This window comes from Arachis stenosperma, chromosome 9 (genome assembly GCF_014773155.1).
Source record: "Arachis stenosperma cultivar V10309 chromosome 9, arast.V10309.gnm1.PFL2, whole genome shotgun sequence".
Classification (NCBI taxonomy): Eukaryota; Viridiplantae; Streptophyta; class Magnoliopsida; order Fabales; family Fabaceae; genus Arachis; species Arachis stenosperma.
In genome coordinates this window covers 108,934,353-109,006,441 of record NC_080385.1, presented here as the reverse complement: position 1 = coordinate 109,006,441, position 72,089 = coordinate 108,934,353, and the positions used below count along the sequence as shown (strand labels likewise).

General features: G+C 37.3%; 1 protein-coding gene across 1 annotated transcript; it reads right to left on the bottom strand.

Moving 5' to 3' along the window:
* Positions 1 to 40,468: 40,468 nt before the first annotated feature.
* LOC130949805 (uncharacterized) lies at positions 40,469 to 67,742 on the bottom strand. Its single transcript, XM_057878431.1, has 7 exons — positions 67,625 to 67,742; positions 43,211 to 43,326; positions 42,750 to 42,927; positions 42,080 to 42,208; positions 41,720 to 41,804; positions 40,867 to 40,972; positions 40,469 to 40,744 (listed from the first exon to the last, which is right to left on the bottom strand). Exons 1-7 carry the CDS (start codon positions 67,740 to 67,742, stop codon positions 40,562 to 40,564), a joined length of 915 nt encoding a protein of 304 aa, XP_057734414.1. The 3' UTR covers positions 40,469 to 40,561.
* Positions 67,743 to 72,089: the final 4,347 nt, after the last annotated feature.

The window sequence follows — 72,089 nt, the reverse complement described above, 5'->3', positions numbered from 1 at the left end:
AGCATCAGCAGTCCTTTTGTCAGCCTTTTTCAGAGTTTTGCTCAAATCCCTCAATTTCAGTCAGAATTTACCTGAAATCACAGAAAAACACACAAACTCATAGTAAAGTCCAGAAATGTGAATTTAACATAAAAACTAATGAAAACATCCCTAAAAGTAGCTCAATCTTACTAAAAACTTCTTAAAAACAATGCCAAAAAGCGTATAAATTATCCGCTCATCACAACACCAAACTTAAATTGTTGCTTGTCCCCAAGCAACTGAAAATCAAATAGGATAAAAAGAAGAGAATATACTATAAAGTCCAAAATATCAATGAATATTAATTTAATTACATGAGCGGGACTTGTAGCTTTTTGCTTCTGAACAGTTTTGGCATTTCACTTTTTCCTTTGAAGCTCAGAGTGATTGGCATCTCTAGGAACTTAGAATTTTGGATATTGTGTTATTGAATTTCCTAATTTAAGCATGTTGATTCTTGAACACAGCTACTTATGAGTCTTGGCTGTGGCCCTAAGCACTTTGTCTTCCAGTATTACCACCGGATACACAAATGCCACAGACACATAACTGGGTGAACCTTTTCAGATTGTGACTTAGCTTTGCTAAAGTCCCCAGTTAGTGGTGTCCAGAGCTCTTAAGCACACTCTTTAGCTTTAGATGACGACTTTAACCATTCAGTCTCAAGCTTTTCACTTGGACCTTCATGACACAAGCACATGGTTAGGGACAGCTTGATTTAGCCGCTTAGGCCTGGATTTTATTTCCTTGGGCCCTCCTATCCATTGATGCTCAAAGCCTTGGATCCTCTGCTTTTTATTTTCGCCATTTTTTTTTTGCTGCTTTTTCTTGCTTCAAGAATCAATTTCATGATTTTTCAGATCATCAATAACATTTCTCTTTGTTCATCATTCTTTCAAGAACCAACAATTTTAACACTCATAAACAACAAGATCAAAAGACATATGCACTGTTCATTCATTCATTCAGAAAACAAAAATTATTGTCACCACATCAATATAATTAAACTAAATTCAATAATAATTTCGAAAGTTATGTACTTCTTGTTCTTTTGAATTAAAACATTTTTCTTTTAAGAGAGGTGAAGGACTAATGGATTTTATTCATAGCTTTAAGGCATGGTTACATACTAATGATCATGAAGTAGAGACACAAAAACATAGATAAACACAATAATTAAAAACCGAAAACAAAAAGAAATAAAGAACAAGGAATGAGTCCACCTTTTAGTGGCGTCTTCTTCTTGAAGGACCCATGATATTCTTTAACTCTTTTATGTCCCTTCCTTGCCTTTGTTGCTCCTCCCTCATTGCTCTTTGGTCTTCTCTTATTTCTTGGAGAATGATGGAGTGCTCATGATGTTCCACCCTTAGTTGTTCAACATTATGGCTCAAATCTTCTAAGGAGGTGTTGAGTTGCTCCCAATAGTTGTTGGGAGGGAAGTGCATTCCTTGAGGCATCTCAGGAACTTGTTGATGATGGACTTCCTCATGCACTTCTTGAGGACCGTGAGGTGCTTCCCTTGCTTGCTCCATCCTTTTCTTGGTGATGGGCTTGCCTTCTTCAATTGAGACATCTCCTTCTATGATGACTCCAGCTGAGTAACATAGATGACATATAAGGTGGGGGAAGGCTAGCCGTGCCATGTATGAAGGCTTGTCAGCTATTTTGTAGAGTTCATTGGAGATGACTTCATGAACTTCCACTTCCTCTCCAATCATGATGCTATGAATCATGATGGCCCGATCCACAGTAACTTCAGATCGGTTGCTTGTAGGGATGATGGATCTTTGAATGAATTCCAACCATCCTCTAGCTACAGGCTTGAGGTCCAGTCTTCTTAGTTGGACTGGCTTGCCTTTGGAGTCTATTCTCCATTGGGCGCCTTCCACACAAATGTCCCTAAGGACTTGGTCCAAACTTTGATTAAAGTTGACCCTTCTTGTGTAGGGGCGTTCATCACCTTGCATCATGGGCAAATGAAACGCCAACCTCACATTTTCCGGACTGAAATCCAAGTATTTCCCCCTAACCATTGTGAGATAATTCTTTGGGCTTGGGTTCATACTTTGATCATGGTTCCTAGTGATCCATGCATTGGCATAGAACTCTTGAACCATCAATATTCCGACTTGTTGCATGGGGTTGGTTATGACTTCCCAACCTCTTCTTTGGATTTCATGTCGGATTTCCGGATACTCATTCTTTTTGAGCTTGAAAGGGACCTCAGGGATCACTTTCTTCTTTGCCACAACATCATAGAAGTGGTCTTGGTGGCTCTTGGAGATGAATATCTCCTTCTCCCATGAGTCGGAAGTGGAAGCTTTTGCCTTCCCTTTTCCTTTTCTTGAGGAAACTCCGGTCTTGGGTGCCATTGATGGTGAATAAAAAATAAAAAGCTTAGGCTTTTTACCACACCAAACTTAAAATTTGCTCGTCCTCGAGCAAGAAAGAAAAGAAGTGTAGAGGAAGAAGAAGAGAATATGGTAGAGAGGGAGAAGAGTGGGTTTGGCTATATGAGGGAAGAAGGGGTTTGTGTTGTGTGAAAATGAAGAAGAAAGGAAAGGTATTTATAGGGAGAGGGGGGGTTGGGTTTTGGCCATTTTGGGTGGGAAAGGGTGGGAATTGAATTTGAATGTAATGGAGGTAGGTGGGGTTTATGGGGAAGAGGGGTTGATGTGAATGGTGAATGGGGTAATTGGGAAGAGGAATTGAGGTGATAGGTGAAGGTTTTTTTGGGAAGTGTGACATTGAGAATGAGATTTGGATTAGGAGAGTGTGATTAGGATTAAAAGAAAAGGTAGGTGGGGATCCTGTGGGGTCCACAGATCCTGAGGTGAAAAGAAATACCATTCCTTCACCCTATAGGCATGTAACATGCCTTCATGCAACATTCTGGCGTTCAAACGCCCATTGATGCTAGTTCTGGGCGTTAAACGCCCATGTTATGCATGTTTCTGGCGTTGAACGCCAGTTTCATGCTTGTTTCTGGCGTTCAGCGCCAGATTGTCCTCTGTGTGCGCAACCTGGCGTTTAACGCCAGGTTGTTGCTTGTTTTGGGCGTTCAACGCCAGAAAGATGCTCTGTTCTGGCGTTGAACGCCAGAAAGATGCTCCTTCTAGGCGTTGAACGCCAGCCCGTGCGTCCTCCAGGGTGAAAAATTTTTTTCTTCTGTTTTTGATTCTGTTTTTAATTTTTTTGATTTTTTTCGTGACTCCTCATGATCATGTACCTAATTCAACACAAAAATAACACCAAAACAAAATAAAATAAAATTAGATAAATAAAATTGGGTTGCCTCCCAACAAGCGCTTCTTTAATGTCAATAGCTTGACAGTGGCTCTCATGGAGCCACAAGATGATCAGGTCAACTTAAGTGTGGTATTCCCAACACCAAACTTAGAGTTTGGATATGGGGTTTGAACACCAAACTTAGAGTTTGGTTGTGGCCTCACAACACCAAACTTAGAGTTTGACTGTGTGGGCTTTTCTTGACTCTGAACTGAGAGAAGCTCTTCATGCTTACTCTCTTTTGTCACAGAGGGATGGCCATGTGCCTTAAACACAAGGTAGTCCCCATTCAATTGAAGGACTAACTCACCTCTGTTGACATCTATCACAGCTCCTGCTGTGGCTAGGAAAGGTCTTCCTAGGATGATGCATTCATCATCTTCCTTCCTAGTGTCTAGGATTATGAAATCAGTAGGGATGTAAAGGCCTTCAACCTTTACTAGCACGTCCTCTATTATTCCATAAGCTTGTCTCACTGACTTGTCTGCCAGTTGTAGTGAGAACAAGGCAGGTTGTACCTCAATGATCCCCAGCTTCTCCATTACAGAGAGTGGCATAAGGTTTATCCCTGACCCCAGATCACATAGAGCTTTTTCAAAGCTCATGGTGCCTATGGTGCAAGGTATTAGAAACTTGCCAGGATCTTGTTTCTTTTGAGGTAGAGTTTTCTGAATCCAAGTATCTAGTTCACTAATGAGCAAGGGAGGTTCACTTTCCCAAGTCTCATTACCAAACAGCTTGGCATTCAGCTTCATGATAGCTCCTAAATATAGAGCAGCTTGCTCTCCAGTCACATCTTCATCCTCTTCAGAGGAAGAATAGTCTTCAGAGCTCATGAATGGCAGAAGGAGGTTCAATGGAATCTCTATGGTCTCTAGATGAGCCTCAGATTCCTCAGGATCCTTAATAGGAAACTCCTTCTTGCTTGAGGGACGTCCCAGGAGGTCTTCCTCACTAGGATTTTCGTCCTCCTCCTCCCTTGAGCATTCGGCCACTTTGACTATGTCAATGGCTTTGCACTCTCCTTTTGGATTCTCTTCTGTATTGCTTGGGAGAATACTGGGAGGAGTTTCAATAACTTTCTTACTCAGCTGGCCCACTTGTGCCTCCAAATTTCTAATGGAGGATCTGGTTTCATTCATGAAACTAAAAGTGGCCTTTGACAGATCAGAGACTATATTAGCTAAATTAGAATTATTTTGTTCAGGATTCTCTGTCTGTTGCTGAGAAGATGATGGATATGGCTTGCTATTGTTCAGCCTATTGCGTCCACCATTGCTAAAACCTTGTTGAGGTTTTTGTTGATCCTTCCAGGAGAAATTTGGATGATTTCTCCATGATGAGTTATAGGTGTTTCCATAAGGTTCACCTAAGTAATTAACCTCTGCCATGGCAGGGTTTTCAGGATCATAAGCTTCTTCAGAAGCTGCCTCTCTATTAATGTTGGATGCATGTTGCAATCCATTCAGATTTTGAGAGATCATGTTGACCTGTTGAGTCAACACTTTGTTCTGAGCCAATATGGCATTCAGAGCATCAATTTCAAGAACTCCTTTCTTCTGAGGTACCCCATTGTTCACAGAATTCCTCTCAGAAGTATACATGAACTGGTTGTTTGCAACCATGTCAATGAGTTCTTGAGCCTCTCCAGGCTTTTTCTTCAGGTGAATAGATCCACCTGCAAAATGATCCAATGACATTTTCGAAAATTCAGAGAGACCATAATAGAATATATCTAATATGGTCCATTCTGAAAACATGTCAGATGGACATCTCTTAGTCAGCTGCTTGTATCTTTCCCAAGCTTCATAGAGGGATTCACCATCTTTTTGTTTGAAGGTTTGAACATCCACTCTCAGCTTGCTCAACTTTTGAGGAGGAAAGAATTTATCCAAGAATGCAGTGACAAGCTTATCCCATGAGTCCAGGCTATCCTTGGGTTGTGAATCCAACCATACTCTAGCTCTGTCTCTTACAGCAAAAGGGAAAAGCATGAGTCTGTAGACTTCAGGATCAACTCCATTCGTCTTTACAGTCTCACAGATCTGCAAGAATTCAGTTAAAAACTGATAGGGATCTTCAGATGGAAGTCCATAAAACTTGCAGTTTTGTTGCATTAAAGCAACTAGTTGAGGCTTAAGCTCAAAGTTATTGGCTCCAATGGCAGGAATGGAGATGCTTCTTCCATCAAACTTGGATGTTGGCTTTGTGAAGTCACCAAGCATTCTCCTTGCATTATTATTATTATTTTCGGCCATCACTTCTTGTTCTAATGTTTCTGAAAGGTTGTTTCTGGATTGTTGTAATTTAGTTTCTCTTAATTTTCTCTTCAGAGTCCTTTCAGGTTCTGGATCAATTTTAACAAGAGTGCCTTTATCCCTGTTCCTGCTCATATGAAAGAGAAGAAAACAAGAAAAGAAAGAGGAATCTTCTATGTCACAGTATAGAGATTCCTTTATGTTAGTAGAAAAAGAAGGGGTATAAGAAAGAAAAAGGATGGATTCGGATTTATGGATGAAGAGAGGTGAAGAGAGGTGTTAGTAATTAAATAATTAAATAGAAGAAGAAAAGAGGGGAGAGATTTCGAAAATAATTTTGAAAAAGAGTTAGTGATTTTCGAAAATTAGAGATAAATTGTAATTAAAATTAAAACATGAAACAATTAGTTAATTAAAAAGAATTTTTGAAAAAGAGAGAGATATTTTCGAAAATTAGAAGAGGGAAAATTAGTTAGGTGGTTTTGAAAAAGATAAAAAACAAACAAAAAGTTAGTTAGTTGATTGAAAAAGATTTGAAAATCAAATTTGAAAAAGATAAGAAGATAGTAAGTTAGATAAGATATTTTAAAATCAAATTTTGAAAAAGATAAAATTTTTGAAAAAGATTAAATAAAAGATAAAAAGATTTTTAAGAAAAAGATATTTTGAAAAAGAATTAATTTTTAAAATTACTTAGCTAACAAGAAACTACAAGATAAGATTCTAGAACTTAAAGATTGAACCTTTCTTAACAAGAAAGTAACAAACTTCAAATTTTTGAACCAATCACATTAATTGTTAGCTAATTTTCGAAAATTACATATAAAGATAAGAAAAAGATTTTGAAAATAATTTGAAAAAGATTTTTGAAATTTTCGAAAAATAGAAAAAAAAATTGAAAAAGATATGATTTTTGAAAAAGATTTTGAAAAGATAAGATTTTTTTTTTAAAATTGAAATTTTGACTTGACTTGTAAGAAACAACTAATTTTGAAAATTTTTGACCAAGTCAATCCCAAAATTTCGAAAATTGGAGGAAAATAAGGAAAAGATATTTTTTATTTTTAAATTTTTAAAGAAAAACACAAAAATGACCCAAAACATGAAAATTTTGGATCAAGACACAAGATGCATGCAAGAATGCTATGAATGTCAAGATGAACACCAAGAACACTTTGAAGATCATGATGAACATCAAGAACATAATTTTGAAAAATTTTTAATGCAAAGAAAATATGCAAGACACCAAACTTAGAAATTTTTAATGCATGGAAAATATGAATGCAAAAATGCACATGAAAAACAACAAACAACACAAAACAAGAAATCATCAAGATCAAACAAGAGGACTTATCAAGAACAACTTGAAGATCATGAAGAATACTATGAATGCATGGGATTTTCGAAAAAATGCAAGGAAAATTTTAAAAGCATGCAATTGACACCAAACTTAAAAATTAACACAAGATTCAAACAAGAAACACAAAATATTTTTTATTTTTATGATTTTCTAATTGTTTTGGATTTTTATTAATTTTTTCGAAAAACAAAGTTGGAAAAACGAAAAATAAGAGAAAAAATTTTTGAAAAAGATTTTTGAAAAGAAAATTACCTAATCTGAGCAACAAGATGAACCGTCAGTTGTCCATACTCGAACAATCCCCGGCAACGGCGCCAAAAACTTGGTGGACGAAATTGTGATCACTGTTCTTTGATTTGATTCATTGTAATTGGATTTATTCAATAATTGTCCTTATTTGAAGTCACAACTCCGTTCAACTAACCAGCAAGTGTACTGGGTCGTCCAAGTAATAACCTTACGTGAGTAAGGGTCGAATCCACAGAGATTGTTGGTATGAAGCAAGCTATGGTCACCTTGTAAATCTCAGTCAGGAGGATTAAAGATTTATGGGTTTGAAAATATAAAATAAAAAGAAAATACATAATAAAAGGGATAGAAATACTTATGCAGATTCATTGGTAGGAATTTCAGATAAGCGGAATGGAGATGCTGTAGAGCTCTCGGACGCCTGCTATCCCATTGCTTCTACTCAATCCTTCTTACTCCTTTCCATGGCAAGCTTTGTATAGGGGTTCACCATCAACTGTGGCTACTTTCATCCTCACGGGGAAATATCCTATGCGGCTGTCACTCGCACAGCTAACCAGTCTGGAGGCATCACCCATGGCTGATGGCTACATCCCATCTTCGCAGTGAAAGCTAATGCTCACGCACTCTGTCACAGTACGGCCAATCACCGGTTGGTTCCCTCCCCTACTGGAATAGAATCCCTCTTTTGCGTCTGTCACTAACGCCCAGCAGGTTGCAGGTTTGAAGCACGTCACAGTCATTCATTACCGGAATCCTACTCGGAATACCACAGACAAGGTGAGACTTTCCGGATTCCCAGGATCCTACTCGGAACACCACAGACAAGGTTGGACTTTCCGGATCCTCATAAATGCCGCCATCTATCTAGCTTATACCACGAAGATTCTGTTGGGGAATCTAAGAGATACACATTCAAGCCTTGTTGCATGTAGAACGGAAGTGGTTGTCAATCACGTGCATTCATAAGTGAGAGTGATGATGAGGGTTATTAACTCATCACATTCATCATGTTCTTGGGTACGAATGAATATCTTGGAATAAGAATAAGACAGAGATTTGAATAAAAGAAAATAGAACTTCATTAATCTTTGAGGTACAGCAGAGCTCCACACCCTTGATCTATGGTGTGCAGAAACTCCACCGTTGAAAATACATAAGTGAAAGAGGTTCAGGCATGGCCGAATGGCCAGCCCCCTAAAACGTGATCACTAGATCAAAAATACAATCCAGGATGTCTAATACAATAGATAGATGTCCTATATATACTAGACTAGCTACTAGGGTTTACATGAGTAAGTAATTGATGCATAAATTCACTTCCGGGGCCCACTTGGTGTGTGCTTGGGCTGAGCTTGATCAATACACGAGCAGAGGCTTCTCTTGGAGTTGAATTTCGAGTTATGATGTGTTTTGGGCGTTCAACTCCGGATCATGACGTTTTTCTGGCGTTTAACTCCAGAAAGGAGCGTGTACTTGGCGTTCAACGCCAAGTTGCGTCGTCATTCTTTGAATAAAGTATAGACTATTATATATTGCTGGAAAGCCCTGGATGTCTACTTTCCAACGCCGTTGAGAGCGCGCCATTTGGAGTTCTGTAGCTCCAGAAAATCCATTTCGAGTGCAGGGAGGTCAGATTCCAACAGCATCAGCAGTCCTTTTGTCAGCCTTTTTCAGAGTTTTGCTCAAATCCCTCAATTTCAGTCAGAATTTACCTGAAATCACCGAAAAACACACAAACTCATAGTAAAGTCCAGAAATGTGAATTTAACATAAAAACTAATGAAAATATCCCTAAAAGTAGCTCAATCTTACTAAAAACTTCTTAAAAATAATGCCAAAAAGCGTATAAATTATCCGCTCATCACTTACCAAACAGGGCATACCTCATCCTTTCACGGCCTCGTGCCCAATTTATCATTTCATACCCATTCATAGGCAATAAAACACAATTTAAACTCAATTCAAACCATACATACATATAACACTCCTCAAGGTTCATTTGTATTAAAATCATACCATCATTATTCAAACCATCATCCAACAATTATCAGTCATTTCACATTAATCTATCAATCATTCACAACAACAATTATTTCTATTGAATCTTATCCTAGGAGCATTTAACCTAGCTTTTCACATGACTTTACATAATGTCTACCTAAAATTAAAATTCGTACCTTATTCACGGTGGTTTTCCAACTCCTTGAATATCCTCTCCAATTGAACCCAAACGTCAATCAACACTACCGAGCCTCCACCAAGTGCTCTAAAAGCAAGCCTAACTCCGATTCCGCAACACCAACTCAACCCAACATCAACCAAGGAATCCAAGCTACTCCACAAAATCTAATTACATCAATTATTTCAATATTCACACTAGGATTCTTACTTAAAATTAGGAATAATCAAGGGAAAAGAGTTTCCTTACCTTGTTCCAAATGTTATTAGGTCAAAATCCTGCTAGAATTGGTGGTTAAGCTTCCCTTAAATATTAAAATCACAATTTCTCAATACTACAACTACTAAAACATGAATTCAGATGAGAAACTGAAAATGAGGCAAAAATTTTAAAGTTTCTTACCACAATACTTAAATAGAATCAAAGAAAAATTTGAGACAAACACGTAGCCACAAACGGGTCGTCGATCGGAGCTCCGTTTTCGGAGAAAAATGGATTTGAAGTGTAGATGTGAATAGGGTTCCTTTTCTCCCTTTCTCCTTCTATCCGTGCCCCCTCCCCCAATTGGTGTAAATGAGTACATTTTGAGTGAGTAAAGGATTTATAAGTCATGGACCTTGGGCCCAAGTGAGGCCCAATTCTTTTTTTACCCGTTTGGCCCAACCTAGAGACAAAATCTTTAAGATAAGTGTCTTAATTTGTATCATAAATATTTTTATTTTTTTTTCAATTATAAATTTTAAATCTTTTAACCCTTCTTGCTCACTTTAATTAATTCATAAATTAATTATTATTTTCTAGAATCTTACATTTTACCCACCTTAGAAAAGTTTTGCCCTCAAAATTTTGATCACAAAGAAAAATAGGCAAGAGTAGCCCTTCCTATCTCAACTTTCTATTCCTCGATCCTCCGCCAACCCTTGAAACAAGCTTATATCCCAAAACTCCTCTTACACATCATAACAGCCCTAAAGCCATCAAAATCACCGTGCTTCCACTGTATCACTCTGATCATTTGCCATTAAGAACTTAATCAATCACCCACATCAACCAAAAGTCTCTTTGAATATTTTTATCTCACTAACTATATGCCATTGACCTTTACTTCAACTGTATGAGTTCTAATTCCTTGGTTGTTGATGAGCAGATAATTTATACGCTTTTTGGTATTGTTTTTAGGTAGTTTTTAGTAAGTTCAAGCTACTTTTAGGGATGTTTTCATTAGTTTTTATGCTAAATTCACATTTCTGGACTTTACTATGAGTTTGTGTGTTTTTCTGTGATTTCAGATAATTTCTGGCTGAAATTGAGGGACTTGAGCAAAACTCTGATAGGGGGCTGACAAAGGACTGCTGATGCTGTTGGAATCTGACCTCCCTGCACTCGAAATAGATTTTCTGGAGCTACAGAACTTCAAATGGCGCGCTCTCAACGGCGTTGGAAGGTAGACATCCAGAGCTTTCCAGCAATATATAATAGTCCATACTTTATTCGGGAATTGATGACGTAAACTGGTGCTCAACGCCAGTTCCATGTTGTTGTCTGGAGTAAAACGCCAGAAACACGTCACGACCCGGAGTTGAACGCCCAAAACATGTTACAACTTGGCATTCAACTCCAATAAAAGCCTCAGCTCGTGGATAGACCAAGCTTAGCCCAAACATACACCAAGTGGGCCCCGGAAGTGGATTTATGCATCAATTACTTACTCATGTAAACCCTAGTAGCTAGTTTATTATAAATAGGACTTTCTACTAGTGTATTAGGGATCTCTGGATGCCTAGTCCTTAGACCATGGGGGCTGGCCATTCGGCCATGCCTGAACCTTTCACTTATATATTTTCAACGGTGGAGTTTCTACACACCATAGATTAAGGGTGTGGAGCTCTGCTGTACCTCAAGTTTCAATACAATTACTATTATTTTCTATTCAATTCTCTTTTATGCCTATTCTAAGATATTCGTCGCACTTCAACTTGATGAATGTGATGATCCGTGACACTCATCATCATTCTCACCTATGAACGCGCGTGACTGACAACCACTTCCGTTCTACCTTAGGCCGGGCGCATATCTCTTAGATTCCTCAACAGAATCTTCGTGGTATAAGCTAGATAGATGGCGGCATTCATGGGAATCCAGAAAGTCTAGCCTTGTCTGTGGTATTCTGAGTAGGATTCCGGGATTGAATGACTGTGACGAGCTTCAAACTCCTGAAGGCTGGGCATTAGTGACAGACGCAAAAGAATCAAGGGATTCTATTCCAACCTGATTGAAAACCGACAGATGATTAGCCGTGCTGTGACAGAGAATAGGACCATTTTCACTGAGAAGATGGGATGTAGCCATTGACAACGGTGATGCCCTACATACAGCTTGCCATGGAAAGGAGTAAGAAGAAATTGGATGAATGTAATAAGAAAGTAGAGATTCAAGAGGAGCACAGCATCTCCATATGCCCATCTGAAATTCCCACTATTGATTCACATAAGTATTTCTATCTTATTTTATTTTCTGTTTATTATTAATTTTCGAACTTATCATAAACCAATTTAATCCGCCTAACTGAGATTTACAAGGTGACCATAGCTTGCTTCATACCAACAATCTCCGTGGGATCGACCCTTACTCACGTAAGGTATTACTTGGATGACCCAGTGCACTTGCTGGTTAGTTGAACGGAGTTGTGAGATTCTCTAACAGTGCTTGTAACTCTTTTGGTCCAACAACAACACTAAGCTGTTGGTGCCATTACCAAGGATTATTAAGATCCCAATTCATCATACCATGATCTCTTTGGGGTATTCTTGATAGAGCCAATATTTAAATTTCATACAAGTACAAAGAGACCAACTTTGAGGATCACAATTTCGTCCACCAAGTTTTTGGCGCCGTTGCCGGGGATTGTTTGAGTATGGACAACTGACGGTTCATCTTGTTGCTCAGATTAGGTAATTTTCTTTTCAAAAAATTTTCAAAAATCTTTCAAAAATATTTTTTTATTTTTATTTTCGTTTTTTTAAAGTATATTTTCGAAAAAAAATAATAAAAATACAAAAAAAATCATAAAATCATAAAAAAACTAAAACCATTGTGTTTCTTGTTTGAGTCTTGAGTCAATTTTTAAGTTTGGTGTCAATTGCATGCTTTAAAAAAATTTTTCTTGCATTTTTCAAAAATTCATGCATTCATAGTGTTCTTCATGATCTTCAAGATATTCTTGGTAAATCCTCTTGTTTGATCTTGATGATTTCTTGTTTTGTGTTGTTTGTTGTTTTTCATATGCATTTTTCGTTTGTTAGAGTCCATGCATTAAAGATTTCTAAGTTTGGTGTCTTGCATGTTTTCTTTGCATCAAAAATTTTTCAAAATTATGTTCTTGATGTTCATCATGATCTTCAAAGTGTTCTTGGTGTTCATCTTGACATTCATAGTGTTCTTGCACGCATCATGAGTTTTGATTCATAATTTTCATGTTGTGAGTCATTTTTGTTGTTTTTCTCTCTCATCATTAAAAATTCAAAAAAATCAAAAAATATCTTTTCCTTATTTCCCTCCAAATTTTTGAAATTTTGGGTTGACTTGGTCAAAAATTTTTAAAAATTAGTTGTTTCTTACAAGTCAAGTCAAATTTTCAATTTTAAAAATTTTATCTTTTCAAAATCTTTTTCAAAAATCATATCTTTTCCATTTTTTCCTTTTTTTCGAAAATTTCAAAAATCTTTTTCAAATTATTTTCAAAATCTTTTTCTTATCTTTTACATCATATTTTCGAAAATTAGCTAACAATTTATGTGATTGATTCAAAAATTTGAAGTTTGTTACTTTCTTGTTAAGAAAGGTTCAATCTTTAAAATTCTAGAATCCTATCTTTTAGTTTCTTGTTAGTTAAGTAATTAATTTTAATTTTAAAAATTAAATCTTTTTCAAAACTAATTTCAATCATATCTTTTTAATCTTATCTTTTCAAAAATCATATCTTTTTATCATATCTTTTTATCGTATCTTTTATATCATATCTTTTTCAAAATTTTATCTTTTTCAAAAATTTGATTTTAAAATATCTTATCTAACTTCTTATCTTCTTATCTTTTCAAATTTGATTTTAATATCTTTTTCAACTAACTAATTAACTTTTTGTTTGTTTCTTATCTTTTTCAAAACCACCTAACTACTTTTCCCTCTCTAATTTTCGAAAATACCTCCCTCTTTTTCAAAAATTCTTTTTAATTAACTAATTGTTTCAAATTTTAATTTTAATTTTAATTCATCTTTAATTTTCGAAATTACTAACTCCTTTTTAAAAATATTTTCGAAAATCCCTCTCTCATCTTCTTCTATTTATTTATTTATTAACTAACACTTCTCTTCATCTCTTATCACCTCCCCTATCCTTACTCTTTATACAGACTATTCATCCTTCTCCTTCCATTATCCCCTTTCTTCTTCTACTAATAATAAGGATCCTCTTTACTGTGACATAGAGGATTCCTCTTCCTTTTCTTTTCCTCTTCTCTTTCATATGAGCAGGAACAAGGAAAAAGGCACTCTTGTTGAAGCTGATCCTGAACCTGAAAAGACTCTGAAGAGGAAGTCAAGAGAAACTAAAAATCAACAATTCAGAGAAACCTCAAAAAAAAAAAAGAAGAAAAAAAAAGAGAAAAGGGAAGACAAAAAGCTTCCACCTCCAAGTCATAGGAGATGGAGATATTCATCTCAAGGGTCCATAACTCAGTAGAAGAGCATTTGACTGCACATCAAGAGAGCATGAGAAATTCCCTCATCAAGAAATCCCTGAGATACCTCAGGGGATACATGTTCCTCCACATAATTATTGGAAGCAACTAAGGGTAGGAACACCAAAATCACTAGGGATCATGCAACAGAAGCAAGGAAGAGACATAAAGGAGCTCAAAAAGCACCATTGGTTCTTCAAGAGGGCGCCACCCTCACTAAGGTGGACTCATTCCTTGTTCTTATTTCTCTGCTTTTTCGATTTTTATCCTTCATGTCTATCTATATTTTGTGTCTCTACTTCATGATTATTAGTATGTAGTAACTATGTCTTAAAGCTATGAATAATTTCTATAAATCCTTCACCTCTCTTAAATAAAAAAAATATTTTTAATTCAAAAGAACAAGAAGTACATAAATTTCGAAAATTGTCCTTGAATTTAATTTAATTATATTGATGTGGTGACAATACTTTTTGTTTTCTGAATGAATGCTTAAACAGTGCATATTTTTTATCTTGTTGTTTATGAATGCTAAAATTGTTGGCTCTTGAAAGAATGATGAACAAAGAGAAATGTTATTGATGATCTGAAAAATCATAAAATTGATTCTTGAAGCAAGAAAAAGCAGTGAAAAAGCAAAGGCTTGCGAAAAAAAAAACTGGCAAAAAAAATAGAAAGAAAAAGAAAAAGCAAGCAGAAAAAGCCAATAGCCCTTAAAACCAAAAGGCAAGGGTAAAAAGGATCCAAGGCTTTGAGCATCAATGGATAGAAGGGCCCAAGGAAATAAAATCTAGGCCTAAGCGGCTAAATCAAGCTGTCCCTAACCATGTGCTTGTGTCATGAAGGTCCAAGTGAAAAGCTTGAGACTGAGTGATTAAAGTCGTGATCCAAAGCAAAAAGAGTGTGCTTAAGAGCTCTGGACACCTCTAACTGGGGACTCTAGCAAAGCTGAGTCACAATCTGAAAAGGTTCACCCAGTCATGTGTCTGTGGCATTTATGTATCCGGTGGTAATACTGGAAAACAAAGTGCTTAGGGCCACGGCCAAGACTCATAAGTAGCTGTGTTCAAGAATTAACATACTTAACTAGGAAAGTCAATAACACTATCCAAAATTCTAAGTTCCTAGAGAAGCCAATCATTCTAAACTTCAAAGGAAAAAGTGAGATGCCAAAACTGTTCAGAAGCAAAAAGCTACAAGTCCCACTCATCTAATTATAATTAATATTCATTGATATTCTAGAATTTATAGTATATTCTCTTCTTTTTATCCTAATTGATTTTCAGTTGCTTGGAGACAAGCAACAATTTAAGTTTGGTGTTGTGATGAGCGGATAATTTATACGCTTTTTGGCATTGTTTTTAGGTAGTTTTTAGTAAGTTCAAGCTACTTTTAGGGATGTTTTCATTAGTTTTTATGCTAAATTCACATTTCTGGACTTTACTATGAGTTTGTGTGTTTTTCTGTGATTTCAGGTAATTTCTGGCAGAAATTGAGGGACTTGAGTAAAACTCTGATAGGGGGCTGACAAAGGACTGCTGATGTTGTTAGAATCTGACCTCCCTGCACTCGAAATGGATTTTCTGGAGCTACAGAACTCCAAATGGCGTGCTCTCAACGGCGTTGGAAAGTAGACATCCAGAGCGTTCCAGCAATATATAATAGTCCATACTTTATTCGGGAATTGACAACGTAAACTAGCGCTCAATGCCAGTTCCATGTTACTGTCTGGAGTAAAACGCCAGAAACACGTCACGACCCGGAGTTGAACGCCCAAAACACGTTACAACTTGGCGTTCAACTCCAATAAAAGCCTCAGCTCGTGGATAGACCAAGTTCAGCCCAAACATACACCAAGTGGGCCCCGGAAGTGGATTTATGCATCAATTACTTACTCATGTAAACCCTAGTAGCTAGTTTATTATAAATAGGACTTTTTACTAGTGTATTAGGGATCTCTGGACGCCTAGTCCTTAGACCATGGGGGCTGGCCATTCGGCCATGCCTGAACCTTTCACTTATGTATTTTCAACGGTGGAGTTGCTACACACCATAGATTAAGGGTGTGGAGCTCTACTGTACCTCAAGTTTCAATACAATTACTATTATTTTCTATTCAATTCTCTTTTATTCCTATTCTAAGATATTCGTTGCACTTCAACTTGATGAATGTGATGATCCGTGACACTCATCGTCATTCTCACCTATGAACACGCGTGACTGACAACCACTTCCGTTCTACCTTAGGCCAGGCGCATATCTCTTAGATTCCCCAACAGAATCTTCGAGGTATAAGCTAGATAGATGGCATTGACGTTGAGATTTTTGCCAGTAAAGAATGTCATAAAACAGTTGCGTTGTAGATATAGTCTCTAAACCGACAGAAATCCCTTCGTACAAACATTTTGGTTGTCACAAGTAATAAACCCCTTTAAAAATTGATAACCGAGTATTAAAACCTCGGGTCGTCTTCTCAAGGAATTGCAGGGAGGTATGTTCTTATTATTGGTTATGAAGATTGTAAATCGGGATTTTGGAAGTAAGGTGCGAATATATTATATGACAAGTAAAATAAACCTTTGGCAAGGTATAAGAACTGGAGGTCCTTTCCTAGTTATCCTTATCAATTGTGATGAGAATTGGATTTTTCTCCCACTTTGTTAACCTCTAACTATGAAGGTAAGTTAAGTGGATGAATTTCAATTTTCAATCAACAATGAGTTTAATAACTCTAGAGTCACCAATTATTTAACCAAAGCCAAAAGGGGAAAAACTAAATCTACCAGAATAACAATATCCTCAGATTGGGAATAATATAAAGGGACAATCATAAACTAAAATACCTCAAATATCATTAAATAAAAATATCATCAACAGCCAATTGGGCAACATCAATCAAACATAATAAAAGCTTCAGAGTAATCAAAATATAAAAGAGAGATTTAAATAGAAAATAGGAATATTGAACCTGGATCGAGAGTCACTCTAGAAAGCTAAGAGAAGTCCTAAATCCTAATTTCTAAAAACACTACCTAAATCCTAAAGGGAGAGAGAGAACCTCTCTCCAAACTAGATCTAAATCATGAGAAGTGAATTATTAGAGCCTCCTTATGAATAGATGCATTCCCTAACTTTATAGCCTCTGGTCTATGCCTTCTGGACTTGGATTTGGGCCAAAAAGGGTCTCAGAACTCATTATGAGCATTTTCTGCAATTTCTGGTGCGTGGCTTCTATCACGCGTCCGCGTGGGTCACGCGGTCGCGTCATTCGGAGCTTTTCCTTGCCACGCGATCGCGTCAGTTATGCGACCGCGTCATGTACGTTCTGCTTAAGGCACGCGGTCGTGTCAGTTATGCGGCCGCGTCGCTACTGATTCGTGCTTGGCACGCGATCGCGTCGTCGATGCGATCGTGTGGATACCAGTTTCCTTAAAGCTCCGTTTTGCTTTCTCCTTTCCTTTTAGTATGTTTCCTTTTTCATCCTTTAAGTCATTCTGCCTTAGAAAATCTGAAACTACTCAACACACTAATCACGGCATCGAATGGAAATAAAGGTAATTAAAATAATTAATTTTCAAAGCTTAGGAAACATGTTTTTCACAATATGACATAATAAGGAAGGGAAAGTAAAACCATGCAATTAATGTGAATAAGTAGGTGAAGGATTATATAAATTACTCAATTTAAGCACAAAAGAACTCATGAAATATGGGTTTATCAGGCGGCATTCATGGGAATCCGGAAAGTCTAACCTTGTCTGTGGTATTCCGAGTAGGATTCCGGGAATCTGGAAAGTCTAACCTTGTCTGTGGTATTCCGAGTAGGATTCCGGGATTGAATGACTGTGACGAGCTTCAAACTCCTGAAGGCTGGGCGTTAATGACAGACGCAAAAGAATCAAGGGATTCTATTCCAACCTGATTGAGAACCGACAGATGATTAGCCGTGTTGTGACAGAGCATAGGACCATTTTCATTGAGAGGATGGGATGTAGCCATTGACAACGGTGATGCCCTACATACAGCTTGCCATGGAAAGGAGTAAGAAGAAATTGGATGAATGTAATAAGAAAGTAGAGATTCAAGAGGAGCACAGCATCTCCATACGCCCATCTGAAATTTCCACTATTGATTCACATAAGTATTTCTATCCTATTTTATTTTCTGTTTATTATTAATTTTCGAACTTATCATAAACCAATTTAATCCGCCTAACTGAGATTTACAAGGTGACCATAGCTTGCTTCATACCAACAATCTCCGTGGGATCGACCCTTACTCACGTAAGGTATTACTTGGATGACCCAGTGCACTTGCTGGTTAGTTGAACGGAATTGTGAGATTCTCTAACAGTGCCTGTAACTCTTTTGGTCCAACAACAACACTAAGCTGTTGGTGTCATTACCAGGGATTATTAAGATCCCAATTCATCATACCATGATCTCTTTGGGGTATTCTTGATAGAGCCAATATTTAAATTTCATACAAGTACAAAGAGACCAACTTTGAGGATCACAATTTCGTCCACCAGTTGTCTCCACCACCAGGTCTATTATCGTGTTTATCACCATTCCTAGTTTGTTTGTCCTATTCTTTCCACCATTCGTTAGTAGCAATAATACTAGTATTTGTGGCAGTTGTCATTTTCTCTATAGCAGCTACAAAATCGATCAGATTATCTCCCGAGATGGTTTTCTCACTACCTCTCTATCCTCATCCTTGTCTATGACCATGAGATGGTATTTGGGTCTTGTCCACACCGAACAATCAATATTAATGTAATCATTCTCAATATCTCAAGTCTAATGCTTCGAACATTTATAAATTTTACTACAAAATCTTGTTTTCTTCCATTCTTAGATGGTTTTAAAGCTCTTATCACTGGCTTTAATTTAAGATAGATTTCATACAAATCTAAGCTTCGTGTGCCCATTTATGGCCCACCGAAGTTGGTCAAAATTCTGTTTTTATCAAATTTTATATAATCATTAATTTGACCAACTCTTCTATTCATTTCCATTCAAAACAACCCCAAACCATTCCTCAACACTTATTTATCAATTCCTAACCATTCAAAACCTAATCAACCCAATTCCAACTCATATAGCATAAACCATCACAATGTCCATTCACAACAACAGTCATAACTTATCAATTATCTATCCAAAATCATCATTTGAATAATAATTCACAACATAGAATTTACACTAACTTATCAAATAGGGGACATCTCACCTTATCACAGCTTCCGATCTAAATTTTCATTCTATAGCCTTAATAGGTAATCAACCACAATTTTTATATCAAATTTTATTTATATATAAATTTATAGCTCATCAATACTTTATTTCACACAATCATGGTAATACACATCATTTTGTACAAGCATTAACACTAATCAATTACCATCAACAACAACCCAACATCCAAAACTATCTTAAAGGCAATTAACTTAGGGTTTCACATAATCTTACACAATGTGTACCTAAAACTAAAATCCGTACCTCTTTGATGGCAGTTTTTCAACATTTGAATTTCCTTTCCAATCAACTCAAACTTCAATTAACGGCACCAAACCTCCACCAAGTGCTCCACAATCAAGCCAAGCCACAAAACTGCAACACCAACTCAACCCAAGCAAGCCATTTCTCTTATTCAATCTAATTAAATAATTTATTCACATTTCAAGCTAGGATTTCATACATAATTAAGTAAAATCAAAGGAAAAGAGTTTTTTTTTTACCTTGTACCACGTGTTCATGGGTCAAAATCCTGCTAGAACCCAAGGTTGAGTCTTTTCTAAACATCAAAATCACAAATCTCTTAACATCTCAAACCCAAAATGCAAAATCAAAAGAAAAACTGAAAATGGGACAAGTATTTTGAAATTTCTTACCACATAATAGTTAGATTGAATTGAAGAGGGAGTCGAGATGAATGCATAGATGCAAACGAGTCATCGATCAGAGCTATAGGAAAGTTATGTGGGTTTAAGTGTAATGGATGAATAGTGTTTTAGGGCTCTAACTTTCCTTCTCTTCTCTCCATTTGTGGCTTTCTCACTCTCAATGAAAGAGGATAGCTGAGTTGTGTTAAGTGAGGTGGGTTTTATGCCTTTGTCTTGGGCTTAAGGCCCAACACCATTTTTAGCCCGTTTAGCGCTACGCAGGGACAAAACCTTTAACATAAGTATTTAGGTTTTCATTTCTAACTATTTTTCTTCTCATTTTTATAGATTTAGTTTTCTCACTCGTAGCACTAGACATATTTAAGTCGGTACAACAAATTTTAACACAAGTATGCATTTTTTCGCAATTAATGATATTTTTGCGCTCAATTTTATTTTCTAAGTTAAATTTTCATCGGTAAATTTTCAAATTATAAAATTTTAATTTCTAACCCTTTTTGTTCACATTTAATTTATTTATTAATTATTTATCGTTTATCTGAGTTTTACACTTTTCACCTTATTTTTAATTATTTATTTTATTTTTACTCCTCATAGATTTATTATATTTCATTTTGTCTTAATCTCAATCTCATGGTTATCTTTCAATTCTGTAAAATTGAATAATTATTTTTAATTTATTACCTATTATATATATGATATTTAGGATAAACAAATATAAATTAAATATATAATTTAATTTGACTTTACATAAAAACTAAATGAATTATTAAAAATATATCAATTAATTTTATTTTTACTTTCTCTATAATTTTATTTAATGATAAAAGTCTCTTTATAGCAACTAACATTGTCGATACAAAAAATATTTTAAGTATCTATAAAATAAAATAAAAATATATGAGATAAATAACATATATTTGTAATTCCAAAGTTGTCAACCATATATTACAGACAAATTTCTAAAAAAAAATTATGGATCAACATGTAATTTTTTAATATTTTTATTTTTTATAAAGTTGTCCAGACTTATTAACATTTAAATTGTCTATACATTATTTCTCAAAATATTATTATTTCACACATTATAATATGTAATATGAATTATTGTTGTATATATGAAAAATGTAAATCTTGTTAATTTAGTGTTAGTCATCTATTTTTAATCAATATTGTTATAACATGAATACATACCACTTTATGATAATGATATAACACAGAATATGGTTATCTCTAAATTTTGTGAGTGACTGGACTAGCTCCACATCACAAACCAACGAGGATAATGAAAAAAAATCATTTGAAACGGGTATTCATGATATTATTTTCAATTTAGGACTAAATAAAGAGTTGTGAAATTCCCACAGGACAGGGACATAGGTACCCACCCCAAAGGTCCTGTTAAATTCTCTCGAATATGAAATCCTAATTTATCCTAATTTATAAATACATAAATATATTTCTTGAATTTAGTAACCCTAATTCGTGTCATTGCCTCCAATTTGAATCCTCTTCTTTCTTTTAGACTTTCACTCATACTCAGCCTTGATTTAGTGCTCTCTCTCTATCAAGTTCATCACTATATCGTTCAGGCTCACTCTAAAAAATTTTATTATATTTATGTTAGAAGATATTTTTATATTATTTTGTTTTAAAATAATTTTTCATAATGAACATATTATTGATTATGTTATATTATGTTGAATTGATTATTTTATGATGATTATAATATGCCTTTCTTTTTATTAGTTTTCTTTAACAAGTTCAAACAATATCCACAGATATTTGCAGGTATCAACCTTCATTAAGAGGATAATTAAATGGAACTCGCAAAGAAGATGGAGAGAGGACATAAGGCATTTTTTTAAACGAGAATGAAGGACAGAAAAGTAGTCACTACAAAAAAATACTGAATACCGTCGAATTTTCCAGCAAAAAATTGAAAATAATCTGCCAGCAATAAGATTGTCATCGGATTAAATCCGATGGTATAAACCATATCGTTTACCGACGAATTTTGCTACCATAGGTAACTTCCGGTGGATATAGCGGCGAAATTTTATTTTTAAGCTACGAATATCTAATGACAGTTATCAGCAGATTTTTTACGATGGTAACTTTGGCGCCAAACTACTTTTCTCCCACAAATTTATCGTCAGATTTTTTCCTTAGTAAATCTGACGGTAAGTTTAATTTTTTAATTTTTTTTGTCAAATATTTTGAGGTAACCTATGGTCTAATTCTAAATTTTTTATTCAAAATTATTTTTTACAAAATTAGTAGTCAAATTCTAAATAATAAAAATAAAATATGTTAAATTAAATATCAAGCGTACAATTGAAATAAAAATTCAAATAACAGAGGATATAATACAAACAAACAGTCTAAAACAAAGCCCTAATCACTAAAGATCCTGATAGTTGTCGTCATTGTCATTGTCATCATCCTGCTGGTCCTGCTGAGGTAGTAGCCTAGGCAGTGATGTTTGTACCTCTCCAGCAGCACCACTGTTGCCACCTGCAATGCCGCTACCACCAGAAGCTTCATTGTCACTTGTGCGCATTTGATCTTGGTACACCGCCATCTGCCACTCTATCCGTTGAAGTTGCTCCAGCTCCTACCTCCAATCTAGCCTGAGGTCATCTGTATCTGTCATGCATGAGAGGATCGCTTGATACCTCTCCTTATACTCCTATAGCTACTAAGCCTATTGGTGAAGGCTTCGGGTGAGGAGCAGCACTTGCTCCCTCAAATCAACACCGTTCTCGGGATCGACGGGCCAATTAGTTGTAGAGGCGGGTGATTGTCTCAATATGGATGTGTGGAGGTTGTTAGTGAAGAAAGATCTTAGCCCGTACACGTGATTCTTGCACAGCTCTGATGCAGTCTCACACTAAACCCTATCAAGATCGACGACTGATGCAACGGAGTTGTTATCATCGTCTCCAGTACGCTAAGATTGGGGTTGCAGCCTCCAATCTCTGCATGTAGGACTCCTGTTTAATACATTTTAAGATTAGGGCTGCAGTTAATTTAAAGATGGTATATCACATGATGTTTACTCACATAATGATCCGTGGCTTGCTGATCAGCAAATCTCTCCTTATTCTCTTTCAACGTATGAGTATACTTGAAGGTCTCTGTCATCATCGCCTTACAATGCAATGACTTAGACTACACATTTTAAAACTACATGTTAAATCAAGTAATAATGACATTCTATTAAGACTAAATGAACTTAATAACAAAATGAAATAAGTTACTTACTAGCCTGGTGTAAGAACCGCAATTAATTAACCGCTTAATTAAAATAATTTACTTGTCCAAAATAGGTTAAAATATTTAGAATGTTAATTAGAAAATTTAAATATGATATTTGGACTTAGTAGATTTTTCTGAGTTAGAAAATATAATTTTCTGCAGAAAATTGCGTAAAAACGTGTACCGGTAAATTAGCTGGCAATAATGGCTTAAGTCTGTCCGGTACTGTGTGAGAATGATAAAAACAATAGAAAACTTGAGAAAACATTTAGAATTGAAAATTGGGCACTAATTTTAAAGGTTTGGCCCAACTAAAAATGCTAATGGGTTAGACCAGACCTATGTTGGGCCAAAGCCCAACATATAAAACCCTTCTTTAATGAGTATTCAGCCCATTCATCATTCAAAACAACACAAACACAGCTGCATGAGTTGAGAGAAGAGGGATGAAGAATACTATTCATCTTCTCCTTCTTTCTCTTGTAACTTGAGCTACGAAGCTCCAATTCATGAACGGTTTGTGGCTACGCGAAGCTCTTGCCGAGTCCGTTAGTTTCATCTAACCAAAGTGGTAAGATTTTTGAAAATCTCTGCCCAGTTCTCAGCCCTTGTGAATTTTGAATTTAAGGTATGGTTTTTGAGTGAATTTTTGTGTTTTGGTTGTTTAGGTTCTAACCATTAGTGAGGAATTGTTGGGTTTTATCCCTAATTTCTGTAGATAAGGTAAGATTTCTCAAAAACCCTTATAGTTTGGTATATTATGAATATTAGATTTTGATTTTTATGAAATATATGATGTTACTTCGAGCACTGGTTGGAGTTGTCTTGGCTATTTGGAAGCATTTGGGTTAGAATTGGTGGCTTGATTTCGGTTGAAAGCTTGATTGGGATTACATTTGGTGTATTATTCATATTGGGAATCGGCCAAGGTATGGTTTCGGTTTTCTTTATGTAATATGTAGTGTTTCTGGACACTTAGTCTAGTGGATCTTAGGATAGGAATGAATTGATTATTGAAATTCATTGAAATGATGATGTGTGATGTTTTGATGATTTTGATAATTTGATGAACTATGATATTGTTGTTGATAAATGGTGATGAATATTGATATTGAGGTTAAATGATGCTAATTATAATGATTGATAGTGATAGAATGATGATTGATGAGTGTGTTGGTTGAGAAATAGTTTTAGTATGATGACTTTGATGATTGGGTTAAGGATTATAAGGATAATGTATTATGAGTAAAAATTTGGTAAGAGTGGTGGTTGAGATACAATGGTAAGTTCTGATATGAATTAATGTGTGTTATGGTTTTGATTGGTTTAGTTTAAAGTTTTGAATTTTATAGAAACTTGCTGAGTTTTGTAAAACTTAGTTTTTGACAGACTTTGGTGGATCATAACTTGAGCATCAATTTTTGAAATTGATTGGATTTTGTTTTAAATTGAAGATGGTTGAAAGAGCTTTTAAAACGGTATAAAGTTTGAGGAAATTGGAGTTTTGTAGAGGAAGTTATAAACGTCAGCAGTTTGGTGTAAAAATCTGAAATTCTGCAGCATTTAATTTTTCTGAGTCTGATGCAGCATGCGTATGCAAACCTGTGCACACGACGTGGGCATTCTCCACTGTTTGGAGATCTCACATACACGGGCACTATGTTATGTACGCAAGCACGTGATTTTTGGCCATGCGTACGCGACTTTTAATACGCGATGCGAGCATTCCAATTGCGTTGGAACACTCGCGTACGCGAGGAGGGTACCACGTACATGGACACACTTTTTTTTAATATGTGCGTATGCACGACAGGAGTGTGCGTACTAATGAGTTATTTTGGTGGAAAAATGAATTTCTCCCAAAACACACAAATCTCACCGGCAAGTGCACCGGGTCGCATCAAGTAATAATAACTCACGGGAGTGAGGTCGATCCCACAGGGATTGATGGATCAAGCAACTTTAGTGGGTGATTAGTTTAGTCAAGCTAACATTTATGTGAATTGTGTGAAATTGTAACCAACAGAGAGTAAAGGACAATGAATTTAAAGTTGCAGAATGTAAATTGGCAAGTAACTTAAAGAGCAAGAAATGTAAATTGCAAGACTCTTAAATTGCAAGAATTATAAATTGCATGAAATTGTAAAGGGAATTGGGAGTTGGATTTGCAGAAATTAAACAAGGAAAAGTAAAATTTCAACAAGCAGAGAATTAGAGAATGGCTTGGATCAAACCAGATCTTAAACAGGAAAGTAAATGAGCATGGAAACATTAAACAGGGAATGGTAATTGGGAAATCCGGATCTCAGGACCCAAGAGACTAGAAAACCAAGTCTAGATCTCAATGCCTTCCTAGATCCAACAAGAACAATTGCAAAGAAATTAAAGAAATGTAAAGTGCAGAAGGAGTAGATGAAGAAGCAATTAACCGAAACTGAAATTCAAGTGTGCAGTAAATAAAGCAGAGAGATCTTAAGATGAGATTGAAACAGAATTCCTTCAATTCTCCAACCCAAGACTCAAAAAAACAAATTAAAGAGAGAGCTCTCTACTACTACTCCTAATGCTCCCTAGTGGAGCCAGCCTTCTCACAAATATAAAAATGATGCCTTATATAGGCTTTACAAAATGGAAATGAAAATGAAATTAAAAATAAATTACAATTAAATGAAATTCCTTTTTTATCTATTTCTTGTGCCTTTGAGTGATGATCATGGGCCCTTTCTCTTGATGGAGTTGGGTTGAGAGAGGCCTTGGTTGATTGCTCTTGGAGTTTGGAGAAGAACCGAATTGAACCGGGTTGGAATCATAAAAGCTTGAGTAAAAGTTGGAGTAAAAGTTAGGGTCAAAGTTAGGGGTCTAACTTTAGGGCTAACTTTTCATATCAGAAAGCCAAATTTACTGATGCCAACGTTGGTGCCAAATTTAGGGGTCTAACTTTTGCTCCAACGTTGGCCTCCCTTATGCACATTTATGGTGCCAACTTTGTCCTCTTGTCATGTTGCCAATTTTATGCCCAATATAGACTATCATATATGGTTGGAAAGCTCTAAATGTCAACTTTCTAACCCACTTGGAATCACTTCAATTGAACATCTACAACTCAAGTTATGATCAATTGAAGAGGGCATGGTTGCTGGCTTTGGTGTGCAGCGTTTGAGGTAAAGTTTGCCTCAAACGTTGACGAAAACGCCAGTTCTGGAGGCTCAAACGTATTGTCCACCCCATACTATTATACATTGTTGGAAAGCCCTGAATGTCTACTTTCCATTGCCGTTGGAAGCGCATCAATTGGAGCTCTACAGCTCGAGTTATACTCCGTTGAAGGTGCAGAGGTCAGTTGGCCTCACTGCAGGTTGCCACCATGTTCGTTTATGCACATTGCGGGGCAGTTTTCATCCTCAATTTTAGTGTCCACCATGCAGTTCCATATATGCTTGGAAAGCTCTTGATTCCTACTTTCCAATGCTTCTTGAATCACCTCATTTGGAGCTCTGTAGCTCAAGTTATTCTTGTTGGAAGTATACCCCTTCAAGCTGTTGTGGTGTGTGGCGCCAACGTTAGCCCAAAAGTTAGGGGGCTAACGTTGGCGCAAACTTTTGCCCCCTAACCTTGCATCTTCATGTGCCAACGTTAGCCCAAAAGTTAGGGGGCTAACGTTGGCGCAAACGTGAGTAGCCCAGGGGGTGATTTTCCAATTCTCACGTTAGCCTCAAAGTTAGGGGTCTAACTTTGAGGCTAACTTTTCACCCAAAACTTTTTGTCCTCTCTTCCTCCTTGTTTTGAGCCACGCTTTTCTTCCTTTGGGCCACGCTTTTCTTCCTTGATTTGGTCATGGGTCACGCTTTTAGAAGCGTGGCCTAAGCCTCCTAAGTGTGCTCCAATTTCAAAGTGTGCCCAAAATTCCTCTTTTCTTCTTTTTAGCTTATTTTGTGCTCTTTTTGCTTTTTTTTCTTCTTATTTCCTACAAAGTTTATGAAATCAAAAGATCAAAGAAATGTACCATTTAAGCACCAAAGAATGCAATATTTAAGCACTAATCATAAATTTCTTGTATGAAAAAGCATAGAAAAACATGACATGGTGACATGTCATCACAACACCAAACTTAAACCTTGCTTGTCCCCAAGCAAGAAAAGAATCATGCAATAAAGATTGACAATCCAAGGCAAAGAGAATAGCAACTCAATGTTCATGGTAAGCTAGTTTTCTACGCATGCTACAATCACAAAAGAAATGTAAATGATTGATGCTTCCATCTAGCTCAATTTATGAAATCTTTCTTTTATATTTCTTCCTTGAAGCAAGCTTTTGATTTTCTTATTAGCTTCTCCTTTTGGGTGCTTTGCCCCATGAGTTGATAACAAAGCTACGACTTCTAAATGCTTTGTTTTCAAGTATTACCACTTGATACATAAGCACCACAAGCATTTGATTAGAGGACTTCATTAAGCTCGTTTTTCTTTTCTTTTCTTGACTCTCTAATCATTGATGCTCAAAGCCTTGAGCTTTGAGGGAGTGCTTTTGCACTTTGAGCCTAGCCTTGACTTCTAAGTGTTTTGTTTTCAAGCATTTGGCTTGATACATAAACACCACAAGTACTTAACAAATAAATTGCCATTGGTACTCAGAGCCTTCAGCTTTCTCATTCTTTCCCTTTTTCTTTTCTTGCTTTATTTTGCATTTGCTTTCAAGGTTTTCATGATTTTAAAAGATTTCACAAAATGTCCTAGATGAAAACTTCAATTAAATAAAATCCAATGCAATTAAGCAACAATCAAACATACTAGCTTTCCAATACTTTTATGCACATGCTAAAATCTTCTTTAATGCCTTGTTTGTTTATGATCATGATACTTTGTTGCTTTTGAATTCACAAAACTCAAGTTGGTAATCATAATGACATAGCACCATGTTGCAATTTAGAAATCAAACTATGCCTTTTCATACACACATGCATACAGAGAAGGTAAAGACAATCATGCAGTTTATAGTGCTTGAAACAAATGAGAGGAAAAGGAACTTTACAACCTTGTAGTTCATCTTCTCTATTGTTGTCATTTTCCTCCCATTCTCCTCCTTCCCATACCAAACTCAGAATGCTTGCTCATCCTCAAGCAACTATTAGAACCGTGGCTATGGGGCTAAGATGGATCATGAATGTCTTACACAAGAAATGTTAGTAGTACATGTGTTTCAAGCAAGCAAAATTAAAGATAATAATCAAGGCACAAGAGACAGAGACATTGTGATTGCAAGCTTAAGAAGGTGAGCATAATACTTTGCATAAAGAATAAGTGTCACACCAAACTTAGTGTGACACTTTCACTTGGAATCAATGCAAGTATCCAGTAAAGATTTGAAGCAAATTGTGTTGCATAGCAACACCAAACTTAAAATGCAATCCTATGTCCATTTATTTGAATTAAAACCAAGCAAATGAAACTGTTCTTTATTAAATACGATCACTAAGCCAAGAATCTGTCATTAATAAAGCTCTCTTGGTGATGTATTAATAAACACAGCAAATAAGCAGACTAAAATGAAAGCATTAAAAACAAAAAATTAACTAAAGTAAAAAGAATAACAAAATATCAAACCAAAAGAAAATTAACACTGCAAAGACATTATGGTTATGCAGACAAGTGGTGTTGCTGAATGATTTGCATAGAAAAATAGGTGGCACACCAAACTTAGAATCTTGGTGTGTCACTTTCATTTTTGATTTGATGCAATCATCCAAAAAGATTGAAAACAATTTGTTGCAAGGCAACACCAAACTTAGAATGTAACCATATGCCAATTTATTGAATTTGAAACAAAACAAAGAACGAAAGCAAAGCAAAGAAGAGAATTTGTACCTACTGTTGACATGTTGTTTACTTTCTTCCTCTTCTTCCAGTTTGTTAAGAGGAATGACTCCAAGAGGGGAGAAGTTTCAGTTATTGTCCCCTGTCTTGGTCTTCTTTCAACAAGCTCCCTTGTGAAATTGGCTTGATTGATCTTGCTTGCTGGATCAGGGGGAGGATTGTTTGCAGTTGACCTTCTCATGAATGTTGTCCTTGGTATCTTGGTCACAATCCTCTTCTTGGTGCTTTTGTCAATTGCCTTTACTTCTTGGATGTCAAGACATGGTTGCTGTGTGATTATTGGAGTGATTTCTTCATTAAGGGCCTCTTGTATTGGTGGTTCCACGAGCCTTTCCTTCATGTGATTTTTTGCTTCACTTGAGTGTGAATTCTCTGAAATGACTTCCTCACTTTCATGCTCCTCCACTCCTTTCCTTGCACCCAACTTTTGTTTTAATAGCTCTATCATGGGGGAGGTTTGTCGATTTTCCCAACATTTCTTCATCTCCTCTTCAAACCTTTCAATCATGGAGTCAAGTGTTGAGGCGTTTTGGTCCAGGGGAGTTTGTGAGAGCTGTGAGTCTTCATGTTCTCTTGTTATCTCAAGTGCAGTTTCAGGTTCAACCACCTCATTCTTCCTTGAAAGTTCACTTGATGCAGTGGCCTCCTTATCTTGCTCTTCCACTTTATCCTTCACATCTGTCAATTGGTCTTTATTTTCCTTGCTTAGTAGTTCTAAGCGTTTATCTGTGTCCTCCAATTGCTTATCTATCTCCTGAGAAAGGATTTCTAGTTCCCTCCAAGATTGTTGACCTTCCTCCACCATCCTGTTAAACCTGGACTCAAGTTTTGAGAGTCTTTGGCTCGTGGAGGTTTGTGTTGAGGCATAATCAAGTGATGAAGAACTTTTAGATGAGAAACTGGGACGTGAGGGTGGATGCTCTTTCATTCTGTGGCGACACCCCCATCTACCATTAGGATAATGATATGAATCATGTTGTGGTGGTGGTTGGTATCCCTCAAAATTTTCTTGCTCATCTTGTGGTTCTGAAGCAGATCTCCATGAATTGGAGTGCTCAGAATGTGAAGTTTCTTGGTGATATTCCCAACCACCATTAGAGATTGGTGATGGTGGGTAATATCCCATAAAATTTGTTTGATCATAAGATGAGTTGAACTCCATTTGAACTTTGGAAAACACAACACCAAGAAAAATTGAAATTCATATCTCAGAGATGAATTTCTTAGTGAGGCAATAACTCAAACATCTTGGTTTCAACTTAGAACAGAGAACAAAAATAAAGAAAATGCTTGATCTAGACTTCTCACCCACTTAATCATTGTTGATCTAATCAATCCCCGGCAACGGCGCCAAAAACTTGATGAGTTATTTTGGTGGAAAAATGAATTTCTCCCAAAACACACAAATCTCACCGGCAAGTGCACCGGGTCGCATCAAGTAATAATAACTCACGGGAGTGAGGTCGATCCCACAGGGATTGATGGATCAAGCAACTTTAGTGGGTGATTAGTTTAGTCAAGCTAACATTTATGTGAATTGTGTGAAATTGTAACCAACAGAGAGTAAAGGACAATGAATTTAAAGTTGCAGAATGTAAATTGGCAAGTAACTTAAAGAGCAAGAAATGTAAATTGCAAGACTCTTAAATTGCAAGAATTATAAATTGCATGAAATTGTAAAGGGAATTGGGAGTTGGATTTGCAGAAATTAAACAAGGAAAAGTAAAATTTCAACAAGCAGAGAATTAGAGAATGGCTTGGATCAAACCAGATCTTAAACAGGAAAGTAAATGAGCATGGAAACATTAAACAGGGAATGGTGTAACACCCTACCATACAGAGACTTATGCTTAAGTCATAATTCAGAGATGACAAGGTATTACGACCTCTAACAAATAAAAATTTAGTACGTATAGTAGTATGAATGATTGATTATAACTAGGAGCCTTTGTAGAAAAGGGGTAAATAAAAATCGCAACTCAAAAGCGCAACACTCCGATCGATAACGTAACGAACAAAGATAAACCAACGCGAGATTATATATACAAAGGAGTGTCAAAAACAGGAATATCAAGACTCAAGATCCGGCTGCGAAGATAACCGGTCCGAGCATAGCAATATATACATATGATAAAATAAAGAAAAACCCCAAAGGAAACCCAAAGGGACACAAATACATAAAACCTATTCTCCAAAATCTCCCATAAGAGGAGTCATCACAGTTTGTATTATTTAATGGAGATAAAAGTATCTAAGCAAAACATATAAACCAAAAACATAGTCCCGAGAACAAAGGATCTTCGCAAAGGTAGAAGTCTCCAGCATGTCTCAACGGGAAACCTCACGTCCTGCATCTGAAAACCACAAAATCCGCATGGGTGAGAACCAGAGGTCCCCAGCATGGTAACAGCTTCCACATATATAATACATAATAATGGAGGAAAGCCAAAGGCAATCCTAGAACTTCCTCCAGATAATATCAAAGCTTATAAACAAGCTAAACCATATAAGGGCATCTGACTAGAGATTCTTCAGTCTAACTAATACTTCCCTTTCCAATTCCTTCTCACCTCCCAACCACCAGCAGGAGTATAATGTAACAAACACAGTTATATCAGACAAGAATATACAAATAGGAGCAGTTAAGACATTTAGACAATTAGCAAGTAATATGCAGTCAAATAGGCAATCTCAAACAATTCACATAGTATGCATATGATGAATGCCTGTCCCTAGTGGCCGATGATATCATCTTGTCGGTTATATAGCCAACCCGACAAGTCCTGGTCGCTAACCATTGGACTGTCCCTCTGTCGTGCATCCCCAAACTCGAGTTATACTCGTTATAAACTTGATCATAAACATGATCCATATCCATCACCCTCACTGGTGAATATTTACGGGGGTTCGAGCTCATCCGGGCCTTTCACAGTGCCCGGCCACACTTACGACATAGGGTCAACAGAGTCTCAAGCCTCAACCTGGAGCACGTGGTGGCTAGCCACTGCTACTACCCAGGGATACTCGTATCTCTGATAGTGGAAGTGCAAATCACAATTATCAATAATTCAGCATAAACATGCATGAATTCTCATCCATGGATCAACATCCATATCAGCCATTCCGGCTCACGGTTAAATCCATAACCAGCCAATATTCATAGCATACACAGCTATTCCGGCTCATGGTTCAATCCAGAACCAGCCAATATTCATAGCATACACAGCTATTCCGGCTCACGGTTAAATCCATAACCAGCCATTTCATTAACAATTATAGCCTTTCGGCCCATGGCATAATAAGCACTTCCACCACCATCCTCCGCATCTCACATAATCATCTTTGATCCTCATTGATCATTCATTTTTCCCTTGCTTCACTCGCAAGTTACCTCATTCACTAGCCCCTTTTTGATAGCTAGGCATGTCATAATGATTTAAGACAAAAGTGGTGAGATCGGAGGCTTAGAAGTATGAAATTTGGCTTTTAAAACTCAAAAATCAACTTTGGGATGAAAACAGGGCCGCGCGTACGCGCACTCCACGCGCACGCGTGGATGGCCTTAAAAACTCATCGACGCGTAAGCGTCATGCACGCTAACGCGTGGATACCAAACTTGCCCATCAGCGCGCACGCGTCAACCACGCGTACGCGCGGGTGTTCTCGTGCCCCAGGCACAACACCGGCACAGTTCTGGCATAACTCTCTGGAAAATGGCTGGGCATTGGATGCAGCACAATCGACGCGCCCGCGCACATCACGCGTACGCGTGGATGGCACTTCTCGGAAGATCGGCGCGTACGCGCCAGGTGCGCCCACGCGCAAGGGGTCGTTCTGCTAAAAATTTTCTAAGTTAAAAGCTGCAGAATTTCACAGATTTACACCCCAATCTTCCAACGGACATAACTTCCTCATTTTAAATCGTTTTTCACCCGTTCTTTGAACGGCATGGACATCCCGGATCCAATTTCATTTCTAAACAGATTTGGTACAAAACGGAGATCCGTAGTCCAAGTTATGTCCCGTCAAAGTATGCCCAAAAACCATATTTTCATACAAAACCACAATATGCCAATTTCAAAACAAACCATTTTCAACTCTTTCCAAAATCAATCAAAACATGCCAATTTCATCCCTTTTCTTTGAAATCAATTCAAAATGTATCAAATCCAACATCAAGCCTCCTCAACTCACACATCGACACATAACCACAATATACAAAATCACTATCTCATCATTTTAGCCCACTTCACCCAAGTGGCTCAAACTCAAACATATTGACATATCATATACTATTCCTCATGCCAATTCTCAACAACACCAAGTCCAATAAATCATTATTGTACACAATTAACATCATACTCACCAACAACATGGTTCAACCCACAGTTCAACCATAACCAATCATCAAGCATATATATCACAACATGCATATTTCTCATACATCATACCACCAAGGCATCAATAATCATCATTACATATATGACCACATCATATATCTCAATCATTCAACAACATCAACCATTCAATGCCTATCTTAGGGCCTCTAGCCTAAGTATTTCCTACCACATTACATATTAGATACGGGAAACCGAAACCATACCTTAGCCGAATTTCCCAAGCTCCACCGGAGCACTTCCAAACCACTTATCCACAAGCCCTCAAGGTCTCAACACCTCCAAGAACAGATTTTTCACCACCAAACCCTTTCCAAGCTTTTCAAAGTCACCAATCAAGCTCCAAAATACACACATACACAACCTAAGCCACAAACATCATACCCATACACAACATCTCAAAACCCAAACATCATAAAACAACAAAATACACTAGGGTTGAGAATCTTACCACACCCAAGGTCCAAGGAGACAAGATTAACCTTCTCCTTCAAGAGAGTTGGGTCCTATAACATCAAAGAACCCAAAATCTCAACATTTCACCCATGAAATTCGAAAATAGGGGCTGAAGTTTCGAACAGCATAGTGTGGCTTACCTCAAGATTGATTGTATGGGTTTTGTAGAGCTCTCCGCGGTGAACGCGTGGCCGCAAACGGGGCGGCAATCGGAGCTCTAGATCAAAAGTTATGGTGATTTGAAGATCAAGTGAGAGAGAGAAGTTGAGAGAATGTTCTTCCTCCCTTTCTCTCTAATTTCAGCTTGTGTGTGTAACAAATGAGGAGAGAGAGTGCTGAAAACTAGGGTTTTGGTTAAGTTATGTTGGGCCAAGGGCCCACTTTGGGTCCAATTGGCCCGGTTTGGCCCGTTCGGTCCAATATTGGTCCGAATTCTATAAAATTGGTACCAAAATTCTCGTCTCAGTCTCCTCTATCACATTTAGCCATAAAAATCACATTTTAGGCTTTCTAGAATAAATTCTCATTTATGGGTTAATTAGCCGTTAATTAACCGGGTTTTACAAATGGTAATTGGGAAATCCGGATCTCAGGACCCAAGAGACTAGAAAACCAAGTCTAGATCTCAATGCCTTTCTAGATCCAACAAGAACAATTGCAAAGAAATTAAAGAAATGTAAAGTGCAGAAGGAGTAGATGAAGAAGCAATTAACCGAAACTGAAATTCAAGTGTGCAGTAAATAAAGCAGAGAGATCTTAAGATGAGATTGAAACAGAATTTCTTCAATTCTCCAACCCAAGACTCAAAAAAACAAATTAAAGAGAGAGCTCTCTACTACTACTCCTAATGCTCCCTAGTGGAGCCAGCCTTCTCACAAATATAAAAATGATGCCTTATATAGGCTTTACAAAATGGAAATGAAAATGAAATTAAAAATAAATTACAATTAAATGAAATTCCTTTTTTATCTATTTCTTGTGCCTTTGAGTGATGATCATGGGCCCTTTCTCTTGATGGAGTTGGGTTGAGAGAGGCCTTGGTTGATTGCTCTTGGAGTTTGGAGAAGAACCGAATTGAACCGGGTTAGAATCATAAAAGCTTGAGTAAAAGTTGGAGTAAAAGTTAGGGTCAAAGTTAGGGGTCTAACTTTAGGGCTAACTTTTCATATCAGAAAGCCAAATTTACTGATGCCAACGTTGGTGCCAAATTTAGGGGTCTAACTTTTGCTCCAACGTTGGCCTCCCTTATGCACATTTATGGCGCCAACTTTGTCCTCTTGTCATGTTGCCAATTTTATGCCCAATATAGACTATCATATATGGTTGGAAAGCTCTAAATGTCAACTTTCTAACCCACTTGAAATCACTTCAATTGAACATCTACAACTCAAGTTATGATCAATTGAAGAGGGCATGGTTGCTGGCTTTGGTGTGCAGCGTTTGAGGTAAAGTTTGCCTCAAACGTTGACGAAAACGCCAGTTCTGGAGGCTCAAACGTATTGTCCACCCCATACTATTATACATTGTTGGAAAGCCCTGAATGTCTACTTTCCATTGCCGTTGGAAGCGCATCAATTGGAGCTCTACAGCTCGAGTTATACTCCGTTGAAGGTGTAGAGGTCAGTTGGCCTCACTGCAGGTTGCCACCATGTTCGTTTATGCACATTGCGGGGCAGTTTTCATCCTCAATTTTAGTGTCCACCATGCAGTGCCATATATGCTTGGAAAGCTCTTGATTCCTACTTTCCAATGCTTCTTGAATCACCTCATTTGGAGCTCTGTAGCTCAAGTTATTCTTGTTGGAAGTATACCCCTTCAAGCTGTTGTGGTGTGTGGCGCCAACGTTAGCCCAAAAGTTAGGGGGCTAACGTTGGCGCAAACTTTTGCCCCCTAACCTTGCATCTTCATGTGCCAACGTTAGCCCAAAAGTTAGGGGGCTAACGTTGGCGCAAACGTGAGTAGCTCAAGGGGTGATTTTCCAATTCTCACGTTAGCCTCAAAGTTAGGGGTCTAACTTTGAGGCTAACTTTTCACCCAAAACTTTTTGTCCTCTCTTCCTCCTTGTTTTGAGCCACGCTTTTCTTCCTTTGGGCCACGCTTTTCTTCCTTGATTTGGTCATGGGTCACGCTTTTAGAAGCGTGGCCTAAGCCTCCTAAGTGTGCTCCAATTTCAAAGTGTGCCCAAAATTCCTCTTTTCTTCTTTTTAGCTTATTTTGTGCTCTTTTTGCTTCTTTTTCTTCTTATTTCCTACAAAGTTTATGAAATCAAAAGATCAAAGAAATGTACCATTTAAGCACCAAAGAATGCAATATTTAAGCACTAATCATAAATTTCTTGTATGAAAAAGCATAGAAAAACATGACATGGTGACATGTCATCACGTACGTACAGGCCCTGTTTTGCTGAAAAATTATTTTTCTTCGTTTTCAAGGGTTCTCTAGCTTTCTAAACTTCTTTAATTACTTTTTCAGGTTAATATCTAGAAAATAGGTCTTAAGACTAATTGAGAAGAGTTAGTGATTTAATTTGGTGAAATTTTATATGAGTTTAGAAGACAGATTTAGGTTTTTGAAGTTGTGAGCATATGGGTGGGGTGTTTTGTGGGTTATGATGATAAACCTGTGAAATCATTGACTAATGATGGTTATGATGAGTTTAGGACTTGGAAAGGAATGAGTATGGATAATGAGACTGATGTCTTGATTTTGATTCTGATGGAGAGGCTATTTGTAAGTAGCCGGAGTGTGCCGGGCACTATATCCCTGGACAGTGTGAGGTGTGCGGTTGGATGTCCTGCTCATATCCTTTCAAAATCACTAGAGTATGTTGGACACTATATCCCTTTGACCGTGTGCCGGGCACGATATCCATGGGGGTTCCCATTTTATATTCGTGATCGAAAGGCAACATTCTCATGAGAATTTGTCAGGTTGGCAATTGAACTGACAATGTGATATAACAGCTAATAGGACAGGCATTCATCATGTGCATTTTCTATATGTTTGCTTGTTTTGCCTACTTGCATTGTTTTGCCTAATTGTATAACATGTCTATATGCTTCCTAAAATCCTTGCTATATATGTCATACTACATGTGAATTATTTGTTTGTATGTATTTGTGTTTGTCACTGAAGTTGAGGAGGTTCGGTAGGTGGTGGCGATAGGGCCGTGTGGAGGTTAGGCTGGTGAAATCTGTGGAACAACGGTGTTGGTTTAGTTAGCAATTCCCTAAGTTAGATTACCCTGTTTCATTATGGTATTGAGTTATGGTTTTAAATATAGCATTGCTTTAAGTTTGAATCATAAGTTTGATGTCAAGTTCTAGGATTGCCTTTGGCATTCCGAAACCTTATATCTTACATCACTGGGTACTGTTACCATATTGAGAATCTCCAGCTCTCATACCATGTCCTGTTGTTATTTTTTATATGTATGTCGTGACCCACCTCGGTGAGTTGCGAGATGGTAACAGAGTGGAGGATCTTTGCTTTATTTTGCATTTTAGTTTATTTTATTATAGACTCTCTCTCACTTTTGTATCTTTGTTGCCTTAGAGGCTTGACTTTGAGAGATAAGTTGTATATGATATTCTAACTTAAAAACTCTATTATATTTGTATGTAACAATTCGGCTTAAACTCTGTGGGTTATGGTTAGTATTCTATGACTCTTATGCCTATATATCTACATATACTTTGTTATCTTGTACCTGTATCTTATCCTTTACGCTTTTAGTTATCGTGTAAATGCTTCACATTTTTCCATTTCTATTTTGAGCTGTAATTTCTTCATCGGGCTTCTCGTATTATTATTAATCCTTTATATATATATATATATATATATATATATATATATATATATATATATATATATATTGTATAAGCCTTATAATGATCGTGACACTTAGTTATCCTTTGCTTTACGGCATGAGATAAGGCTTAGGGTAATTAGGGTGTTACACCTGGCCTTTGTTTTCTTGAAAGTTGTTGACCCACCGGTATTCTCCGATGACCTGGCTGATGCCTATTAGCTCTGTTTGTGGGACGGTGATGCTTGAACCCCTCATCAGTCTCCTAATGGACGTACAGTGCCTTCTTAGTGTCCGGGAAAGGCTAAACGGTGAGGTGGTCGCAGTGCTCACGTACATCCTCCAACATCTACTAAAGCCACCTTGCCATTCGATGGTTGAAGATCTTCCTGACCATGAGTGTAACTAAATTAAACTGACTAACTAAATTGGTTTTCATATAAAAGACTTAAAATAGTATTCATATCCTCATCCCATCAGACCAAATCATCATCCGTACGATGGGAGATGGTGGAGTGGCATCTGGAATGGATCTGTGAGAGGATTCTAGCACCTCAGTGTCTATCGTTGGAGGCGGCATTGTCCAGATAGTATGATGTTGAGCCGATGAAGGCGGCATCGTCGAGATAGTAGACTGCTAAGCAGATGGAGGTGGCATTGTCTTGGTAGAAGGAGCATTGTAGATGGGATTAGGGACCATGATGAACGGTTGGTCCGGTGCATCCATTGTCTATTGTAACAATCCGAATTTTTAAAACTTCTATTATAAATTATTTATGACCTATTTTATTAGTTTGAACTGCTTATTTAGAAACTATTCAGTTAGATATCATCAAATTATTTTTATGACTAATGAAGTTTAAATTGACTAGAATTATCATATATAATCGTATTATAATAAAATATTTTATAATCGAAATTATAATTTCATTAATTAATAGATAATAAAAATTATATGATTTAAATTGAGAAATTAATATTTTGCTAAACATCTTATTTTGAATTGTTAATTATGAATAATTTATAACTTATTTTGTTAAAACTTTTATTTTTAGAAACTATTTTATAATATTTAAATTAAACTTTTATAATACCTTGAGTTTACATTAACTAAAATTTTTTTATAATTTTAGATTAATTAGATATTTTGCCTAATAAAAATTAAGATCTATGTAATTGAAAACTTGTATAAGTTAACTAATTTAATTTGACTAAATTGAGATTTTGGGTCTATATTTATTTTAGAAAATAAAAGATTATTTATTTAATTATTTAAAACTTTCTAATATGAATAATTATTTGAATTCATTAGTATATTATTAAATTTTACATGTTTTCAAAATAATTTTACAACTTATATTTTAGTTCTAACTTACGATTTTATTTCAAATATTTTATAAAAATTTTTATACTACTAATATATATTTTTATTACTAAGTTTCTTTTTTTTTTTTACACACACCATTATCTTACATGTAGATCCTTACCTGTCTCTCCCTCACCCTCATCAAAAATACATGTAACATCCTCTTCACTCACCTTCACCCATTTAACATAGCGGAAAAAGAGGAAATAAAAAAAAGAAGAGCTAGATATCAGAGAGGGAGAGTAGGGAATCAGAGTGTGAGCCAGGTGAGGGGAAATGGAGAGGAAGAGGGATGGCGCCTCAAGGCTTGGTACCGTTGCCGCCGTCGTGTCGCAGAGCTTCTCTACCACTGCCACGGTCGCCAATCAGTCGTACGCCACCAATGGAGTCACCGTTTTGGTTCCAATTCTTCCATTCTTGAAACTATAGCCCTTTATCGTTGCTTTTTCTATTTCGTTCCTCTGCTATGTTCTTGTTATACTCATTGTATCATATACCTCTATTTTAGTTCAGCTCCTTTGCTCCTTCTGTTTCTCTGCAGCAATTACCTTGAGTACTAGTGCTGATGTTCCCTTGAGATTATTGAAGCTGTTGCTAGTTCTATTGGAGGTTGCTGCTGGAATGATGAAGCTGCGGTGTTGAGGGTACAGCCCAGCCAACTATTACCGCCACGATTCTGTCTCCAATTTCTTTCAAATTTGACACATTGAGCTAGGGGATACTATTTTAAAATTAACGAATTTAATTCAAAGGTAAGAACCGGAAATTTATTTAGCTGTTTAATTGGAAATAAAATAATAATTCACTACAAGAAAATAACCTTTCTACCACGCTTTAAAAGCTTGCCAAAAAGTGCAAAAAAGCGTTCCGATAGCTTTTCGCCACACTTTTTGAGCTATTAGCACGCTTTTGAAAGGGTTACATCCGCCGGCATACCAGTTGTTCTATCGCCACACTTTTGTGGATCTATCGGCATGTTTTTTTGTTGGCACGCTTTTATCTCTTGCCACGCTTAAAAAGCGTGGCCATAAGTCTTAACCTATAGGTTCACTTAAAAAGTGTACTGAAAAGTGCACATATCGCCACGCTTTTAAAACGTCCCAAAATGTTTATTTTGGGTACTCTTTAAAAGCGTGCCAATAGGAGAAGATATGGCTACACTATTTAAAGCGTAGCGATAGCCAATGATATGGTGACGCTTTAAAAGCATGGCAATAGCCTTATAAAATTAAAAAAAATCCATTTTCTTATTTTTACCTTCACTGCTGCAAAATATAAATTTTCAATAATTTTTTATTTCCAGACCTACAAATATAATATACAATTTTTAGTACAAGATAAATCAAACAATAATTAGTGACATATAATTTTTGTGATAATTGTTTTATACATTAAAAAACTAATACTTAAATGCAAAATAAATCTCGAGTTCGAATTCCAAAACTAAATACTGAAAAAAAATACAGAAATAATACAACTTAAATTCTATTTCCTTTGCTGTTCCTCCTTCCTCTAGCCCTCTTAAACTTCCTTTCCTTAGGTCATACATAATTTTTTCTAGAACATTTGTGAACTTTTTTACCTACAAAAGATAATTCCTTGAGCTAAACGTTAGTGGTACTACACTGAATTGCAAATTGTAATGTAATATTCTAGAGCAACAGTCACAAGAATGGTAAAACTAGGAATAGTTTAGTTGTTTACTTGTTGCAAGCTGAAGGTGCCATATCCACTGTAAGAAGATGACATGAGGAATTGAACCAGTGACCAATTTTCATGGTCCAAGGCATTTGTGAGAAGTTCCAAGTAGCTGGAGGAAGGAACAAGGAAGAACACATTATGACAATAAAGCATTAAATAAACTATCAACTGAAAAAATTCACCTAGCATCCTTCGATAACAGCTATTACAAGACTCTGGTTTCCATTAACTACATTCTGCATAAAGTTTAATGAGGTAGGATGCCAAAGCCTGAAATATGAAAAAATAACTAAGGAATTCTAGCAACTAAAAGTGAACATATACAATTAAGCTAGATACATAAACTTGATTGCCTTGACTAATAAACCAACTTATGTCCAAGGAAACAAAAAAGAAAAATTAAGAAAATAAGCCAATTTTTTAAATACAAGCTCAGTCTCATTACAATTAGCTGCAAGGTTTTCAACTACAGCCAGAATCCTACAAAACCATTCAATTATACTGCATAAATATAAGCTCAATCTCATTAATTACGAGTAAATTTTCCAACACAAGCTCCTAAGCTAATGAGCATTCACTTAAACAAGGAGAAAACAGAGAAAGATGATCATTCCCATTCAATAAAGTGAATTTACTTGCCAAGCATTCTAGAGAGTAATTTAGCATCTGAAAAAAGGGATCGACTAGTATAATTCAAATAATAAATGTATTAAAAGTCCTCTGGCTTCTTGTTGAGACCAAAAGGATCATAACCATAGCTGCATCAACAAATATCAAAGAAAAATTAAGCAAAACAAGTCAAAGTTTCACAATGTTTGTGATTCAAAGGGGACTAGCTAGAGTAGAATCCACATACTCTCTGGGAACTTCTCCAGTCAAGTATGATGGGATCTCGGATCGGTCCAAGAGACCTTCTGGCAAGAAGATCCTTCCGTCAGGACCTGTCACCAAATGGAAGCAATGATCAGAAACTAGTTTCCTACCTTGAATTGTACAGTAGAGTATATAAAAAACTTTGTTAATTCATTACAAGAACTTAATTAGGACTAATTAGGAGATTATAGGCTATAGCAATAAGTTACCCTCCTCTTACTGCTAAGTCAAACTTTGTTAGCTACTTTGGTTCTCTCAGTTTATTTACAAGCAACAATGGTGACATAATTCCTTCAAGTAACTAACATTCTCCTAAAAATCAAACCAGAAAAGACGAACTTACACCCAAAAGTAAGCACGTATTCCGAGCTGTCAAGGAGATACCTCAATTTGCTTTCGCTTGAATTATCTTGGCTAGAAACCACATGAGAGACGCATTGACCTGAACTTGTTAATGAAATATCATTAGAAGCTGTAACAAAAATAAAGATGACAGTTAATCAATAGAATTAAACTTATAAGTCCCTACATTATATATGATTTACTGTGACAAGTGATTTATGAAAGGTAAATTAAAAAAATATATTAAAATAGTATAAAATAGTATAAAAAAGAATAAATGATAGCTATTTTGCTATTTTCTAATATTGTACATGAATTAAAACAGCAGAAATCATCCAATAAAAAACAAGAGCTAACCACTAATCAATTCAATAAAATAGCAAAAAACATTCAATAATCATCCAATAATCATCCAATTTTCTTGATTACAAATTAAAACAGCAGCACAGCAAGAGCTAATCACTAATCAATAAAACAGCAGAAAACATTCAATAATCATCCAATAATCATCTATTTTACCAATTAAACCAGCAGCACAGCAAGAGTTAATCACTTATCAATTCAATAAAAAGTTAACAGCAGAAAACATCCAATAATCATCCAATTTTTTTGATTGATTTCTAAATGGAGCATTTTAAAAAATTGAAGATGGAGCACAACTGAGCACTAACCTTCCAGCAGCATGGCGAGCAGAACCGTGAGAGAGAGAGGCGAGCAGCACGACAAGCAAAACAGCAAGAGGAATGGCAAGCTGGCTAACACAGCGACAAACCTGGTTGCGATCTTGAGCGCAAAGGGTGGCGACGGTGAGATAGATGACGACGTGATGGAGGTTAGGATTTTCTGAATCTTTCAAGGAAAAGCCATTCAAATAAATAAATAAATAAATAAATAAATAAATAAAGGTGAAATATGATAGCAATTTTAATAATACTCACGATTCAAGCATCCAATAGCTTCGTCTCTAAAATTTTTCATTTTTTTCACCATGGCATAGTAGCAATGCAACACGTCAACGCTTCCCACCTAAATTTGATTGAAAAATTCCACAACCCCTGCATCATATAATTATTTGAGGATATAAAGACTTGATTATACACAAACTCCAAAGTCAAGAAACTTTAAAGCTTACATTCAATTTTTCATGAGCTTCTTTCACGGTTTTTCCATGTTTTTTCTTTCTCCAATTATGCCCATCCTTTCTGAAGTATCTCAAAACCATTCGATCAAATAGAAATAGTGAACCACCTGCAATAATTAAATGCAAGTCATGAAGTAACGTCTTGAAGATCATTTAGCAAAAACTATGAAGCTAGAGATGAACTGGAATCATAAACCCTAAACAAAGCAAAATTTTATGCTAAACAACAAAACACTATTAATAATTCCAAATACCATGTGAACTAATAAAGTTATGCAACATGAATACAAATGCTCTTTTGCTACCATACTTGAGGGAGAAATTATTTACCAAATTTACTGAAGTGCCATAATCATTGTATTGAAATTTACAGGATCTATTAGAACACTAGAACATGAATACCTTAACTTCAGATATGTTTTTTGGATAGAAGACTTTAACATCAAATAGCGAGCAACTAAAAATATTTTTACAGTAGAAACTAATTCAACTACATGAATAACATGAGGACTATAGTGAAGGTCAGAAAAAATACTACACAAAACAATAATCAACCGCCTTAATATTCAAAAGCTCTCATAATAAAAAATAACATCCCTAATCAGAAGTTCTAATAATCAAAATCAACACTTTTACCCTTACTTAGAAGTTCTAATTATCAAAATCCTTATTCTCTAATCAAAATATCAATTCATTATAATAATTAATTATTTACCTGAGAAGAGAAGAAGAGGACGATCGAAAAAGAGAGCAGAGAAGAAGTGGCGAAGCTAACAGAGATGAAGAAGATGACCAGACCGAGCAGAAAAGCGTCAGTAGTCACCAAGAAGTTGGTATCTCTGAGGATCAGTCGTCACTCGCCCATCATCAACCGAGGAGTTCCGCTGAGGGCCGAGGTGTCTCTGAGGCTAGTGTGTGGTGACAGTTGCTGGTCAGGGTCGCGTCGTGCGTGATGGGAGGAAAGTGCGTGGCTAAGAGAGAGGGTTAGGCTCCATTGATGGGTTGGGAAATGGGGTTAGGAAGAAGGCTCCATGGAAGGGTCACGCATGACAAGAACGAGGGTTAGGACTCGATGGTTTTCTTTTTTTGTTAAGAATTTTATTATGAATGAATGCAGAATTTGGGGGAGGGGGATTGGGAAATTTTGGGAGGAGAGGAAATTGGAGTCAAAACGGCGTAGTTTGGGAGTGGTTTCTCAAAAAAAAATGAAAAACTATGATCATAGGGGAGGGAACTCTATTGGCACGTTTTTGTACGGTGCCAGATTAAACACAGGATGGCCACGCTTTTCAATCGTGCGGGTTTCTGTCTATGGCCACGCTTTTCAATCGTGCGGGTTTCTCTCTATGGCCACGCTTTTCAAGCGTGACAAAAAAAGCGTAGCCAAATATCAAATCAGTGGCCTCCTCGTAAAAGCATGTCGATTTCTCTCTATGGGCACGCTTTTCATGCATGGCAATAAGAAAGCGTGGCCAAATTTCAAATAAGTGGACACCCTCGTAAAAGCATGTCGATTTTCTTCTATGGCCACGCTTGGCAAAAAAAGCATGGTCAAATCACAAATCAGTGGTCACCCTCGCAAAAAAGTGGCGATAGACCACTTTTGGGCATGCTTTAAAAGCGTGCAAGAAAAAAGTGTGCCGACAGGCCTTTTTTTGTAGTGATTTAATTGTTCTGAATAGGTTGAAAAACTTAAAAATATTAATTTGAAAATTTAGAGGTGAGATTTGGATTCAGCAGATTTTTTCGAGTGAGAATATATAATTTTCTGCAAAGAAAATGCGTAAAATCTGTACCGATAATTTAGCCGACAGTGTCAACTTAAGTATGTTCAATATTGTATATAAGAAAATAAAAACTGCAGAAATATTTAAAAAATATTTAAAATTGAAAAGGGAAAAGCTCTGCATACAAGCCATTAGGGCTTGTATGCTTTACAAGTTCATTAAACAATAAAATCAAATTACGCGCTGCTCCACGTACGATGCACTACATCCCTTCTTCTTCTCCTTCTTTTTCGATCGTTCTTTTCTCCTCCTTTCTCACTGATTTGTTCTTCGTCGTTGACGTTAGTTCCTCCACATACTGTTACGGCACATTTTCATTGCACCTTCTTCTTCTTGCTGCACATTCTTCTTCCTCTTCCTCTTCTTCTTCTTCTTTTCTTTTGTTTCTTACCTTCTCTTTCTCCTTCTTCATTTACGTGCTTTTCTCTCTGTTTTCTTTCTTCGTTATTCTCGATTTCTATTGTTTTTTGACATCAAGCTCTGAAATCGTTTTTGAAGAAGAAGAAGTAGCAGAAGATGAGGAGGAGAAAGAGAAAGAGTTCTGAATTATGCATGATTTTGGGTGTATTTCTTTAAATCCTTTGGGTGTATTTTCTGTAATCTTTTGGGTGTATTTTTATAATCGTTTGGGTGAATTCCTGTAACCGTTTGAGTGTATTTCTGTAATCTCTTGGGTGTATTTTATGTAATCGTTTGGGTGTATTTCTGTAATCTCTTGGGTGTATTTTATGTAATCGTTTGGGTGTATTTCTGTAATGCTTGCCATTTTTTCTGGAATGAAAAATACACCCATAGATATCAGTAAGATACACCCATAGATATGAGTCAGATACACCCATAGATATCAGTCAGATATCACTCAAATACACCCAAAGGGTTACAGAAAATACACCCAAAGGATTTAAGAAAATACACCCAAAATTCGTTGAAGTTCATCTTATGCATAATTCAGAACTCTTTCTCTTTCTCCTCCTCATCTTCTGTTGCTTCTTCTTCTTCAAAAACGATTTTACCATGAAAAATCGAAAAAAAAAAAACGAGAAAACAGAGAGAAAAGACGTAAATGAAGAATAAGAAGAAGAAGAGGAAAACGAGGAAGAAGAACGTGCAGAAACGAAAGAAAAGGAGAAGAAGAAGAGTAAGAGGAAGAAGAACGTGCAGCAAGAAGAAGAAGAATTTCAGAAACCATGAAAATCGAAAAAAAAACGAAGAAGAAGAAGAAGAAGAAGAAGAAGAAGAAGAAGAAGAAGAGGAAGAAGAAGAGGAAGAAGAAGAAGACGAAGACGAAGAAGAAGAAGAAGAGAAGAAGAAGAAGAAGAAGAAGACGAAGAGGAACCGTTTGAGTGGGGCGCGTGTAGTTACGCTCCATTCAAAATGAGTTAATGCGCGTGTTAATGAAGTTTGGGCTGATAACTTGTAAAACTTGTACGGCCTTTTTACTTGTATGTGTAGCAAATCCCAATTGAAAATAGACATTAATTTCAAAAATTTTGGTTTAGAGTTAAGGCAAACGAATAAAAAACATAAACCAATTGAATTGAATCTAAATTGAGTCCAAGGCTAACATATATATCCTAATTAATGAGGCAACTCAGCCTCATTTCAGCAATTTAAGGAGAAAGAGGCCCTGGACAAGGGGAGAAGAAATTAAGTTAGGTAAATCGTATTTTTAATATTTTTATTTTTTAAAATTATAAAATTTAATTTCACCTCTTCATCCGTTGGTCAACTACTAACCACTTCTAGCCACCGATAGCACAAGCAACAAATAGATAACTAGAACATATTCCCTCCACTAGAAATTGGGAGCACGCACTACCATCTCCATAAATCGAGGCATATAAAACACCCATAGTGGCAACAATCTCCCTAGAACACTTTCAATAGTGGTTACATGAAGATTAATGATTGATAATTTGATTACAAAAATTGTAATTATTATCTATTTTAATACATTTTATTTTATTATCAAAATTCAAATAATTAAAAAAAATTAAGACAACAAACTTCTTTTCCCATTTGAATAATCCGAAATTGGTACAACTAGTATGTACTTGTATATATCGAAAATAACATTAAAAAAATCTTATATTATATATGTACCGGAATAAATATTAAAGATAGGCGTGGCAAGTATTTTTGGCCTAACAAGACAGGTTGCTTTCAAAAGCATTGTCCTTTTCTTAATATAATTTCTCTTGGTTTGTTGTGTGTGTGTGTTTATTTGTTTTTTATTTTTATTACTTTTTTTCACTCTAAGACATAATTAAGCAATCAATCCACACACTCACACACCCGGTTATAACAACAACAACAATAATAATAATATTATTATTATTAAAATAATTAATTATAAAATTATTAACTTGATCTTTATTTAACATTTGTTTAATAATTTTGTGATGTATGGTGCACGAAATTGTGATCATCAATAATGACGTCAAAGACATGGAATTCTCAAATGTGAATTACACTTTGTCACAACTTCGCACAACTAACCAGCAAGTGCACTGGGTCGTCCAAGTAATACCTTACGGAGTAAGGGTCGATCCCACGGAGATTATTGGTATGAAGCAAGTTATGGTCATCTTGTAAATCTCAGTCAGGCGGGTAATAATGGTTATGATGGTTTTCGAATATAAAGATAAATAAAGCATAAAATAAAGATAGAGATACTTATGAAAATCATTGGTGGGAATTTCAGATAAGTGTATGGAGATGCTTTGTTCCGTCTGAATCTATGCTTTCATCCAATCATTCTTACTCCTTTCTATGGCAAGCTGTATGTTGGGTTTCACCGTTGTCAATGCCTACCTCCCGTCCTCTCAGTGAAAATGGTCCAAATGCTCTGTCACAGCACGGCTAATCATCTGTTAGTTCTCGATCATGTCGGAATAAAATTCAGTGATTCTTTTGCGTCTGTCACTACGCCCAACACTCCGAGTTTTAAGCTCGTCACAGTCATCCCCTTCCTGATCCTACTCGGAATACCACAGACAAGGTTTAGACTTTCCGGATCTTAGGAATGGCCGCCAATAATTCTAGCTTATACCACGAAGACTCCGATCTTTCGGAATGGAGGCTAAGAGATACGCGCTTGATCTAGGGAGAATGGAAGTGGTTGTCAGGTACGCGTTCATAGGTGAGAATGATGATGAGTGTCACAGATCATCACATTCATCATATTGAAGTGCAGCGAATATCTTAGAATAAGAATAAGCTGAATTGAATAGAAGAATAATAGTAATTGCATTAATACTCGAGGAACAGCAGAGCTCCACACCTTAATCTATGGTGTGTAGAAACTCCACCGTTGAAAATACATAAGTGATGGTCCAGGCATGGCCGAATGGCCAGCCCCCATGAAGGTCTAAAATCGCATACACTGATTAAAGATCCATCCAAAAACAATACTACAATAGTAGAAAGTTCTATTTATACTAAACTAGTTACTAGGGTTTACAGAAATAAGTCTTAGTGCAGAAATCCACTTCCGGGGCCCACTTTGGTGTGTGCTTAGACTGAACTTGAGCTTTACACGTGCAGAGGCTTCTCTTGGAGTTAAACACTGAGTTGTAACATATTTTTGGATTTAACTCTGGTTTGTGACGTGTTTCTGGCATTTTACTCCAAAATGCAGCATGGAGCTGACGTTGAATGCCAGTTTGCGTCATCTAAGCTCGAATAAAGTATGGACTATTATATATTGCTGGAAAGCTCCAGATGTCTATTTTCAACATATTTGAGAGCGTGCCATTTGGAGTTCTGTAGCTCCAGAAAAATCCATTTCGAGTGCAGGGAGGTCAGAATCTAACAGCATCAGTAGTCCTTTGTCAGCCTGAATCAGATTTTTGCTCAGGTCCCTCAATTTCAGCCAGAAAATACCTGAAATCACTGAAAAACACACAAACTCATAGTAAAGGCCAGAATTGTGAATTTTGCATCAAAACTAATAAAAACATCCCTAAAAGTAGCTAGATCCTACTAAAAACTACCAAAAAACAATGCCAAAAAGCGTATAAATTATCCGCTCATCACAACACTAAACTTAAATTGTTGCTTGTCCCCAAGCAACTGAAAATCAAATAGGATAAAAAGAAGAGAATATACTATAAATCCCAAAATATCAATGAAGCTTATTTCTATTTAGATGAGAGGGACTAGTAGCTTTTTGCTTCTGAACAGTTTTGGCATCTCACTTTATCCTTTGATGTTTAGAATGATTGGCATCGATAGGAACTCAGAGTTCAGATAGTGTTATTGATTCTCCTAGTTAAGTATGTTGATTCTTGAACACAACTACTTTTATGAGTCTTGGCCGTGGCCCTAAGCACTTTGTTTTCTAGTATTACCACCGGATACATAAATGTCACAGACACATGACTGGGTGAACCTTTTCAGATTGTGACTCAGCTTTGCTAAAGTTCCCAGTTAGAGGTGTCCAGAGCTCTTAAGCACACTCTTTTTGCTTTGGATCACGACTTTAACCACTCAGTCTCAAGCTTTTCACTTGGACCTGCATGCCACAAGCACATGGTTAGGGACAGCTTGATTTAGCCGCTTAGGCCTGGATTTATTTCCTTGGGCCCTCCTATCCATTGATGCTCAAAGCCTTGGATCCTTTTTACCCTTGCCTTTTGGTTTTAAGGGCTATTGGCTTTTTCTGCTTGCTTTTTCTTTTTCTTTTATTTTTTTCGCCATTTTTTTCGCAAGCTTTGTTCTTCACTGCTTTTTCTTGCTTTAAGAATCAATTTTATGATTTTTCAGATCATCAATAACATTTCTCTTGTTCATCATTCTTTCAAGAGCCAACAATTTTAACATTCATAAACAACAAGATAAAAAATATGTACTGTTCAAGCATTCATTCAGAGAACAAAAAGTATTGTCACCACATCAATATAATTAAACTAATTTCAAGGATGAATTCGAAACTCATGTACTTCTTGTTCTTTTGAATTAAAAACATTTTTCATTTAAGAAAGGTGAAGGATTCATAGAATTATTCATAGCCTTAAGACATAGTTACTAAATACTAATGATCATGTAGTAAAGACTCAAAACTTAGACAAACATAAAGCATAAATTCAAAAAACAGAGAGATAAGAACAAGAAAGTTAAGGAATGAGTCCACCTTAGAGAGGGTGGCGCCTTCTTCTTGAAGGACCAATGGTGTTCTTGAGCTCCTCTATGTCTCTTCCTTGCCTTTTTTGCTCCTCCCTCATAGCTCTTTGATCTTCTCTAATCTCATTGAGAATGATGGAGTGCTCTTGGTGTTCCACCCTTAATTGGTTCATGTCATGACTCAATCCTTCTAGAGAAGTGTTGAGTTGTTCCCAATAGTTGTTGGGAGGAAAGTGCATCCTAATAGTTGTTCCCAATAGTTGTTGGTTCAGCACTTTCTTCACAACTTCGCACAACTAACCAGCAAGTGCACTGGGTCGTCCAAGTAATAAACCTTACGTGAGTAAGGGTCGATCCCACGAAGATTGTTGGTATGAAGAAAGCTATAGTCATCTTGTAAATCTCAGTTAGGCAGATAATAAATGGTTATAGAGTTTTCGAATAGTAATAATAAATAAACAGAAAATAAAGATAGAGATACTTATGTAGTTCATTGATGGGAATTTCAGATAGGTGTATGGAGATGCTGTGTTCCTTCTAAATCTCTGCTTTCCTACTGCCTTCATCCAATCCTTTTTACTCCTTTCTATGGCAAGCTGTATGTAAGGCATCACCGTTGTCAATGGCTACATCCCATCCTCTCAGTGAAAATGGTCCGAATGCTCTATCACAGCACGGCTAATCATCCATCGGTTCTCGATCATGTCGGAATAGAATCTATTGATTCTTTTGCGTTTGTCATCACGCCCAACAATCGTGAGTTTGAAGCTCCTCACAGTCATTCAATCCCTGAATCCTACTCAGAATACCACAGACAAGGTTTAGACTTTCCGGATTCTCATAAATGCCGCCATCAATTCTAGCTTATACCACGAAGATTCTGATTAAGGAATCCAAGAGATATGCATTCGGTCTAAGGTAGAACAGAAGTGGTTGTTAGTCACGCGTTCATAAGTGAGATTGGTAATGAGTGTCACGGATCATTACATTCATCATGTTGAAGTGCAACGAATATCTTAGAACAGGAATAAATTGAATTGAATAGAAAATAGTAGTAATTGTATTAAAACTTGAGGTACAGCAGAGCTCCACACCCTTAATCTATGGTGTGTAGAAACTCCACCGTTGAAAATACATAAGTGATGGTCCAGGCATAGCCGAAAGGCCAGCCCCCATGAATGATCAAAAGACCGAATGGTCAAGAGACTATATTGTCAAAAAAGAGACTTCTAATACAATAGTAAAATGTCCTATTTATACTAGACTAGCTACTAGGGTTTACAGAAGCAAGTAATTGATGCAGAAATCTACTTCCGGGGCCCACTTGGTGTGTGCTTGGGCTGAGCTTGGGCTTTACACGTGCAGAGGCTTCTTTTGGAGTTAAACGCCAAGTTGTAATGTGTTTTTGGCGTTCAACTCTGGTTCGTGACGTGTTTCTGGCGTTTGACTCCAGATTACAGCATGGAACTGGCGTTGAGCGCCAGTTTATGTCATCTAATCTCAAATAAAGTATGGACTATTATATATTGCTGAAAAGCTCTAGATGTCTACTTTCTACCGCTTTTACAAGCGCCATTTGGAGTTCTGTAGCTCCAGAAAATGCATTTCGAGTGCAGGGAGGTCAGAATCCAACAGCATCAGCAGTACTTTGTCAGCCTTTTATCAGAGTTTTGCTCAGGTCCCTCAATTCCAGCCAGAAAATACCTGAAATCACAGAAAAATACACAAACTCATAGTAAAGTCCAGAAATGTGAATTTAGCATAAAAACTAATGAAAACATCCCTAAAAGTAGCTAGATCCTACTAAAAATTACCTAAAAACAATGCCAAAAAGCGTATAAATTATCCGCTCATCACAACACCAAACTTAAATTGTTGCTTGTCTCCAAGCAACTGAAAATTAAATAGGATAAAAAGAAGAGAATACACAATAAAGCTCAAAATATCAATGAATATTAGTTCTAACTAGATGAGCGGGACTTGTAGCTTTTTGCTTCTGAACAGTTTTGGCATCTCACTTTATCTTTTAAAGTTTAGAATGATTGGCATCTATAGGAACTTAGATTTTCAGATAGTATTATTGATTCTCCTAGTTAAGTATGTTGATTCTTGAACACAGCTACTTTTATGAGTCTTGGCCGTGGCCCTAAGCATTTTGTTTTCCAGTATTACCACCGGATACATAAATGCCACAGACACATGACTGGATGAACCTTTTCAGGTTGTGACTTAGCTTTGCTAGAGTCCCCAATTAGAGGTGTCCAGAGTTCTTAAGCACACTCTTTTTGCTTTGGATCACGACTTTAACCACTCAGTCTCAAGCTTTTCACTTGGACCTGCATGCCACAAGCACATGGTTAGGGACATCTTGATTTAGCCGCTTAGGCCTGGATTTTATTTCCTTGGTCCCTCCTATCCATTAATGCTCAAAGCCTTGGATCCTTTTCACCCTTGCCTTTTGGTTTTAAGGGCTATTGGCTTTCTCTGCTTGCTTTTTCTTTTTCTTTCTGTATTTTTTTTTCTCGCAAGCTTTTGCCATTCACTGCTTTTTCTTGCTTCAAGAATCAAATTTATGATTTTTCAAATTATCAATAACATTTCTCTTTGTTCATTATTCTTTCAAGAGCCAACAATTTTAACATTCATAAACAACAAGATCAAAAATATGCACTATTCAAGCATTCATTCAGAAAACAAAAAGTATTGTCACCACATCAATATAATTAAACTAATTTCCAGGATAAATTCGAAACTCATGTACTTCTTGTTCTTTTGAATTAGGAACATTTTTCATTTAAGAGAGGTGAAGGATTCATGAAATTATTCATAGCCTTAAGACATAGTTACTACATACTAATGATCATGAAGTAAAGACACAAAACATAAACAATCATATAGCATAAAAACCGAAAAAAAACAATAGAGAAATAAGAACAAGGAATGAGTCCACCATCGTGATGGTGGCGCTTTCTTCTTGAAGAACCAATGATGTCCTTGAGCTCTTCTATGTCTCTTCCTTTCCTTTGTTGCTCCTCCCTCATTGCTCTTTGATCTTCTCTAATTTCATGGAGAATGATGGAGTGCTCTTGATGTTCCACCCTTAATTGATCCATATTGTAACTCAAATATTCTAGAGAAGTGTTGAGTTGTTCCCAATAGTTGTTGGGAGGAAAGTGCATCCCTTGAGGCATCTCCAGGATTTCTTGGTGATGAGCTTCCTCATGCGTCTCTTGGGATCCATTAGTGGGCTCTCTTGTTTGCTCCTTTCTCTTCTTAGTGATGGGCTTATCCTCTTCAATGGGGATGTCTCCTTCTATGATAACTCTGATGTGTGGAAAACGATCCAACACAAAACTCACCGGCAAGTGTACCGGGTCGCATCAAATAATAATAACTCACATGAGTGAGGTCGATCCCACAGGGATTGAAGGATTGAGCAATTTTAGTTTAGTGGGTGATTTAGTCAAGCGAATCAAGTTTGGTTGAGTGATTTGTGTTTAACAGAAATTAAATGACAGTAAATGTAAAGGGGGAAGGGAGAAGTGCAGTAAAATAAGAAATAGAAAGGTAAAAGTGCAGAAACTTAAAGAGCAAGAAAGTAAATGACTGAAAGTAAAAGTGCAGGAAACTTAAATTGCAGTAACTTAAATGGCAAGAAAGATAAATGGCTTGAATATAAAAGGGAATTAAGGAATGGGATTGCAAGATCTAAACAAAGGGAAAGTAAATTGCAAAAATGAAGGTAGCAGAAATTGAATTGGATGCAAACAGAAATTTAAACAGCAAGGAAATTAGAGTGCAAAGGTTCACAGAAGAACCAAAGGTGATCTCCGGATCCCAAGGGCTTAGGTAGCAGAGCCTAAAACCCAATTCCTTCCCAGATCTGAATTTTACTAAGCAATTGACAGAAAATTAGAGAAGAAGCAATTGAAGAGCAGAATTTAAATTCAATTATGCAGAAAACAAAGTGCAAAGAGCTTGAATGGGAATTGGGACAGAATTTCCCCAATTTCACACACTCAATACTCAGAAAAGAGAAGAGTAGAATTGCCCAAGGGAAATGAGGAAGAAGATCTGCCAATTCTTCCTTGATCCTCTTAGTGCTCGGTCAATTCTCTCAAGAAAGTTCACAGACAAAATTTCAAAGCTTAAAATGAAAGCAAAAATTTAAAAGCTCAAAGTAAAGATAGCTAAAAAGTTTTCTAATTACATCAAACTAAGTCCTATTTATACACTTTCTATTCTTGGATTTTGGGATTTGGATGGGCTTTTGGATTGGTGAAGAAATGATTTCAAATTAATTTTTAATTTGAATTTTGGCCCAAGATCTACTTCCAGGAGGCTGCCCTGCCCTTGTGGAGGGCAGGGCAGAAAATTGATGCTAGGCACAAGAAGTTGGTGCGGCCATGGTGCGCATGATGAAGAAATTGGTGCGCCAGAAGCTGCGTGGTGCGCATGAGGAGGAACTTTGGTGCGCCAGAGGCTGCCCTGCCCGCGCCAAGGGCAGGGCGGGAAAGCTGCTGCGCCAGAACGTGATGCGTGCGTGCGCTTGGTGCTGCCAGAATTTAGAAGCGCGCGTGCGCGTGCTGCACGTTGGTGCGTGGATGATGCCAGATTTGAGGAGCGCGCGTGCGCGCGAAGCACGTTGACGCATGGATGCTCCCTGCCCGCGCCAAGGGCAGGGCAGGAATGGTGTTGGTGCGCCAGGATCGTGCCAAGGAAGGAAATTTGTGCGCGCGTTGGTGCTTGTTGATGCGCCAACTTCAAATGCTGCCCTGCCCGCGCCAAGGGCAGGGCAAGGTTCCCAATCTCATGGCCCGTGTTCGAATCTGGTGGGAAGCAAACACGCTAGTTTTTCTTTTGGTTTCTTGGCACGCTGTTTGGTCTCAAGGCTTGGCTTCCTCATGGTTCTTGGTTCGACCTTTGTGGCTTGCATGGGAGCTATTTTCTCTTGAATTTCTTTCCTTATGGAGCCCGATCCTGCTCTCCTCAAGGGCAGGGCAGAATTTGCTTCTCCTTGCTCCCAGGCACCATTTTGTGCTCTGCCCTTGGAGTGGGCAGGGCAAGGTTGCCTTGTCTTGGTTTGGTTACTTGATGCTGCCCTCCTAGAGGGCATTCTGCCCTTGTGGAGGGCAGGGTTGCTTCCTCCATTGTGATGCGGCACGCCTCTCTCCCTTTTGGCCACGCTTTCCTTTTCTTGAGTCACGCTTCTTAGGCCACGCTTTTCATTTTCTTTTCTTTTCTTCACCTAAAATAAACCAAACAACCACTCAAAGTATCACTAAATTCAAGAGGCTTATAAATCAATTAAAATGCAATTAAAATTAGCTTAAACCTCAATGATTAACATTAAATTCATGGTGGTTGCTTGATTTAGAGAAGTTGTGCATTTTCACTCCAAATCACTTACTTAGGATGCAAGAAAGTGCATAAATGCTAACAAAACAAGTGAAATTAGCTTTGAAAAATGGGTATATGATGACTTGTCATCACAACACCAAACTTAAACCTTGCTTGTCCCCAAGCAAGCATCAAAACTAAGAGTAAATGATATGAATAAGAAAAGCACATAAATCCTTATTATGCAGATAGCAGAACTTCAATTTATGGGGCATTTATGCAGACAATGATACTCACTTATTGTTGCTACTGCATAATACATATCTTGCATCAAAGGTTTGCTAACTTGCTGTTGTAAGACTCTCCTTATGCTCACTCCCTTGCTAACTCTTCTTGGCTTATAATGCTTTAACAAGCTTTTTATTCTTTAAGAGGTTTGGTGTTAAATGTTGCAGCTTAGCCTTTGGCTTCATTTTCTTTTATTTTGCTCAACATCTCTCCACCACAGACACTTAGCTCACTAATTCTTCCTAGGATCATTGATGCCCAGCATCTCTTTGGATCACTAAGTGCTTTGTATCTAAGTTGCTCTTTATTGTGGATTTTCAATTGGCCATCCCAAATCAGTTGATCTAAGTGACCGGGTTTCAAAATACCCCTTAGAATTTACTCATCCAAGCAGATCTCAGTACAAGAACACCACAGGCATTTGTCCTAAGGTTCAAACCATTGGTGTCCAACCTTTATTCTTTGTTTTTCTTGCCATTTTGGCTTTTTCTTTCTCTTTTTCTTTCTGTTTTTGTTACCAAGGGTGCTTCATTATTGATAAAAGTCTTTGTAACAGCAAACTAACTCACAATTGAATGAGAATGATATTATGCAGCACTTATTTCATGAGTTATGCATTTAATCATACACATGTGCCACCACTAACTTCCATTCATACTCATGCAACATTGGATTTTCTACTTTTCAATTCAAACCAAACTCTTTTATTTGGCATATGGGAAACTAAGCAATATTTAAAGCTAAGTGGTGGATACAAGCATTATGCAGATTTGGCATTTTTCTAGCTAATTATTGACTAACCTAAAATGAAAAGCAAAGAACAGAAAATGCATAAAGTAAAAGAAATAAATGATGGAGGCATATCATGTTTCAGACATGCATCTCCTTATTAGAGACATGGAAGAAGAAGTATGAAAGAGCTTTGCCACCTTCTAATGGTCATGGCTGCTGCTCGATTCTCCCTTCTTCTTCTTTCTCTTTCCTGTCTTGGAGTAATCTTTGATTTCTTCTCCAGGACATCTTCTACCCCAAACAGAATCTAATAATCCTTTGAGCCCAAACTCTTCCAAAGTTCTAGAGGTGGACTCAACATATTGACGAGATCTTGCTTGTTGCTTGGCTAAGAATTCAGGGCATTGCTCAAATGGCTTGATCTCAGGATTGAGTGTTGGCAAATTGTGGGTCAAGTACTCCAACCTTGCTTGCATGTTTTCATCATACTCCATTCTTTGTACGTGTCTAGCTTCTCCCATGGTATAATGAACATTCTTCCATTGATACAGGTTGTGACTATATTCCGATGCTTTAGCTTGACTAAAATACAGCTTATCATATGATTCCTTGAATTCTTTGTATTGCTCTTTCTGCCCTTCAAGGATCTGTGCTTGAAATTCTTGCTGCTGAGTCATCATTTGTTGTTGCCATCTCTCTTGTTTCTCCTCCATTTGATGCTGCCAAGCTTCTCGTGCTTCTTTTTCTTTCAAGAACTGCTCCATGAATTCAGGATGGGGCTCTAGATATTTCCCTTGGCCCTCTTGATTCTGGCCTTGTGGCTCTAGATATTGCACTTGGCCTTCTTGATTTTGGCCTTGTTGGATCTGCGTGAGTTGATTCTGACCTTGTTGAGCCTGCATGAGTTGCTGAGTTAACTCTTCAATTGATCTTTGCAATTGGCTCATATCTATGGCATCATAAGCCTGATTTCGTCCTTCCTCTCTTTGTGCTCTCCTTTGTCTAGGAGCTACCACCCCTTCTTGATTTTCTTCTTCATTAATTCCCTCCATGCTCTTCTTGGTAATCCATTTTCCTACTTTCACTTTTGTTGTATCTTCATCTTCAAAGATCACATTGGCTCTGTTACATAGCCTGAGAATGGTACTTGGATGCCCAAGACCTTTTGATTTGCTTGTGCTATTGGCCATTTCCTGAATGCTGTCGGCTATGAGTTGTGCAACATTTATCTCACCTCCATGCAAGATGCAATGTGTCAATAATGCTCTTTTGATTGTGACCCAAGAGGCATTTCCAGTAGGAAGAATAGATCTCCTCACTATCTCAAACCATCCTTTAGCCACAGGAGTGAGATTGATTCTTCTTATGTGACTTGGAACCCCCTTTGAATCTCTTTCCCAATCTGTATTTTCCATGCATATTCCTTGCAGGATCTCATCAGGATTGTTTTCCCGTTGCAATCTAGCCTCATAGCTAAGCTCCGGATAGGTGATGGTTCTCAACTTGAGAGCTCTTGTGATAGCAGCAGGGCTAAAACTCACTTCAACCCCTCTGACATAGCTTGTGTAGGGAGCACTATTTTTGTTTTCTTTGGCAGCATTTGCATAGAACTCCCTAATCATTACTGCACTGATGTCAGTCAGAGGAGAACACAAGAGTTCCCATCTTCTTTCGTTAGTGATTTGCCTCATAATGGGGTATTCTCCTTCCCTCAAATCAAAGCCTTTCTCATAGATAACATTCTTTGCCTTCATGAACCTATGATATCTCCCTTCATGGAATTGGGATCTAAACCTTCTTGCATCAAATGATGGGGGTTCGATTGCCATAGGTTCGGCTACCATAGGTTCTTTTCCGGGCCTTCTTTTTGAGCTTGAGGAGGCCATTGAAGGTTGAAGTGAAAAGAAAGAGGAAGTAAGAATGGAAGGAGTATATGTTGTGTTTGGGGTGAATTTTGGTTCGGTTTTTTTGATGTGTGAGGTAAGGGAAGTTAAGTTGGTTTTGGGAAGTAGAAGAGAATATGGTTTTAATGTGAAAATGGCTTGAATAAAGGATAGAGTATGCCGAGTAAGTGCACGGCTATTTATAGGCCATGTTTCCAAGCCTTTCAACAAAACCACAATGAATGAATGAGGAGGGGACCGTGAGTGTTCACGAAGGGTTGAGATTGGTTTGCTCATTCAAAGAATGCATGAGATGGACGGTTTGCATGCATAGTTGAAGCTTGACGAGGATTCTCCTCCCATTGGTTGCATGCACTTCGGTGTCCAATGTTGCATGCATGCAGATTTTGTTCCCCATGAGCACGTTCTCCTAGGCACATGTGACCTCTGACGAATGGATTTTTGATGGTATAGAATTTCACAAATGAATTCTCGTTGAAAGTATAGTTTCTAAACCAACAATAATCCTTTCATACAAAAGATTGTTTGTCACAAGTAACAAACCCCTAAATTTATAAACCGAAGTATTGAACCTCGGGTCGTTCTCCCTAGGAATTACAATGAAGTGCCTTGCTATTGGTTATGAGTTATTTTTTGGGGTTTTGATAAGAAACATGAAAGATAAATGGCAAGAAAGTAAACTAATGGCTAAAAAGGTCTTGGCAAGGGTTGGTGGTCAAGGATCTCTATCCTAATCACTAACCACAATATGAGAATTGGCAAGGATTAATCTCATTAAATCATCCTCTAACTAGTAGTAAAGGAAAGTCAAATGAGCTATATCAATCCTAGTCCATAAGTCCTAACTCTCCACTAATTCAATTAGTGAGAACTAGAGTCAATGGCTCCCAATCATCAATCACTTGGACATTAGTAACTCAAGAGGTCCTAAGTTACCTTTCCAAGCCAAGAGTATAAAATTCTACTCTAAAATGCAACCAAGCATTTCATCAAACACTTGGAAGGCATAAAAGGAAAACATAGTAAATCAACAACAAGAACAAAATCTAACAACAATTATTGAAAGGAATTAACAACACAAATCAAAAGGAACACAATTATTATGATTTACCTTGAATTGAATTGAAAGAGAAAGGAAGGAACAAAAGTGGATCTACAACAAAGTATAAGAACAACATAAAGGAAATTACAACAAAAGAATAGAGGAAGATGAATGTAACAACAAGGAATTAAGAGGATAGAAGTAGAAGAAAGCAAAGATTAAAACCTAGATCTAAGAACTAATCCTAATCCTAATCCTAGAGAGAAGTGAGAGCTTCTCTCTCTAGAAACTAACTCTAACTACTAAACTAAACTAATGGTTAAAAGTTAAGTTGATTCCTCTTCAATCCTTGGCTTAAATAGCATCAGAAATGAGTTGGATTGGGCCCACAAGGCTTCTAAAATCGTTGGCCACATGTTGCATTAAGTGAACCAGAGGCAGCAACGGCGCGTGCGCGTACTATGCGCGTGCGCGCCACCATACGTGTAGCAACTATGGCAAATTTTATATCGTTGCGAAGCCCCGGATGTTAGCTTTCCAACCCAACTGGAACCGCATCATTTGGACCTCTGTAGCTCAAGTTATGGTCGTTTAAGTGCGAAGAGGTCGGCTTGACAGCTTTCCGGTTCTTTCATTTCTTCATGAGTTCTCCAACTTTTCATGCTTCTTTTTTCATTCCCTTGATCCAATCTTTGCCTCCTAAACCTGAAATCACTTAGCAAACATATCAAGGCATCTAATGGAATCAAGGTGAATTAAATTTATTCATTTTAAGACCTAAAAGCATGTTTTCACTCTTAAGCACAATTAAAGGAGAATATACAAAACCATGCTATTTCATTGAATAAATGTGGGTAAAAGGTGATAAAATCTCCTAAAATCAATACAAGATAAACCCTACAAATGGGGTTTGTCAACCTCCCCACACTTAAACCAAGCATGTCCTCATGCTTAAGCCAAGAGAAAGCAAAGGGATCAACATTTATTCAATGAAAATTACTAAATGCAATCTACCTATATGCAACTATCTACATGAATGCAATTGCTTGGTCAAAATAAATTAATTCCCAAGAAGCATATATAAGCACAAGGGCAAAAGGTATTAACAATCATGCCAAACTACAATTGAATTGAGCTATTAAATATTTTTACAAACTTGCATGAAAGGAGATGATCATTGGTGGAAACATGTAATTGAGCATCAAACCCTCACCGGATGTATTTGCACTCTATTCGCTCAAGTGTTTAGGGTTGATTCACTCAATTCTCTCCTAATCATGCTTTCTAAGATTTGTTTTTCTTCTAACAATCGACATATATTTCATGCATGCATACAAGTATCATGAGGTCTTTTCTTTAGGTTGTAATGGGGCTAGGGCCAAGGTAGGATGCATATTTGGTTAAGTGAGTTTGAAATTTGAATCTTTGATAAGCTTAAACTTCCCACCTAACCTATGACATCCTATACAATTAAGTTCTAACCTAACTACCCATTCTTCACTTTTTCACATACTCATGCATTTTCTTTTCATTTCACAGCACTTATGCATTGATTTTATTGAGCTATACTTTGATTTGGGGCATTTTGTCCCCTTTTTATTCCTTTCTTTTTTTTCTCTTTTTCTTTCTTTTTCTATATAATTTTTTTTCTTTTCCATATTATTTTTTTCTTTTTCTTTTTGTTTTTCTCATTTTTTTTCTATATATAAGAATCTCAATGCATAAGGTTTTACATTTGATCAATACATGAGTATGTACCCAATTCCCAATATTTTCAATAACAATATAAAATTACCCTTTTATTCACCCAATGTCCCAAGGTTCCCACACTTGAATGATACTCACACACTCTAGCCTAAGCTAATCAAAGATCCAAATAAGGACATTTATTGTTTTTCGCTTTAAGGCTTGTAATGTGCTAAAATTAAGAACAAGTGGGTTAATCGTAGGCTCAAATTGGCTAACAAAGGAATATAAAAGGGTTGGCTATTTGGATAAGTGAGCTAATGAAATGATGGCCTCAATCATATAAATGCATGAATACACAAAATAATGGACATAAAGAATCAAACAAATCAAAGATTACAATCATAGAAAGAGAATAATGCACACAAGAAGAAAAAATAAGTGGTTATAAGATGTAACCACACCATTAGGCTCAAATCTCACAAGCTTGTGTTCTTAGCTCAAAACATGATCCACAATATATATAATTCAAGCAAGTTTTATGAAAAGTTTTCACTCAAATCAATTGAGGTGCCCTATAGATAGAAATCTTGAAAATTTTCATTATTTTGACTAAGCTTATTGTGTATACATATACAAAAATTAAGAGAATGCAAGTAAAAATCCTAAAATCCTAGAATAAAATGCAAAAGTGTTGGGATTAGAAACTTGTCACCCGAAATCGTCGAACGGTCGGACGACCTCCCCACACTTAAAAGTTTGCACCGTCCTCGGTGCACTCAAAGATGAGCAAGGGGGTACGACGACTCTCCGGATTGCTACGTGTTCTTAGTCTTGCTTCCGTTATTGCTTGCGGTGCATTCATCATGAAAAACAAAAATATAACACCATAAGGTAGGGTAATACAAAAGCAAGGAAGCATAATTGTTGGAATGAGGTAAATCACTAGAATTGAGTGAGTGAATTAGTGTGACATTAATGACAAATAAGTGTGTGAATTCTAAATTGCGCGGTTTAGAACACACATTAGCATAAAAGTTATGTCACAAAAGAAGCATGCACTTTACTCATTCTAGTATGCCTGAGATGCGTTAAGTAAACTTGTAAGGTAAAACAAGCATTAAAGAAGCATGAAAGCATTCAAGCCAAACACATATGGATGCATATAATCATAAAATACAATGCATTAAGGTAAATGCACAACATCATCCATCAAGAGGTTGCCTAATCACAAAATAAGGCTCAAATCACATGGTGGCCAAATCATGTAATTCAAGAAGAGTTACAAGCTCGAAGGCAATTCTCATCACTTGGTATTTTTCAAAAGATAAGCATGAAAAACTCAAGACCAAGTAGCAAAATATAACCTCAATCATAGGATCCAACAAAGATTATCTAAAAACATTAATGCTAAATTAGCATTTAGGCAATAAAGGGGAAGCAATGCATAGTAAACAAAGTCAATAATCCAACACTTATGATGAAAAGAGAGAAAATAAAATGAAAACTAGACTAAAACCAATTAACTAACTAACTAACTAACTAACTAATTAACTAACTAAAATAAATGGTTATCAATGGTATTTGGAAGTGTTGGATGAGGGGTAGGATGAGGGAAAAAGAAGGGAGGAGGAAAGAAATAGAAAGAGGGGAAGAAAAGAAATATGGTGAAGGAAGGAAATCCACGCGTACGCGCGCATGCCGCGCGCGCGCGGATGGTTTATTTCGAGAGTGGCGCGTATGCGTCATGTGCGCATGCGCGCAAGTGGGGTTGTGCCAAAGGCACAACGTTGGCGTGGCGTAGGCATAACTCTCTGGAAAATGTATGGAATGTGGAACTTCTCAATCCACGCGTACGCACGCATGGCGCGCGTGCGTGGATGGTCCAAAATGCATGATGTGCGCGTACGCGTGAAGTGCGCGTACGCGTGGATGGTGCTCTGTTTTTCAAAAATTTTTGCTATGTTTTTGCACCAATCCAAGCATTCTAAACCTCCAAGCAACTACCAAAACACCCTAAAACCTTATTTAACATGATAAAATACTAAGTAAACTCAACAAACTAATCAAAACATGAAATTAAACTAGTTCTACCAATATGTACAAAAGAGAAAATGAAAGAATTTTACCATGGTGGGGTGTCTCCCACCTAGCACTTTTATTTATTGTCCTTAAGTTGGACTTATGGGGAGCTTCTCTCAAGGTGGCTTGTGCTTGTACTCATCTTGGAACTTCCACCAATGCTTGGACTTCCAATAAGTTCCATCATTCAAGATTAATATCTCCAAGCTTTGATGGAGTTCTTCACAAACCATGGGCTCCCAATGTTGATCCTCATGTGTTCCCGGATCCCATATTTTGTCTTCACACCCATCTCCAAGTTGATTATCATTAATCCATGTGGGTGGTGAGCAAGGTGAATTCTCAACAAAGTGACCAAACATCCTTCTAGGCCCATGTATTCTAGTTATACACCAACCTTTACAATTAAGCTTTGAACATGCAACCATAATGAATCTAGAATGATATTTCCAACCACTAACCATCTCCTTTTTACTCTTAAAGCCACTAATTTTTCTAAGTTGACCATCCGTCTCAAGCAAACCATATTCAAGGGGAATAACAAAGCTTAAGTATAAGGAATTTACCCACTTGAATGCGAGAATGGATGGTGGTGGCTTGGGGAGAGGTGTCTCCAATGTGCTTGCGAGCTCTACTCCCTTGTTTGCTTCCTTGTCAATCTCCACCTCTCCATAAACTTCTTCATTCTCAATCCTTTGTTCATCAACTTCATCTAACTCTTCTCCATCACTCAAGTCATAAATGGGAGGTTGAGAGAAATCTACCTCCACATCACTTTTAAATTCATTGGGAGAAGGTTCTTCAAATTCAAAGGATTCTTCACCAAGAAGATTGGATGCATGATCTTCATCACCATGGAAACTCAATTCTTGCTTCATTCCTTCCAAGTCTTCATTCAAAAATTGTTTTGGAGATTGTGCACTTTCCTCCTCAACATCAAATTCAATCTTCTTGGAAGGGTTTTCTTCAATTCTAAGTTCCCAAGGGGGTTCCGCATCTCCTAAGTCTTCAACCACTTCTTCCTCTTCTTTAATGACCATAGGTTCCTCCAATTGTTCTAACACAAAGTAGCATTCCTCATTCTCCACCGGAGTTTCCAATCTCTCCTTCATGCTATGCTTTTCAATTGATTCTCCACATGTAACCATGGGAGTGCCTTGAGTACTCAAATATTGGGAGACTAAATTGCTTACTACCTTGGTCAAAGTAGCCATAAATTCTAGTGTCTCCCTTTGCATTTCTCCTTGCCCTTGGAGTATAAGGCTAAGGATTTCATCCATTGAAGATTGGAGTGGATAAGAGGGTTCATTGTCTTGGAGAAAGGGTTCATTATAGGAAGGTGGTTCTTCTTGGTAAGGTGGTGGTGTGTATTGAGGTGGTTCTTGGGAGTAGTAATCTTGGAATTGTGGTTCCATGGATGGCTCATATGGTTCAAAAGGTGGTTGGTGTAGTGGATATGAATCATGGTCATATGGAGGTGTTTGGTGAAAATAGGCTTGAGAGTGTGGTTGAGGCTCATGTTGAGGATATGACTCATAGGCATATGGTGGTGGTTCTTGAAAGTCACAAGGAGATTCACCATAGCCATTGGATTGATATGCATCATAGAATGGCTCTTCTTCATAGTGCATTGGTGGAGGTTGTTGCCATGAAGATTGATCATAAGCATATGGCTCCTCCCACCTTTGGTTATCCCATTCTTGATACACATCTTCATTATAGTCCTCCTTTCCTAGAACATGTTGATAACCAAACTCATAGCCAAGGTGAGAATTCATGATAGCAAGAGGAAAATGAAAACAAAATCAAATAAGAAGCAAGAAAATTAAATCCTAAAACTAGTAAGAGCTAACAAAAGCAAACATATTCACACTATTCACATATATACAATAACCAATAACATAACACCATTGCAATTCCCCGGCAACGGCGCCATTTTGACGATTGGATTTTTGATGGTATAGAATTTCACAAATGAATTCTCGTTGAAAGTATAGTTTCTAAACCAACAATAATCCTTTCATACAAAAGATTGTTTGTCACAAGTAACAAACCCCTAAATTTATAAACCGAAGTATTGAACCTCGGGTCGTTCTCCCTAGGAATTACAATGAAGTGCCTTGCTATTGGTTATGAGTTATTTTTTGGGGTTTTGATAAGAAACATGAAAGATAAATGGCAAGAAAGTAAACTAATGGCTAAAAAGGTCTTGGCAAGGGTTGGTGGTCAAGGATCTCTATCCTAATCACTAACCACAATATGAGAATTGGCAAGGATTAATCTCATTAAATCATCCTCTAACTAGTAGTAAAGGAAAGTCAAATGAGCTATATCAATCCTAGTCCATAAGTCCTAACTCTCCACTAATTCAATTAGTGAGAACTAGAGTCAATGGCTCCCAATCATCAATCACTTGGACATTAGTAACTCAAGAGGTCCTAAGTTACCTTTCCAAGCCAAGAGTATAAAATTCTACTCTAAAATGCAACCAAGCATTTCATCAAACACTTGGAAGGCATAAAAGGAAAACATAGTAAATCAACAACAAGAACAAAATCTAACAACAATTATTGAAAGGAATTAACAACACAAATCAAAAGGAACACAATTATTATGATTTACCTTGAATTGAATTGAAAGAGAAAGGAAGGAACAAAAGTGGATCTACAACAAAGTATAAGAACAACATAAAGGAAATTACAACAAAAGAATAGAGGAAGATGAATGTAACAACAAGGAATTAAGAGGATAGAAGTAGAAGAAAGCAAAGATTAAAACCTAGATCTAAGAACTAATCCTAATCCTAATCCTAGAGAGAAGTGAGAGCTTCTCTCTCTAGAAACTAACTCTAACTACTAAACTAAACTAATGGTTAAAAGTTAAGTTGATTCCTCTTCAATCCTTGGCTTAAATAGCATCAGAAATGAGTTGGATTGGGCCCACAAGGCTTCTAAAATCGTTGGCCACATGTTGCATTAAGTGAACCAGAGGCAGCAACGGCGCGTGCGCGTACTATGCGCGTGCGCGCCACCATACGTGTAGCAACTATGGCAAATTTTATATCGTTGCGAAGCCCCGGATGTTAGCTTTCCAACCCAACTGGAACCGCATCATTTGGACCTCTGTAGCTCAAGTTATGGTCGTTTAAGTGCGAAGAGGTCGGCTTGACAGCTTTCCGGTTCTTTCATTTCTTCATGAGTTCTCCAACTTTTCATGCTTCTTTTTTCATTCCCTTGATCCAATCTTTGCCTCCTAAACCTGAAATCACTTAGCAAACATATCAAGGCATCTAATGGAATCAAGGTGAATTAAATTTATTCATTTTAAGACCTAAAAGCATGTTTTCACTCTTAAGCACAATTAAAGGAGAATATACAAAACCATGCTATTTCATTGAATAAATGTGGGTAAAAGGTGATAAAATCTCCTAAAATCAATACAAGATAAACCCTACAAATGGGGTTTGTCAACCTCCCTTACATAGCTCTTCCTAGCCGTGGCCCCTCCTTGAGTTTGTCTTAATCTTTTTCTCCTGCATGAATCAAAGCAGCTAGCCTTAGATCATTAATAAGGTTGTTGGCAATTAATTTGTATTAAAGAGGAAAAATTGTTTTGTTTTGTGTATTATTAAGAAAAAATATTTTTATGGTCAATTGTGTCCCTTAATTGAAGATGTTGAAAGTTGGTGAACACCAAACTTGTTCTTTTATTAAGGGAATGGCCGAACAACTATCAACCATTTTTCTCAATTGACATTTTCTTTTTTTTTAAAAAAAAATAATTGTGTCGTATGTTCCTGTTTGTATGCTTTTGATTCCATAAATGGTAAATGATATTCTGAATTTTATTGCACTTGCAGACACCAAACTTAGTGTTTGGTCATATGAATTAAGCATATGTTCTAAAAATATGGCTCCCTTTCTTTTTTGAAAAGCTAAAATTTAGTGTACCTTAAGGGACACCAAACTTAGAACTCTGACGTATGCTATAAAATGTGCACTTATCAAATATGAAGGTTCAGAATCATACTCAGGAAATCATAACTTATTAAAGAGAAGGCAGAGAATTTTAAATCATGGGTTGCCTCCCATGAAGCGCTCTTTTATTGTCATTAGCTTGACATTGACCTCCCTTTAAGGTGGTTGATGTTGGTGATGTCTCAACTTGTCACCTCTCACTGTCAGTTTTTTCTGTGTGTCTTGATGTTCAATTTCCACATGCTCAAGAGAAAGTATTTGATTAACAGTGTAGTAATCCTTTGTGCCCAATTGTTGATACACAAGTTGTACCTTGTCACCTTTGGCAAAGCCTTCTGTTGGGATTTTCTTGTGCTTCCACCCCTTGTGAGCCTTTTTCTTATTCTTCATCTTTTTCTTGCTTGTTGGTCTTCCTTTCTTGACAGTTACTTGAGTTGTGATACCTTCCTTTTTGCTGATCAACCCTGCTTCCTTGTGAATCCCCTTTTCTTCTTGCACCTGTTTGTTTATCTGTTCCACTTCCTTTTCAGTTGGTTGCTTTGGAAGACAATCATTACTCATGTTGCTTGTTTCTTTGTTCTTCTTTGATTCTGGGAAGACTTTCAGGATGATGCTCTCCTCATGCATCCTGAGGGTTAACTCTCCTTGTTCTATGTCCACAATGGCTCTAGCAGTGGCCAAAAATGGTCGACCAAGTATTATGGAGTCATTTCCATTTTCTGAAGAATCCAAGATCACAAAGTCTGCCGGATAGATAAACTTGTCAACCTTAACTAAAAGGTTCTCAATCAGCCCTTTAGGATGTACTATTGATTGGTCTACCAATTCCAAAGACATCTCTGTTGGTTTCACTTCCTCTATGCCAAGCTTTTTCACTAGAGAATATGGGATTAGATTTATGCTTGCTCCTAGATCGCACATCCCCTTGTTGATAAACAAGTTCCCAATAGTGCATGGTAGGAAGAATCCTCCAGGATCTTCAAGCTTGGGAGGAAGTCCCTTTTTGATGAGTGCACTACACTCTTCACTAAGCATCACAGTTTCCTTCTCATTCCAACTTCTTTTCTTGTTGATGAGCTCCTTTAGAAACTTAGCATACAGTGGCATTTGTTCCAAGGCTTCTGCCAAAGGTATGTTGATCTCCAACCTCTTGAAAGTCTCAAGAAACTTGTGGAAGTGCTGGTCCTTTGTTTCCTTGTGAAATCTTTGAGGATAAGGTAGTGGTGGTGTTGAGCTCTTCACCACTTGATGCTGTTTTGGACTTGGTTCCTCCATGATTTGCTTGCCTTTCTTTAAATTCTGTGGCTTGTTATCTTCCTCTGTGACCTTTTCAGAAGCACTCTTGCTTATCTTGTCTTGGTTGATGATTTCATCCTTCTTTGTTGGCTCAGTGTCATTCTCCATAAGCTTCTTTGTTGCTCCTTGGTCACCATCTGTCAACACCCTTCCGCTTCTCAGTTGCACAACCTTGCATTCTTCCTTTGGGTTGGGAATGGTATCACTAGGTAGTGAACTTGATGGGTTCTCAACAGAGATCTTCTTAGAGATTTGGCCAATTTGCCTCTCTAAGTTCTTCATGGTAGCTTCTTGATTCTTGGTGGTTAGTTCTTGGTTTTTCATCAGTTTTTCCATGAGCTGTTCTAGATGGGTGATTCTCTGTGAGTCTTGTGATGGTGGTTGATTTTGGGGTGTTGATGGGTGAGGATAAATGTTTTGGTTAGTTGGTTGGTTATTGGGTGGATATTGGTTAGAATTTGGATAGTTGTTTTGTGGTTTTCTGTATGAGTTTTGGTTAGTGTTTGGCTGGGAGTTGTGGTTTGTGTTTTTCCAATTGTTTTGACTTGTGTTTCTTTGCCATGGTTGTTGGTTTTGGTTATGGTTGTCTCCCCATCTAAGGTTTGGATGATTCTTCCAAGATGGATTGTAAGTCTCTCCATAAACTTCATTTGTTCCCTGATTCTGGTTGTGCAAGTATTGAACCTGCTCTTGTTGTTGCTCCTCTTGAGCTTCTTCACTGTGCACCCAAGTGGTTGGAGGTTGGCTTGTGGTGCTTACTGCTGCCACTTGCAAGCCATCAATTCTTTTAGCCATTTGCTCAAATTGTTGTTGAATCTGTTGTTGCATCATCTTGTTTTAAGCTAGAATTGAATCAACTCCTTCCAACTCCATGACTCCTCTTCTCTGTGATGGTTGGCGTTGTCTTTGATAAGCAAAGAAATATTGGTTGTTGGCCACCATATCAATGAGATTTCGAGCTTCTTCCGTGGTTTTCATGAGTTGTAGAGAGCCTCCAGCAGAGTGATCAAGAGCTTCTTGAGCTTTAAGGGTGAGGCCTTCATAGAAGTTTTGTAGCTTGTCCCACTCAGTGAACATCTCTGGTGGGCACTTCCTCAATAGAGCCTTGTATCTCTCCCATGCTTCATATAAGCTCTCGGCCTCCAATTGAGTGAATGTTTGAACTTCTGTCTTCAACCTTAGAACTCTTTGAGGGGGGTAGAATTTGGCAAGAAACTTGCTCACCAAGTCATCCCAAGTGTTGATGCTTTCTTTTGGAAAAGTCTCTAGCCATTGAGTTGCTTTGTCCCTGAGAGAGAATGGGAAGAGTAGCAACTTATAGCTATCAGGAGGTACACCATTTGTTTTCACAGTGTCACATATTCTCAAGAATGTGGATAGATGTTGATTTGGATCCTCCAAAGGCCCTCCTCCAAAAGAACAATTGTTTTGCACCAGAGTGATGAGTTGTGGCTTGAGTTCAAAGTTGTTTGCATTGACATTGGGAGTGAGAATGCTGCTCCCACAATGCTTGGCATTTGCAAAGGTGTATGAAGCCAAGACTCTTCTCTGTTGGTCATTGTTGGCTCCTCCTCCTGGGTGATTAGTATCTCTTTCCATGTCTTGGAATTCCTCCTCAGATTCTTCTTCTTCTCCAACAATATTCTTCCCTCTTTCAGCTCTTCTGATTCTCCTAAGAGTTCTTTGATCAATTTCAGAAATAATGGGGGAAGATCTTCCTATACCTGACATACAAACACACAGTAATGAACACACAAAACCAGAAAATTAATAAAACTCCAATCTATTGCTAGAATGAGGTTTTGGTTAGTTTAAGCAAAGATTCAAACAGTTAGTGTGTTAGTGAGAATTAGAATAACAGAAAAGAAAAATGCTTAATCTAGACCTCCACTTCACTTAATCATTGTCAATCTATTTCAATCCCCGGCAACGGCGCCAAAAACTTGATGTGTGGAAAACGATCCAACACAAAACTCACCGGCAAGTGTACCGGGTCGCATCAAGTAATAATAACTCACATGAGTGAGGTCGATCCCACAGGGATTGAAGGATTGAGCAATTTTAGTTTAGTGGGTGATTTAGTCAAGCGAATCAAGTTTGGTTGAGTGATTTGTGTTTAACAGAAATTAAATGACAGTAAATGTAAAGGGGGAAGGGAGAAGTGCAGTAAAATAAGAAACAGAAAGGTAAAAGTGCAGAAACTTAAAGAGCAAGAAAGTAAATGACTGAAAGTAAAAGTGCAGGAAACTTAAATTGCAGTAACTTAAATGGCAAGAAAGATAAATGGCTTGAATATAAAAGGGAATTAAGGAATGGGATTGCAAGATCTAAACAAAGGGAAAGTAAATTGCAAAAATGAAGGTAGCAGAAATTGAATTGGATGCAAACAGAAATTTAAACAGCAAGGAAATTAGAGTGCAAAGGTTCACAGAAGAACCAAAGGTGATCTCCGGATCCCAAGGGCTTAGGTAGCAGAGCCTAAAACCCAATTCCTTCCCAGATCTGAATTTTACTAAGCAATTGACAGAAAATTAGAGAAGAAGCAATTGAAGAGCAGAATTTAAATTCAATTATGCAGAAAACAAAGTGCAAAGAGCTTGAATGGGAATTGGGACAGAATTTCCCCAATTTCACACACTCAATACTCAGAAAAGAGAAGAGTAGAATTGCCCAAGGGAAATGAGGAAGAAGATCTGCCAATTCTTCCTTGATCCTCTTAGTGCTCGGTCAATTCTCTCAAGAAAGTTCACAGACAAAATTTCAAAGCTTAAAATGAAAGCAAAAATTTAAAAGCTCAAAGTAAAGATAGCTAAAAAGTTTTCTAATTACATCAAACTAAGTCCTATTTATACACTTTCTATTCTTGGATTTTGGGATTTGGATGGGCTTTTGGATTGGTGAAGAAATGATTTCAAATTAATTTTTAATTTGAATTTTGGCCCAAGATCTACTTCCAGGAGGCTGCCCTGCCCTTGTGGAGGGCAGGGCAGAAAATTGATGCTAGGCACAAGAAGTTGGTGCGGCCATGGTGCGCATGATGAAGAAATTGGTGCGCCAGAAGCTGCGTGGTGCGCATGAGGAGGAACTTTGGTGCGCCAGAGGCTGCCCTGCCCGCGCCAAGGGCAGGGCGGGAAAGCTGCTGCGCCAGAACGTGATGCGTGCGTGCGCTTGGTGCTGCCAGAATTTAGAAGCGCGCGTGCGCGTGCTGCACGTTGGTGCGTGGATAATGCCAGATTTGAGGAGCGCGCGTGCGCGCGAAGCACGTTGACGCATGGATGCTCCCTGCCCGCGCCAAGGGCAGGGCAGGAATGGTGTTGGTGCGCCAGGATCGTGCCAAGGAAGGAAATTTGTGCGCGCGTTGGTGCTTGTTGATGCGCCAACTTCAAATGCTGCCCTGCCCGCGCCAAGGGCAGGGCAAGGTTCCCAATCTCATGGCCCGTGTTCGAATCTGGTGGGAAGCAAACACGCTAGTTTTTCTTTTGGTTTCTTGGCACGCTGTTTGGTCTCAAGGCTTGGCTTCCTCATGGTTCTTGGTTCGACCTTTGTGGCTTGCATGGGAGCTATTTTCTCTTGAATTTCTTTCCTTATGGAGCCCGATCCTGCTCTCCTCAA

Excerpts from the sequence above, each read along its gene's own strand:
- LOC130949805 (XM_057878431.1), bottom strand. The coding sequence starts at position 67,742 with ATGAGTAATGATTGTCTTCCAAAGCAACCAACTGAAAAGGAAGTGGAA. Across the intron at positions 41,805-42,079 it reads ATACGTGCTTACTTTTGGGT|GTCCTGACGGAAGGATCTTC; the intron begins GTAAGTTCGTCT and ends ATTTGGTGACAG. Across the intron at positions 40,973-41,719 it reads ACTGGAGAAGTTCCCAGAGA|CTACTTGGAACTTCTCACAA; the intron begins GTATGTGGATTC and ends TCCTTCCTCCAG.